General features: G+C 42.9%; 3 protein-coding genes across 4 annotated transcripts in view; 2 read left to right on the top strand and 1 right to left on the bottom strand.

The window, feature by feature from the left end:
* The window catches only part of piezo2b (piezo-type mechanosensitive ion channel component 2b), a 131,775-nt gene extending 106,819 nt beyond the window's left edge, over positions 1-24,956 (bottom strand). For both annotated transcript variants that reach the window (XM_083782150.1, XM_083782149.1), the window contains exons 1-3: positions 24,771-24,956; positions 10,374-10,469; positions 1,437-1,562 (exon numbers count right to left, since the gene is read on the bottom strand). In XM_083782150.1, coding sequence (XP_083638276.1) covers positions 1,437-1,562; positions 10,374-10,469; positions 24,771-24,834 — 286 coding nt within the window. In that variant the 5' untranslated portion in view covers positions 24,835-24,956. The remainder of the gene's footprint in view (positions 1-1,436; positions 1,563-10,373; positions 10,470-24,770) is intronic.
* An 11,618-nt stretch (positions 24,957-36,574) lies between these two features.
* On the top strand, positions 36,575-43,391 carry LOC310870278 (cathepsin Z). Its single transcript, XM_083781437.1, has 6 exons — positions 36,575-36,719; positions 37,215-37,378; positions 38,001-38,180; positions 39,054-39,204; positions 42,081-42,246; positions 42,673-43,391. The coding sequence occupies exons 1-6, from the start codon at positions 36,580-36,582 to the stop codon at positions 42,784-42,786; spliced, it is 915 nt and encodes a 304-aa protein (XP_083637563.1). The 5' UTR covers positions 36,575-36,579; the 3' UTR covers positions 42,787-43,391.
* Positions 43,392-49,464: 6,073 nt separating this feature from the next.
* On the top strand, positions 49,465-68,089 carry mppe1 (metallophosphoesterase 1). Its single transcript, XM_083782524.1, has 9 exons — positions 49,465-50,041; positions 50,213-50,321; positions 50,447-50,550; positions 52,013-52,093; positions 52,647-52,755; positions 53,898-53,978; positions 54,309-54,431; positions 55,483-55,623; positions 67,230-68,089. Exons 1-9 carry the CDS (start codon positions 49,800-49,802, stop codon positions 67,413-67,415), a joined length of 1,176 nt encoding a protein of 391 aa, XP_083638650.1. The 5' UTR covers positions 49,465-49,799; the 3' UTR covers positions 67,416-68,089.
* The last annotated feature ends 2,853 nt before the right edge of the window (positions 68,090-70,942 follow it).

The raw sequence follows: 70,942 nt of genomic DNA, 5'->3' as shown, positions 1-70,942 counted from the left end.
GAGACCTTTTGGGTAATAAATATTTACTTTATTACCAAATATCCTTACCAAATATTTAGCCTGCCCATTGAGAGCGGCGGGCCCCGTGTAGCCTGCTTGCCCCGAGGTGATACAGTGCGTTCTGCCATTACAGGAGAGCTGGCTGTTGTTGTGTCTACGCTGGGAAATTAGTTTTTGCAACCACGAGACTTCACGTGTCATTAAAACACAAGGTCAGCCGCTGTCCCGTCTAGACATCGGTTGTGTTTTACGGTTTTGATACTGAGTTTCATGAGCAGCCCACAGCCAACTGTTAACACCTTCCCAACATGCACGCAGTCGCTAGATCACACTGTTTTCTTAGCAGGCAGCACAATTCATTACTTTTACTTATTTTTTATTTTTTACATGGCTATACTTATGGTACAAGGAGGAAGGTCGTTAAATCGTGAAATATGATAAATCTATCATAAAACTGCACCTTTTGGCACAGTCTGAAGCTAATGCATTTATTTTGTTTTTTAACCACTTTAAATCTGATGTATGTTTTTTATTTATTGGCATGTCAATGTGTCATTTTCTAAACTCATCTAAAAATATAACGCAAAATTCCTGAATTCAGTCAGTGAAAGAAGAATGTCTTAACTGAGTAGTGGTTTTAATGGACACGACCCCCCCCCCCCCCTCCCCGCACGCGCGCGCACACACACACACACACACACACACACACACACACACACACACACACACACACACACACACACACACACACACACACTATTCTAGTTGGCTGGGCTCCAGGCTACAGTATATATAAGAGTATTAACAGGACCTTTGACATAAGTAAACATTGAGAAGAATGTGACAATAAGCCACAGTTGAGAATGCGCAGTTAAGAATCCAGTTGATCATATCATTATCATAAAGAAAATGTTTTGTCTGCTGACGTTTCTCAAAAGTTAGAACTTTAGACCAAAATATAATATCTATCTTTAAATGTCTCTGTACGTCTGTCTGTACGCGTGTATGGCTGTAATACACGTAACTCGAGAACCGACAGTTCAGTTCCCGGTGTCGAGTCGGGCGGACACACTTTCTACTTTTGGTGCTTTTTTTTTGTACTTTTGCTCAAGTAAACTATGAATTCTGGACGTTTTATGTGTAACAGAGTATTTCTACATTGCAGGCAGCCTTGATACTTTTACTTCAGTAAAGTACTTTCCACCACTGGGCACTGGCACTGACAGGCAGGCAGCAGCAAGGCAGCCAGCACAGGCAGTGTGAGTGTGTAGTGTACTCACAGATGAAGTAGGAGTGGATGGAGTGGGCAGCGTGTGTGTGTGTGTGTGTGTGTGTGTGTGTGTGTGTGTGTGTGTGTGTGTGTGTGTGTGTAACTGTGCGTGCGTGCGTGTGTGCGTGCGTGCGTGCGTGCGTGCGCAGCGTACTACTGTACTCACAGTTGAAGTGGGAGTGGATGGAGCGGGCAGCCAGCAGGCTGTGGATGGTGATCTGATAGACCACCTGCAGCAGCAGGAAGGTCAGACTGGTGAAGCACAGGGACATGAGCAGACGCCCCGTGTGGCCTGCAGGGGGAGCACAGCAACAAAAACACAAGTCAGCGTTGAACATCTCTACATTACTAAATATTTACACCGCTTCAATGACTGGCCGCGTGTGTCCCAATGTCCGTACTCCTTATGTCTGTCCGTTTGGGATATTAACAGCTGCAATACCGCTGGGTGACCTAAAGTGGCACTGTTGAGCAGCCCAAAGGGCCATTCACACTGATAAAAGTATAACTAATGATAAAACTGTACCGTACAGTACAGAGTATACAGTACAGTAACTCACAATAAAGTATAGTTGCACTGCTCAGTTTTTATAAATAAATAAAATAACACATATACCAAAGAACAGAGGCGAGCCGAGTGCTTCTGAGGTGGCGACTCCTCCAGGTGATGAGTTGATCAAATTAAAAACTAGTTTATAGGGAAGAAGAAGGGTCCCGTTGGGACGGGACGGGCTTCTTGGTCAAGGATGGATTAAAAGGCCTATAGCGTTTGGTGGCTTTTTATTGTTTTAATATGTGATAGCCCTGTCTAGTTAATAAAGGCTTTTTAATCTGTCCTTGCTGAAGAGTATGCTTGAAGGCTAAGGGCCGATTCATACTCCTATTTTAGAGCCGAATCAAAGTCTGTTCGGCGCTGTAGATCCTACAATGTGACGTCATTTGAGGTTCGGGTACCGTCCTAAAGTCGGCTCTTCGGTGCTACTGAACATTTCTGACGAGCCAAAATCATTTCGGCACTACAACGCCGAAACAGCTGTAAAATAGGAGTATGAATCGGCCATAAGCCCGCACCAATGAGATCCCTCTTCACAATACACACACACACACACATATATATATATATATATATTTATTAATAGTGTATATATATATATATATACACACATACTGTACTGTATATATATAAATATCATGTGTATACCAGTGTTGATATCAAAATACCAGCTGTACCAGTTTGACAGCAATTTTTTATTTAGCTTTAGTTTTCTTTTGAATGAAATCCCACTTATTTTTAGTAATATTTCAGACTTGGTTGCAAGCTGAAAATATCCGATCTACAAGCTCACAGCGCATCACACTATTTTCAGAGTGCAACACCCGAGCACAACCAAACATAAAATGACTTGTCTTTAAGTTCTACTGGATGTGTTCTCTTCTTTTATTTTTTGATGAAATTGTCAATATATTTATTAGTAGTTTTAGTCATCATAGTTTCGTTTTTATTTCGTTTTTTTATTTTGTTTTCGTCAGTGAAAACAATGTAGACAACGCAATAAAATCTTCATCAACACAATACCTGCTTCCACATACGCTACCTGTACATACTCTTAAGTTATTTCTATCTATTTTGTTCGATTTAACCTGATTTCTGATTCTCACTCCACTGTCCTGTCCTCTTTCTGTTCTCTTCTCACACTGACAAAATACATGTGATGTGACAATTTCTCTCTCTCTGAACTGAGATAGTGGTACTCAAACAGGAATGTGTTTGGCCATGAACCACCATCTGAAAGGATTTTGTGCCACATGGACCCCCATAATAGGAGAGGTTTCTTTCAAGATTTTTCAATAACTCCTCATGTACCCCTGGGGTTCCCTGGAAACCCCTCATGTACCCCTGGGGTTCCCCAGAAACCCCTCATGTACCCCTGGGGTTCCCCAGAAACCCCTCATGTACCCCTGGGGTTCCCCAGATACCACTTAGGCCCCTTCTCCACCAAAATAACTTTGGTTCTAGAACTGGTTCTGTTCTTTATTTTGTTATGATGGTTTATATCACATCTGCATGCATCTTCCAACCTGAATAGTGACACGTCCACTTTAGTTCCCACTTCAGGGCAATAAGAAGTATTTTTTTGGTTCCAGTTCCAAACCAACTTTTAGGGATCTGAACCAATTAATTTGGTTCAAAATTAGAAGGGGAAAAAAAATACAGAACCGGTTCAACCCCGGTGGAAATGGGGTCTTTGAGAAGCACTGCTCTAGATACCATGGTTAGCTCTGTTCTAAGATTGTCAATGTAACTTTCTACAAAATATAAAAATATGGCAACCATTTCTCACTTACATGGAGAACCTCCCATTTTTCTCTTTGTCTCCACTAAAACGCCCCTCCCAAAAACACATGGCCACTGGGTTTATAAATATGCACTCAAAGGACCACAATGGAAATAAGCCATCAAGTTTTTTGTGTTCATGCTTTTGACAGAGATGTACACAATGTGTACTATACATATGTGGTAATGTATATGCACGTTTTGTCAATAAAAACATCAGGCAATCAATTGATTCATCATCTGCATAATCTCTCTTAATTCATCTCAAATTAACTTAACTTTTTTATTGAATTCAGGTTGTTTTCCTTCAGGTTCAATCCCTCTGGTAAAATCATTTATTGTGATTTTGTCATAATGAAAAAACTAAAATCACACCCGTGTGAACTGAGTGTTGCAACCATAGACTGTACCCTCTCCCCTCTACCCCTACCCTTCTCTCTCTCTCTCATTAGCAGGCAACAGTGCAGCACTATCTCTCTCACTCTCTGTTTCTGGCACAACAGTGCCACTTTTGTCCCTACTGGTATCATAGTAACATAGTCACATAGGTTAAGATAGTAACATAGTCACATAGGTTAAGACGGACATTGCTGTTCCTTGGAGTGGTTGCACCACTCAAAAATATTTTAATCAAGGAAGAATTTCTTAATGTTTCCCCCCGATAATTAGAATGTCTATTTGTCAACCTTAACTCTGCATGCTGTTCCACCTAGAAAGAATTGGGGAAAAGTACCTTTGGGTATTTTCTGGGGATATGGCTACATTACACAGTAGTAGTTAGTTAGGTACTGGCAATAAAAAAAGGTCATTATTAAAAGTCAAACATACATTCCATGAGTTCATAATAAACATTGTACTGATGTTATTCCAACCGTGCAAAGGTTTGTTTTTCTGACTTCTGGCTTTGGGAAAGTGCTCACTCACTCAAGTGTCAATCAGACGGGTCCTGACCATAGGAAAAGCACATACACATCTCTGAACATGAATTCCTGAATTGAGTTGGTTTCCTTCCTTCTCTGCTGGGGAGTAAAGAACGCAACCGTCTTCCTCACGCCCCAGTCGCTCCTCATCCATAGACGGGTGTGAGAGAACCACGACAGCTGTGAAACACATGGCCTGTTTATAGCACACCTAAAGGTATTTGGGATAATTTCAGGAGTTGTTATGGTGATAATTCACTACAGTAGGGTTCTTCGACCTCCTCACAGTGCGGAAATGAACATTCTCATCCCCAGGGCACGGAAGGGCCCTTTGGAAGAGCCCTTTGCTTTGGAAGGGAAGTGACGCTGGCTTCCTTACGGCGCAACGTCCGTCCTTTCAACAAAACAAAATTTGCATTTGCTAATCGCTACCCAGCGGCCTCCGTGACACCGTGGTTTGGGGTCCGCCGGGCGTTCAATTGTTCTTCACAGAGCAACATCTCCAGCACTCCAGTTCTGTTCCATCTCCACACCACGCCGGTTCTGTTCTGGTGGAGCCTCGTAAATTTAATGCATCCTTGCGGGGAGCATTTAAAGAGTTTTACTGCGATGTGGCACCGTATCCTATTCCTGGCCAAGGTGAGACGCTACCGCTGAGCAGTGCGGGCTATCCGCGTTGTAACCTTATCACATGCCCAACACCAGCTCATGCCATGCTTATTAAATGTTGAAGTGAAAACAATTTGAGCTAATTTCCCCCAGCAATTCCCTCCACGGCTGCAAAGAAAGAGAAGAATGCTTGTAAAGATTCGGTATGAGGACTAGAGAGCTACTCGTGTCCAAATTGGTCCTCTGTACAATGTGACTGCACTGGCACCCTGTTTTCCTCTTACTGTCTGGCCACCATCTGTCTCGGTTATGACACTCGTCCTGAATTAGTAGCACGCCCGTTATTTCTTTATTCACTCACAAACTGCTGTGTCCCTGGAGTGCTTTTAAACCATGCCAAAAGAGTTCATTGTTCAAAATCATTTTATTTATTTAATTTTAGCAATGACTGCTTTTTCCAAACAAACCAACAATCCTCATCTATCCAACTCGTGCGGGCTTGCCAGCACAAGTGCAATTTAAAGTGCTGGACCCTAGCAACTTGGAATTTATTTAAATTACTCCATTTGAGATAAAATAATTTACTTCATAAAATAGAGAGGTTTATGAATTCATATAAAATCAATGACATCTATTCCTAACTGTACTGCTGTCTTTATGCCTCTGCTAGTTAATTCAAAATGGCAATAGCAATTCTGTATCGCTTATTGACTTCTTTATTGTTTATGAGAGTTTAGATTATTGACACGTTCACTGGAAATGTACATTATAGGGAAAGGAAACACTTTCACCCTGGCTTTCCTATTTTGGCATAACGTCATTATAGGAGAATTAAAACTTTAAAAGTAAAAAATAGCGGATCTACAAACTCACAATGTGGCGTCTTGTGAGCTTGTACTGTATATCTACTATTTTAGAATTTGTTTTCGAATAGAGCTTAAGTGGTTAAATACTGTCTTTATAATATCCGACAGTAACTCCCAAACAATAATGGCACAAGATGTTCCTGTCCAATTTCACTGATGCATTCTTTAGGCTTAATGAACTGACAAGGCTTTTAAAAGGAAATGACCCTTCATTCATTATTCATGCCCAACATCTGTCTTAAATTAACAATACCAATTTAACAGCCATGCTGGTTCCCTGGAGATTCAATAGCCAAAATGAAGCAGACCATCAACGCAGTTCAGTACATGAGTCAAGAGGATCTGGCCTAATCGGTTCTCCCAATTCTAAAATTGATATAAATAAAGACTATCCAGCGTGTCGGTGCATATTGTATGTTCAAATTAGCATGTTTAGGGGTTGTGTCTGTCAGTGTGGCTACAGGTGTAATTATCATGACTGAGCTCAATTTACTTTCAAATGACTCAGTTCAAAATATAAATCCAGATTACTTATTCAGATAACATGGAGTCATGCCTTTGTTCGCTCACTGTTAAGGAAAAGATGGTTACTTTTTTGTCAATTTCTTCAATTAATGAAGTCAATGATTTACATTTTTTATATCACGATTTATTACGAAACTTGGAACTGTCAACCACATTGTGTCAAATGCCAAATTAAGCCTCATACAATTTAATACACACACATAATAGATGGCTTCTCTCCTAATGCACCGAGTGAAATGAGTCCATTCTCTCCCAGGAATGTGACATACAGTAAATAAATACACAGCCAGATGGTACTGTATATATATACTGGCATGCTTCCCACAGCTGGAAACAGCAAAATTCTAACCATAACCAACGCCTGTGGCAGTTTAAACTTCACATTAATTATTTTGTTCGCCCTCATCACACTATGCAAACCAAAAGACCTGGAGAGGTTACCTAAACATAAGCAAGTCCAAAGCACATGGACGGTCACGTTATAATGTCACATCAGCCATCACAAACTAACCTTAAGAAATAGGGACGATCCGAGCAATCAAAAAAGTTAAAAAAGAGGAGAGGGTGGATATAAGATCAGGGTACTTTATTAAAGTTTAAAACGCCAAATTACGGAGAATTAACCTTGAGCTATATGCAGTGTGAAACACTTCAACATTACCGCTGTAATTTGGCTACATAATTTTAATTAATCCAATATTTGACAAAAAAAATTCTAACTACTTGTCTAACTGGTTTTGTGCTTGTTTGAGAGAGGGAATATTTTATGATAATGACACACACACACACACACACACACACACACACACACACACACACACACACACACACACACACACACACACACACACACACACACACACACACACACACACACACACACACACACACACACACACACACACACACACACACACACACACACACACAGTTATACAGTCTACTGAAAAATGTCCAAGAATCTGTCCCACAGTATTGTAGTCAACAGCCAGTTACAGTATCAATGACAGTTCTGCTTTACTCAAGGATTTCTCTCTTTAACTATTGATGAGTACATAAGTGGTCCACTTTCTCTCTCTCCTGTCCTGTCCTCGGGCTGTCTCTCTCCCATCCTTCAATTCCCGACTGTTATTTCAGCTGGAGAGACGAGCACAGCAGAGAGACATCCAGCCCGATCCTCCTCCCCGCCGATATGGCTTTATGTATTATTAAACACTGCATGTGGTCTCCTGCTTGAAGCCCACATTATGAGCGGTCTGGGAGGTGTCCTGTTTAGTGTTCTGCGGTGTAGGTGAAGTGAAGCTGCATACCGACGCAGCAAAACTATCGTCAAGCCCTATTCGAAACCACAACCCCACATTTATCACCCGTAAAAGAGAGAGGACCTTTTCAAAAACCTTCCCAGATGAGCGGTGATTTATATTTTATGTAGACATTGGTTGAGGCTAAAGTTATGTTGAAGGATTATAGATTAAAAAAATATACAAGATAAACACTTAAAACACTATACTTAGTTGACTGGATTCCCAAGGGCTCTATACTAGAACCCCTCCTTTTTTCAGTCTACATTCAATCTATTTGCCGAAAATAGCAGATCTACAAGCTCACAACGCTCGTAAAGCTGCTATTCTTTGCCAGATGTTGCCCCAAAATAGGGATGCTAGGGTTTAAGTTGAAGAAGCCCTTATAGTCAGTCATAACTCAGCATGGCTTTTCTAAAGCTTGTTATGTGACCATGTAAAATGCTCTTTCAATGACTATCTTACAGATTGGTTCCTGGTTGATATTGTAGTAAAACAAGGCTGAATTTGAACTCCCATTCTATTCTCTACAGTATAAAGTATGTACATAATAAATTATCTACACTACAGTATCTCTGGTGATCAAGGCCTTGGGCAAGAGTGTCTGTAGATAACGAAAAGAAATCCAGCAACTGACTATGGGAAGCTGTTATAGAGTATAAATATTTGGGCTGATCTCCTTGGAAGATGGAGTTCTTAGGCTCCCACAAAACCTGTTAAGCCTCTAGCAAATGCATGCAAATATAGAGCTCTGGGTGCAATCACAGCCACATCTATGGGTGGCTTTCCTTTTAAATGTAATACTAAACTGTTTGAACGACGACTGGTTTTGCCCATCCTGACATGTTGTAATACACCCCAAATGCTGCCCATACAGGGTTGGAAAAGTGCCAGTACCAGTGGTTCTGTATTTCTGTTGTACACATGTGTTTCTGTGGGCTTCCCAGCTGACATAATTTACTAAATGATATGTAGACTGCACTGTGAGAACCTTTTTCTCCATGCACCTTGCCCACACAGTATATTCAAGTAATGATTAAAAGAATGTTGACTTTGCGTTGTCATAAGGAGATGAACAGAAATGGTTTCAGTTAATAAATAAATAAATAAACGGTAATAAAAACGTGAAGAGTGCTTTTGAAACAGAGTACATACATACATTGTATCCTATCAAGGCACCGCCTTTGCTATAAATTCAGGTGTGAATTCTAGCTATAGAAACTGGTTGGTACACTATCACCCCACCTGTGATGGTTGGTACACTATGACGATTCTGTACCCTATGTACAGCAGTGTTCATTTATGCGACTTAACTATGACAAAAAATGTTCGTCGACTACCTTTTTTCACTGACGAAAACTAAATAAAAACAAGTTATGATGACTAAAGTAAAAACTAAATATATTGATATATTTTGTCAACAAATAAAAACTAGAGCTAAAATGTTAGGAACGAAGGGACTTCATACCTTAATTTTTATCTAGCCATTAAACTAGCTTGGGCCTTGTATTCCCAAGTGGGTATATTACACCGGTGGAGGTTAGCAGCTACATTACTTTGTTATGACGGTGCAGGGGAGAAAATAACAACGTGACAAGTGTGTGTAGGGCATCTGTAAATGTGAGTGTGGTGTGTGATGTATTGTTGTGTAGAAAAGTTCTTGAGTCTTTCAGTTAAATACTGACACCAACGTACAGGCTTCTAGCATAAGCAAAGTTATTCATTTAATAACTATGGGGAGAACTGGGTTTAAAGCAAACATAGTTACATTTTGTTTTCATTTTTACATTCATGTGTTATGAGTCATAACTTATGATGGTGCAGGGGAGAAATTGATGAACCCATTATGATGAATGCTCCCCATCCAGAAAAGTAGTTACTCATTCATAAAACCATTCACTCATGTGACCAGCATTGTTTTCAGATATTATCAGTATAAAACAGCAGATCTACAAGCTGCGAAAAAGCCTTTTTATCGACATGATCAAATGTAGATTTAGGGCTCCATTTTCGTCCCCGCCGTTACCCGCGACGCTGCCCGCAAGTCAGCCGCTGCCCGAAGATTACGAGTATAGGAGCTTGCTCTGTCCCTAAATGGTATTTTGGTCTAGTGTCACCCGCTATCGATTATGCCGATACTGGTATTTGCACCTAGAGGTGTGGTCATGGGTGTGTTGGCACGCTTTCCCCATAATTGCTATTTTGATCACACACATTTGGGAAGACGCATAGTGGAGTTTAGAAGCACCTGTAAGCCATATGCTAAATTAGTTGGGTATAGAGTGGCGCGCGGCGCGCGCCTGCAAGGAGATGTCCGCAGAGTCAGGCTGCATCATCTCTCCTTATTCTCCTATGCATATCTTTGTAATTTTCCTATTATCAACAGAAGTGAGTGCCTGTCAATTCATTGTGTCCATTGTGTTTATATAATTGTAAAGTCAAAGTCTACTAAAACTCGTCTTGATATTTTCATTATGTAAGCAGAAGCATGAACTCTACCGGGGTACACTACAAATATGTAATGTTGTCCCCTGAGGCCTTACTTACCCTTCATTGTTGTGCTTGTAGGCTCTGCGAACAGTGGGATGAGCAGCAGATAGATGAGGTAGACCAAGGACAGGCCATTGAACCTGAACACGCACGCTGCAGAAACAAACAAACACGCACACGCACACACACACACACACACACACACACACACACACACACACACACACACACACACACACACACACACACACACACACACACACACACACACACACACACACACACACATTAAACAGTCATCATTGATCAAACAAATAACTGTTTTTCTTAATAACGAGCAGCCAGTTGGCCTGTCGTCATTGTGCAGGCCAGTGTCCATACAAGGGAAATGCTGGCATACCGTGATGATTGTGTGCAATTATTACAAAAATAGAATTGAAAGAATAAAATGATCAAAATGAACATATAACCACCTAAGCACTGTGAACGTTGTTGTATGGCGATTCACAGAAATAGCCAATATAAAACCTCACAATGCATCGAATCGCAAAGTGCTCTGAGCTTGTAGATCAGCTGTTTTTGCTATTTTCTTAATTTAACCTTTCTTCTATAATGACATGCCCCAAATAGGAACATCAGGTTTAAATATTATTCTATTTACATGAATTGAACTGAGGCGAGGTCAGTACTAGTATAATGAAGTGGATGAATGCTGCTATAAGATAAGGTTAACCTTGCATGATGTAGCCTAGGTCATTAGCATTCCTGCAGCCCAGAGTCTGCTCTCACTAATCACAAGTCACAACATTCTGACATCCTTCTAACCTTAATGTTCGGCCAGCCAACGTATGTTTTTCTGGGCTGGCTGGATTAATTAACTACCGGTAACGGTATGCCAAAATTTGACAGAATCATTATTGCCTGTGGTGAAATAACATGCACCTCGGCTGGCCTTGGATTGAAGCCCACCAGCCCCTTTCTCCGTCCCTTATACGGTGTCTCAGCTTTCCTCACACTGTACTGAATAAAGACAATACAAGCTAGAGTGGCTTGCCCGCTCTCCTCTTAAAAAACTAATCGGATCTCATGATCCAAATGTTTTGATGGACGTTATGTGTCAGATCTGCACCTGTGTAACTTCAAATCCTAAAAGGCCAAACAGAAATGTCCCCCCCCCCCATGCATGTGTTCCAGTATTCAATGGTGTGGCTCCATTGTGGATGTGGCTGCCCTATGACATTTGATGACATATGATGACACCAAATTTGGACAAGGTTTCAGCCTAGTCTGAATCCCATTGACTTCCATTATAAAAGAAAAACATTTCTAAAGGTATAAAACGTGGGACATTTATGACACGTATGTGGCCGCAGTGTGTACAAAGTATTGTGCAGTGTTCAGCGGCTTGCAAGATTAGCTCTGGACAGGAACACAGACCAACAATAAATGATTAGAATAATGCAGAGCCATGTGCCATCATTACACCATAGTTTTTTGCCAAATGTCAAAAACTGAGGTACTGTAATAAGAAATTATTAATTACCAGAGATTCATCTCTGGCAATGAGGTTACCACAAGGTTTGTTAGGTTAGTTTAGTCTTCACATAGAAAAGGCTAAAGATGTGTGACATTCACTCGATTAAAAAAATACATCTCTTCATTACAAAATGAAAATCATGACGTTGTGGCCTAGTCAAACCTGCATCTGACCTAATGAAAATCATGACGTTGTGGCCTAGTCAAACCTGCATCTGACCTAACGTGATTTGAACAAAGAATGTAAGCATATCAACTGCACACAGTCAAATCCTCAGTGTTAATTTAACTGGCTGTGTAAGAATGGACCCTTACATTTATGTTCTTACAGTGAAATTATCACTCCATATTTTGCTGTGGTCTGCTCTAGCTCTCCCAGTGGGATAATCCATCATAAATCACATATCATATAAAAAAAAAGATTAACAAGCATTTCATGGAACAATTGCTTTAGTATAACTTGTTCAGTTATATACTGTAAGCCCAAATCTTGGAAAAGAGTGATGTCACACATCTCTCCCATCTAATATTAGTTGTGAAAACAGGGAATATGACTTTTGGTTGCCACAGCTTTATATTAAAACAAAGCACGGTTTGGGAATGTGAAATGTCATATTCAGGTCACAGTGGTGCATTTACGTGCACTGGCATACAGGTGATTTACCAAGGCCTTCTTTGTACGACTAGAAAAAAGACTTTCCACACCATGATACAGAACACTCAAGCCTGTTGGTACATTACTAAAAAAGGTTTGTAGCTTTACCTTTGCAACAAAGCAGTTGTTTGTTTGTTTTGTCAGGGAAATTCACAGTCCACAAGGCCCATATTCTAAACCCGCCATTTGAAGCCCATTTCCGGGTTATATTTGTATTTGTTTAAATATATTTGTTCAAATATAAAGTTTAAGAAAATGACTTCAGACCCAAAATGTGTCAGCAGGCAACCGTGTCCAGACTTTAGCATCGCTCCAGATTATAGATCCTAAAGTGTGTCCACTATGCTAATACCTGATCCATACCTCTCTCAGGGCCTTTTCACATGACTTTGGTGCCAAATATCAAGTGCACACATCAGGACTAACAAAAACAAATGTAATTGATTATTGATTTGCTAACACTTATACACTATCTCAGTCTGATTGACTACCAGCCAAGATGAGTGTTATTACCAGTTAAATGCTGCCTTCAAACCATCTGGTGCCTCCTGCATATTACACATCATGTACAGTACATCAATCAATACAGTGTCAGGAATTCAGCTGAGTAACAGTGAAGGCAACAGCAGTGATAACATTAAGATAACCTTAGACCAGCGGTTCCCAAAAACCAATAAGAGATATTAGACATTTTCCCGGGACTCAGACTAGTGAAAATATCAGATCTACAAGCTTACAATGCATCGCCTCGTACCGCGTTGTGAGCTTGTAGATCGGCTATTTTCATTTATTTTCTCATTTATGGAATTTCTTAGATTTTTCTTTGATTTCTTCATGAAATGAAAGTTTTTGCATTTTTTGGGGAATATTATTTTAAAATGTTTTGAAATAATTATTACAACTAAAATGTAGGAAACAAAAAAATGAAGGGAGCCACCCAGTGTTTGGGAAACAGTGCCTTAGATTAGAAGACCACCTAAGTAGGTTAATATAATGCCATGGTGACAATGTACCTGTATTAATGTGTGTAATGTAAAGCACATTGAATTGTCTTGTACTATACAAAAGAACTTGCCTTCCTGGAATTATCATTTAACTTTCAAACTGTTGTCCTGATTTTGAGAACATCATTAATAGGCTAAATACAATTAAAATATTTTACAAACTCGAGAAAATAGCAGTTCTACAAGACCACAAGCACAACGCATCATATCACGCCTCTTTACAAGCGGGAAGATCTACCATTTTCAATATATATATATTTAAAACAGCTAGGGCTTAAGTGGTTAAGAGATAAGTACCACCGAGTGAGTTAACAGGATATATACAATCTCAGGAGACAGATATAAGGCACTAGTTAATAAAAAGAAAGATTTGCACCACAACCCAACATCCAAAATGGAGGCTAATTTACCGTCCACTCATCCCATATAACCTGATGTTCATAAACTACCTCCGGTATGCAGTCAGCATGTGATCGCCTCTTACGGTAACTGCAACGCTTCCTTTCAGTATTTTTTAGCTCGGGAGGCAGAGGGCAGGGAGGTGAGCAGTGTTGCCATGTCCGTTTATTATAAGCAACTTTGGGATTGTTTTACTATTAAGTTTCTTTTACATTATTGGCAGTTGCAGGTTTTTGGGCTTGTTTCTGAAGTGGTAGTTGCTTATTTAGGCTTGCTTCCTAATGTTTAAACCAGTGGTCTTCAAACATTTTCATGTCAAGGACCCCCAAATGAATGTGTTTTTGTCTACGGAAGTCAAGGACCCCCGTACAGGATTTGTGATGCTAAAAATGTTTAAAAAAATATTCAATTGTTTTTGAGCGGTGCCTAACCGCTCCATTAAGTAGCAATGTGTGTATGTCTGTGTCTGTCCCGTGTCTGTCCCCTTGTCCGAGCACGGAAAGCTGCAACACTGTAACTCTGTCATTTCTCGAACCGTTTCAGACGCGGGAAGGCTCGCCAGAACCAGGCCGCTCCCCTGGGCGAGTTCCTGGGGGTCTGGATGTTGCAGGGATCCTCCGGGGACCCCCACATGGTACAGTTGCACCGCTCACTTCAGGTGTGATTTTTAATATCTGCCATTTCCAATTTTTGCTCACAACCAATTGCGATCTTTTCAAATAGCTGATGCATATTGATTTCTTTCACAGACCTGGTTGCTTATATCCCTCGCAGAATCTGGCAACACTGGCAGGGAGGGCGAGCAGCACAGTAACTTCATACAGACGCGGACACACACAGGTCTGACACCACAGATCTCTCAGCGAGGTTAGATCAACAAGCATGGAGTTTACAACCTGGTTCGCTGCTACGCTGCCCGTTTCAGGACCGTGAGACCGGCCACATCCGTCTGAGATATACCTAACCGTAGCCTTCAACTACAGAAAAGAATTACACATTATTTATCTTTACTGAGTTCAATAGACCTATTCATTGACATTATGACTTGGCTACCTCATGTTCCTTAGCTGCATGGAACCCGAGCCCTACGCCAACTTTTCAACAGTTCTCTCCCTAACCACACGTAGACCACTGAAAAGCACAACGGCTATTAGGCAGAAGGAACTTGTGAACAACTTGTGAGACAGGAGATCACATATACGGATAGACTACTTCATGGCTTGGACAAGGTTAAAAACATGAAAACACATTTCAGCTAAGTACTATGTACTGTATAGATACAGTATGGTTGACTAATATGCAGGGCTTAAAGCCCCAAAAAATCCCAAGACTGAAAAAGATTTTTTGCAAATCTGCAGTGATCTCATTAAATGACCCCTATGCAATCCTCAGGACTGAAATCAGTCCCCAGGACTGAGAACTTTAAGCCCTGCTAATATGTCTACATAATTTGAAGTATTTGAGGATTAGGCTACTTGAAATCATGTCACATATCACCGTCAAGATGAAATCAAAACAAAAACAAAGATTCAAACTTTACAGCCAGTGTGAAGTTCACAGTAAAATCTGTGTTCATTTATCCATTAATTATAACTCTCAAGAGTTAGATTAACTGTAGACTTCTACCATGCACAGCCATTATTTATCTGCTTTGTGTTTCAAGGCCCAAGCCAGAGCTCTTTGGGTATCCGTCTGCATTGTCTAACATCTACACTAGACTGCAGCACAGTCTGACCATTTGGCCTCCCTGGATGACTCACCATTAGAGGATCTTTACACAAGGAATGAAAATAAACTGCCTTTGTTTTGGAGACATCACATTACAGCAGAATTACCCGGTGCCCTCGTGAATCACGGTCTTTGTCCTTTTTTCTTTTGCAAAAACACTATTATTACAAACACACAAAAGCCCCAGTGCAAAGGCAGAGAGCCAACCGCCCTTAGATCTGGTATTGAAAATAAGTCGAGCCGATTTAGAGAGTGGGTCCAGAAAAGATAAATGTCATGAGAGCAGATAAAACGAGCCGGTGCCTGGCCCAACCCGGCACGGAGAGATAGCGGGGGGAATTTAAACTCTGTGTGATCACTGCTTGAAAGACATTTATTAATTCATGAAAGATTCTTTCACTGTACTGCAGAGATGATGTCTAGACTTTTTTGTCAAGTAAACACTTACTCAGAAGATTCAGGAATGCACACGCACAGACACACACGCACTGCACGTGCGCGCACACACACACACACACACACACACACACACACACACACACACACACACACACACACACACACACACACACACACACACACACACACACACACACACACACACACACACACACACACACACACACACACACACACACACACACACACACACACACACACACACACACACACACACACACACACTAACATTGATGAACAAGTAGACTTGTCCTTTCATATTTGAATAATGAATGAATCTGACAATTTGGTCTTAAATAATTGACCAAGACTTTGATAAGTCATTGTCATGCTATTTCCCCAAGCTGAAGGAATTACCAGTATACCCTGAAAAATAATTAAGACATCTCTTGCATACTAATAATACTTTATTTCTGCCAGTCAATAGGCCAGCAGCCAGTAGCTGTTGTGAAATCAACGTTAGAATATTCTCAACCTCGCAACCCTGGAGAGTCTGGTCTCTGCATGATTGTACATGGCAAACACAATTACAGATTTGTTAATTAAATGAACTAATCAATTAGTCGTTAAATTCCCCATCACTGTCACCGTCAACTAAGGATGTCTGTAGTTGTGGAGGACAGCCCTGATGGACATGGTTGATGTGTACAGTAAACCAGTGTTGTGGAGATGGTATACTAATGCAAACAGCTGCATGGACAATAGAACTGACATACTGTATAACTGGACAGATTCTTGAAAAGATCAGGATGTTTGCTCTGTTTGCTTGGTGATGACACCTGAATGTCACCACAGGATCAAATACAGTCACCCTGACAAGCACTATTGTGGAATTGTAGGAGTTGAGGCATTACCTTTAGTGTAACTCAGGTGAATGTTGTGAAGAAAGAAATAAATCACAATGTTTTCCCCTTTCTTACATAATATTTGACAATTTGGCCAATTTGGCCAATTTTGGCCAATAAATGTCATTAAATGTGCACATGCCTTGTATATGCTTACATACAAACTAAGTTAACCAACAAACATACTTTGTTGGTTTGTATACGGTTGGGTGAGAAAACAATGTTAAACATTAAGCTATCATCTGGGGAACCCCACTAAATAATATCCCCAGTTTGGGAACCACTGTTCTATCATTAACCCTAGCTGTGCTGTGATACCCTATAAGCTACAAACAGCACTACACACAACTCCACACACTAGGGGTGAGGTGCTTCAGAGCTGATGATGTGCCCTCAGGCCAAGCATCTGCGCGTCAATTGCCACCTCTTGTGTGCCTCAACGGTAGGCTTTAATCTGCTGGATAAAGTGCTGTCCTGCCCCGTTCACGCACGCACGCACACACGCATACACGCACGTACTGCACACACACACACACACACACACACAAATTAACATTGATGAACAGTAGACTTGTCCTTTCATATTTGAATAATGAATGTCCTGCCCCGTTCACGCACGCACACACACACACACACACACACACACACACACACACACACACACACACACAGTTCTTTATCAACGACACACAAAAAACAGCTTGAAAGTCATTATTTCATATCTACGTTCACACTTGCAGCTCCAATGGAAGCCTGCGACATGAAAATACTAGGCATGTAACAATATATCGTATATTGATATATCCATATTAATTAGAGTATCGTCGTGAATCCCAACGATATTAATCGATTTAATATCTAGGCTAGTACTGTAAATGATGGCGTGTGTGTGATATGAAATGTGAGCTTTAATCATATTCCATCATATTCAAGTGTTTTGGAGAGAAATGAGACAGACTCCATGCAGTCACTTGTGCCCAGGTGCCCAGGTGATGTTCGTTGATGCTCATTAATACATAAAGAAAGCTTTTAACTCGAGCTAGGTTCTACACAAGAAAGCATGTTTACAGTTGTTGCACAGAAATTAAGTACTTTTGCAATGTAGTTAACTAAAACATTTGAAAAAAGCTCAGGGGGAGGGAGAAAAATAATTAAAAAAATAGATTTTTCGGTCATTTTTTAAATATCGTGAAAAATCGTATCGTGAACCTCATATCGTGACACCTACAATTCCAATGCTTGCCAGGGTGTCAGTTCAAGATGTTTTCCTCACTTTTTTAGGTTTTTCAAAAATGTGTTTAAAAAAAAATCTAAATATCGCACGACCAAGTATACTGTATCAGGCTTTAGGTGGTGAATGGGGGACATGTGACTTTGGAAAGAAAACTCTTCATTGTTCGAACAGAGACACTGAGTAAACAGGGGTCCTCCAGCTGTATGATAACCCATTGCTAATAGCCGTGTGTGTGATATGGTTGTACACATGTTATACTGTCTCTCCAGAAAGATCTGTTGGCTGAACTTGGCTACCCACAATTTTCAAAAGCTTCTGCCTTTCGAAGAATGTGGAAGAGTTGGGAGAGTTGAGAGACTAATGTATGTGTGAATGTGCATGTGCGCGCGCGCGCGTGCGTGTGAGAGTGTGTGTGTGTGTGTGTGTGTGTGTGTGTGAGAGTGTGTGTGTGTGAGTGTGTAGGTAAACATGTCTGTGTGTGCATAATGTGCAGTGCACGTGTTGTGAGTGTAGTATCTCGTTGCTGTCGGATATAAACCTCTAATCTCCATATTTTCAGTTTATAATTAACGCCATACTTGATCATACTACAGCGTCACACAAAAGCATCAAAAGTAACAGATCTACAAGCTCAGAAAGATGCCCATAGCGAAGTGTTTTGAGCTTGTGGATCTGCTACTTTTGTTATTTTCGAATATGAATCCTGAAAAATAACCATTTTGGACATACAGTACAGTATGAGGTTTCCCCCTGACAGATGATATGGAGAGTGTGACTGTATGTGTGTATGTGTGTGTGTGTGTGTGTGTGTGTGTGTGGGCTGGAGGAACTGTGTACACATGATCTCAACAGGCCAGTTTTTCAATAGAGGTGATGTCAGATGGTCAAACAGGAGACACAGAGGATGTACTGTAACGTCACCAAACAACTCTTTCACTAAAAACACTATAAGAGAGATAGAAACACAAGACAACATTGTAGCACTAAGTTTAAGTTTTACAATAGCCTATATTAAAAATTTGAATACATACTTATATACTTACTTATACTTACTTAAAAAAAACTTTTTCAATTAATTTATTAATTAGCTTTTTATGTCTTTCATTCTCTTTCTTTTTTCATATTATTGTTCGTGTTTTGTGCTGGAAAAGAGGGTCCTAGCCTTCAGTGTGTTTTCCGAGAACGAAATAAAGGTTGAAATGAAATGCAGCAGTATAGAGGGTATGTACATGCATAAAGTAAGTGGCAAAGTGAGTGGCAAATCGAGTGGCAAAGTGAGTTTAACGTTGTTTAATGCAATGAGATAGGACCTTTCTGTTCGGATGGATGTATGGGCTGTCAAGGCCAGAAAGTAGTTTTTGCCACTCAGTAGATGTTCCCGCATAACGTCCGGGTATGATGATGATGTCATGCGCATGCCCTCTATTGGACAACAGATAAGAAAAATAAATGGAAAAATTGATATTCTAAGCAAATAAATTGATCTAATTGCCAGGTTTATACCTTTGACCAATGAAAATATGTATTTATCCTTTTTCCCATGCACTAAACAAGAATAATGGCTTGAATAAGCTTTTTTTGTACTTACTGAGTTTTAGTCATGGAAACAGTATTAGCTAGAGTTGGGATCCTATAGGATTTTAACAATTACGGTTTCTTGACAATTCCCTCTTAAAGTAACGGTCCGATACCTTAATGGTTCCCTTTAATGATTCCTATAGGAGGTTCCAAATGGACCCTTACAGACGTGAAGTCCTCATACCAGCTCTGACAGTGTGATAAACCAGCCTATTTCACCCAACACGGCAAAATACCCCAAAATCTGTACATATTACACTTACTGTTTTGACCGCGACGGAGGCGTGGCTTTTACCCCATTATCTCAGTTGGGGCAAATAATGAATTGCATTTTTATAACGCTTCCCACAACATTATTTACTACAATTCTGTGTCTGGTTGCAACTTGAACAGGGCTGAGTCGGCTCAAGCGAACTTCGCAACATTCGACATGGCAACTCGCTCACTTTAGCTCGCTCGGTGGTGTCGACCTCTGTCGACCTCTGTCGACCTCTGTCGATCTCTGTCGCGGTCCAAAACTATATTGTGGTTAATGGGGAGGATTTCAGTGTAATATGTACGTCTTTGGGGATTTTCTAATAGTGTATGTACGGAATTGCCAATTTGTGTTATTTCAGTGTTGGGGTGAGACCGGGTTGGATAAACAGTACAGTAAATGGTCTGACAGAGATGAAAAGGGATCTGCTGATCTACTGTACTATTTAGTGAGATCATACTGTAATATTGATGGAAATTCATCATAATTAGTGACACTCTGCTTGGAAGAGGATGTGATCAATGACCGCCATAATGAGGCAAGATGTATATTAAAGAATTACAATTGTGGCCTGTGATGAAACAGTAGTTAAACAGCCCCCAGTCTGTCTCAAACTGCACAATACCCTCTCTCTCTCTCTCTCTCCTGTGTCCCCTGGGCTTTCCATCTGTCTCAATAAAGTAAATATATTAAGGGATGTGGCCCACCCACACCCACTGCTGTGGCATACCAACCAGAGCCCATTCCACTGATATAAAAATCCACAACCTCAACATGTAACTGAAGCCATATGCACATAACTGTAGGCTACAGCACGGCACACAGTTAAAACATCCACCATCTAAAACTTCAGTCAGCGCTGTACATGTTGCATGTTACAACCAGAAATCATTTGACCACCATGGACCATCCATGGATGCTGGTGACAGGAATATCAGTATAGAGATAGTGGAGTTTATGAGGGAGAGGCTTCAACGCTTCCTGTGACCTTAACAACTGCAGTCTGTTCCTGAACATTTCATACAGTATTATATACACATGTACGCACACATGCATATACGGTACGCACACACATGCACACAGATAGCCTGGAAACCAGAAGAATCCAGTGACAGTTAAAAAATTAAGATTAGTGTGGCCCCGCTTGGTTGGGATTGGATTTCGTTGCCCCCGAACTTGTCAGGCACCAATCACCAGAAGCTTTTATCCGCCCCTCAGAAATGCAGGTTCCACAAAGAGATTCCAGACTAATATCTACTGTATATGCCAGGCTAGCAGGCAGGCAGGCATGGAATTGGAAGCAGTGAAACAAAAGATGAACAGACAAATTTGAAACAGGAAAACTATCAAACTGAAGCTGATACGACTTTGTGAGGTTTCTCTCTCCTTCCTGATTGGATTAAAATTGGTATCCCTGACCTGAAAATGCATTTTCTGATTAATAAAGAGCTGGAGAGATGGGGAGACTCCTGTTACAGAAACAAAGACTGTTGTAGCAATGATCACTATGGGAATATAGAGCTTAAACTTTTTTCTTTTTCTTTTTTACAAACAAATATATCACTTAGAGCACCTTTCATTTAACTCAGAGTGCACAAATGTAACCCAATGGACCCATAATGTTTTAATTTGGTTACATATGTACACTCTCAGTGATACAAATGGATAAATAAACACTGATGATCTGACTTTGCATCGTGTTCCTTCTCCCACTGACTGCCTCTTCATCCTGTCGGCTTACACTCTTCCAATGAATGACTTGTGCTCATTTGCACTTTGAAAAAACATAAAATATTAAAGGTATGTTTACGATAACAGGAAGGCCATTCCCTCCTCCGCCGCCCGCCTCCACTCCTCCCCTCACAACCCGCATTATTAATTCATACCGTTTAAAACGACTTTTCCACGAATTAATGGAGACGACGCGTGGCCTCACAACAATTGCCTTTTGGAAATATAAAGGAGTCTTGACTTTCAAGCGATGCATTACGGGGCATATCTTTAGAAAGCACCCTGGGCTGATGCTGTTAGCTTTTCAAAGTACTCTGCTTTAGTCGTCTCCATAAGTCAGCCTCACGCTGGTCGTATACAGACACCACAACACCACGGTGAAAGCTCATTAGTGGTTGTACGCTAATCCGTTTCAATTGTGGTTCACCGCCGAATGACAGCTTTACACCAGAGGTAAACCTCTCTGAGATGATCGAGATTGCGATCGAGGTGTGACACAACTCTTAAGGCCTATTCATTGTCCAGTTTTCTGTGAAATGGTGACCACCGAAAACTACAACATGACGTCATGCCGTGGTGGTCACTGCTCACACAACACACCTCTGTTTTTACTAACCACCGTTTTGGTGTTCACTGGACTATGAATAGGCCTTTAGGGTCAGTGTGGTTGTTGTCTCCACCAGGCCGAAGGCATGGGGGGAGAGTATGTTTTGTTCTCAATCCGTTTCATGTCCAGTTTTCGGTGATGAGCGGTGACCACCGAAAGGGTCACCTCATAAGGTGAACAAAAACTGAGACTCGCTCTGAGTAGAGCGAGAAGGCTCGCTCTACTCAGGGGGAGTCTTGTGCAGTGGTCTCTGTAGCTGGGTGCAGATTCTTGAAGATACAATGAAAAAAGGAATATCCGATCCACCCTCTCTTGAGTAGTTCTTAGGAACTTTATTTGGTGGTCACCTCATCACCTAAAACGGGAGTATGAATAGGCCTTAACCCATTTCGACCTGATTCTACAAATGTCTTCTAAATCATGATAGTTTTCAGAAAAACGTTTCCCTAACCCTACAGTGGCCGCCGACCTCCATCTGAAAATATGTTGTTCCAGGGATCTACCCCAAGAAGCAAAGATTTGAGTTAAAAACATTCTCTCTGAAGGAATAAATATGAAATGCGCCACATTTTCACGATTTTTCAAAAATAGCTTAAGTATAACATAATGCTTAAAACACCAAAAGGGGTTCCCGCCCAGAATGGTACCTCCAGCATGTTGTTTTTTTTTACTCCGCCCTACCTGGCACTATTTATACCATGCCCAAACCATCCAGAAGCCTCTATGCTTTTTGCATCCCAGCACCACCACTTTCACCTCCACACTACAGCTGCTTCCCCTATTCCTCTCTCTCTCTCTCTTGTCAGGTTCCCCGTGATTGCAAACAAACAACCTCCTCCCCAATTTAAAACTCCAGGGTCAGCGACCCTCCCTGGAACGTACGTCCCCTCCCCTCATCCTCCAATCATACAAGCTTAGTTTGGTTTTTTTGACCAGTGAATCACATTTTATATTTTTCTTTGGCATTTCATAATGGAATCGCATCGCGCCGAATTTAAATCATACATCATAGACATAGGCTAAATAGACTCTTATGGAGTCTATGACTCATGTGGCTTCACATGACCTCATGTGGCCAGCCTGTGGCCACATGAATTCCGAGATTCACACCGGAGACAAGCTGTTCCAATGTGGATCCACAGGATTAGATTTTAATTTCTTATTTAGGTAGTGAGACCGCTTGACTTTAACTGTCAAAGTGGCTAATCCTGGCTGCACAGTCAAATTAATTTAACTCTGAGATGGTTAAACCGGACCAGTTAGTGTCAATTAAATTAACACTTCTGATTTTGATGTGTGCAACACTCAAGTCGATAACTATCAAATATTCAAGCCAGATATAACCAAGGAGTACAAATATTTGAAGAAAATAACAAAGTTGCAGCGTGCTATGAACAAATTAAAACAGAATGAAATTGTAGACTTAAGTCCACTCAACAGTTCAGCAGCTGAAGCCAGAAGGTCCACTACTGGTATTAAATAACACTCGGCTAAATGTAAAAGACATATTGCCACAAAACATGTTAACCGCTTGAATCCCAATGCCCACTAGTCTGGGGGGAACATTCACCAAAATGGTTATCCTGAACTGAAAAGGCATTTTCTGTTTACTGAAGAGCTGAAGAGACAGCCAGGGAGACCCATGTTACTGAACAAACACTTAGAGCTATTTATAACACTTATTATAATAATATATGAATAATATAATATAAAACAACAATTCACTTTCCAACTTTATGTCGCAATCCTTCCTTCCCTATTCCTATCAGGATTGTAACACACACTCACAGTAATAGGCCTACCTATAGTTTACTTTTGTCAGACACTTGTGCAGAATAGAACAGACTTTAAAATGTGTTGAATAAACTGTAACAGATATATGTTGTAAACTTCACAATAGGCTTTAACACATTATACTTATCAGTTAAGCTAATACAATAACCTATCAGTTTGTTTTGTTTTTGAAGACTTATTGAAACCTGAAAGAACAAACAAAGATGCCTTTTTTATCATAAAATGTTTTACTGGCCAGTCTACCAATTTGCATACATTAATGTGGTCTGAGATGGCATGCCATGCAAAGTGCAATTACGAGATTCTATTTGACTCTTGACATTTAAGCTTTAATGGTACTTTGTCTAATTGTCTTGCAATGCATTTTCCTCTAATAAAAATGAATAAAATAATACTACGTTTAAGTGGTAGTTCATTATAGGCTATTTATTTAATCACAGCAATGGGCTATATAGCCTGCTGAACTACTGCAATTTGCTTTCTTAGGCCATATTATTATATTTCGAAAATTAGTCCCATCAACGAGGTAGACTACGTTTCAGCCTTACATTTTCAAAGCACAATCAACCTCTTTTGGGGGTGCATAGATAGAGGTGGGTGTCAAGTTGTGGTGGATCCCAAAACTCACCTGAGGCAAGACATATTGGAAGAAGTAATCTGAAGATCAGACCACACACCACCTCAGAAGCCATCGCTTTAGGGCGGCTGCACCGAACCCAGGTGGAGGGATGAGAGGACTATCCTGTCCTGGTCCACAGTCAAGGATAAGGGGACTGAGGGGACTGTCCTGTACTGGTCCACGGTCAAGGATAAGGGGACTGAGGGGACTGTCCTGTACTGGTCCACGGTCAAGGATGAGGGGACTGTCCTGTACTGGTCCACGGTCAAGGATGAGGGGACTATAGTGTCCAGTCCTGCTGTCCCCCTGTCCTGCGCACCTCTTGTCAGATGATCCCAGTAGTTGGCAGCAAACAGGTGTCTTCCACACGGCCACCACATCAGTCCAGATGTCCTCCTCCCGACGGCTTCATTGTCATTGTTGTATTTGTGGCAACAACAACTATTCCACCACGCTGGCAAACTGTGCGCGTAACACGTTTTCCCACGCCATTATATTTTGCGTTACCGGTTTGCACTGTGACAAACATTATGTCTTAAGAAGTTATTATTAATTCCGTATAAAAGATAAATATACATTCTTCACGGCATGTTGACGGAGTAGGCTACAATTAAGTGCACGGCGTTAATTGGATTGCAAGCATCAGGTGTGGGAGTATAGCGGTAGGTTACTGTCTGTTAGGAACAGAACGGGGATTAAAAACAATTAAGGAAAACGCTGCTGGCAACTTCTCAAGTCCATTTGGTTCGTAAACAAAAGACTCCCCCCAAACTGAACGGTGGTCTGACACACTATTACCTTGTAATGTAACAGAACAGCAGGCTCTCTCTCTCTCTCTCTCTCTCTGTGTGTGTGTCTGTCGGTGTCTCTCTCCCTCTGGAGTCCGGCTGCTCTTTTGACGCATCGATAAAATGTGACTTTCTGACTTCTGGCCAACACACAACTGTAGAGGACCGCCCTGGTTGATTGACATCTGGAAACAGCCAATCGTGAGCCTCCAATTCGTCTGAGTGGTCCAGCCCCTTTGGTAATTGGAATGGTCATTGGAATTGGAATCAAAATGAAATGATACGCAACAACAACAATAATAATAATAATAATAATAATAATAATAATAATAGTCAATAACAGAGACAAATTTAAATTAAATATAGGCCTACAACATTGATAATCATGGGGGGAGAAAGCTTGATAGATCACACCATGATCCAAAGACACTTGTAAATTACATAAATGGTACAATTTATGACATAAATTATACATTTACAGGTGTCTTTGGATTATGGTTATGGTATTTATTTTTTGTTTATTTATTCATTCATTCATTCAATTATTCGTTGCCCAGTTACTAATAATAAACATTCACCATTTAAGTAGGCATAAATGAACAACTTTTGTCTTTTGTGTAGTCACCTTTTCACTTTTCACTAGTAGGCCTACAACACGTCTCCATTCAGGTCAGATCTACAGCTTCTAATGGGAGTTAGGAGTTAAGAGGTACAGCGACACCTATGGGTGTCAAAGAGACACAACACTCCAGGGAATAGGATCGTAATTGTGTGTAATACTGACTGTGTACCTCAATATCATAATTATTGTATTGCCTACGTTTACACTGAAGCAACAGTGCTCTAGAAACAATTAGGCTACTTCATATTTCAGATTTGTATTACAGAGATAGCCCCTTGAGATACAGCATATAATTTTCAAGGGGGACCCATAAAACATGAACAAGATACATATAGAAACATACTGTACATACAGAAACAGATGGTATGCATATATACACAGATAGCATACTCACCCTCTTCCACCCACCCCACCAATCAATCACATCATCAACAACAACAAGGAAAGAAGGGCAAAGTGTATATATGGGCATGTCAGAAGCATAATTAAGGTGGCTCAATAAATGAATATAACTTATAAGCAACATAAAATTGAGGTACAATTTAGAGTATAATAAATACAATGTACACATCAATATACAGTACAAATTGTAGACTATGCTTAGACTATAGTACACACAGCTCAGTGGCCTTGTGGTTAGAGTTTCCGGCCTGAGACTAAAGACCACATATAACACTGGTGCCCACTGCCTCCCTGCTCGGTAATCAGCATCCAGGGCTGGATTGGGGGTAAATCACTGTGATATGGGCCTACTAGCATCATGTGCAGGGGGAGTGTATAGGCTACTTGTACAGCAAGCTGCCTCACACTATAAGGAAACAGGAGATAGGCTCCTGACCCACAGTATGGGCGACAATTCTCGGGAACTGTTGACTGCAAGGCTACTTACAAACAAGATAACTAGTAACACTGGTATAGAAACAACATGGTCCATAACAGAATGGCACAACCCCTGCCAGGATTGCAGGTTTATTCTCTGTAGTTCAGAGCAATGGTTCTCAAACTTTTTTTAATTTCAAGGGCCCCCAGTTTGATAAGCATTCCGCCTTGGACCCCCATTTGATCTCTGGGAGTATAATCTATAAAATCCTAATTCTGAGTGTACAAATGGAGCCAAATCCATTTGGTTCCATTAGTACAGTCTCGGAATTACAGTCCCTTAACTCCTCAAGGACCCCTGGGGGTCCCAGAACCATTTTGAGAACCACTGGTATTAGTATGACAATATATTTAGAAATGTGTAGTGGCTGATACAATAGAAGTGAGGATGATTTAGGAGGAGAGGACTTAAAGGTTCAAGGTTGTACTTTGTTGTTACATATTGTGTACAGGTACATAAGAGTAAAACTAAAGTAGGTTTCAGTTTAAAATCCTGAAAATAGTCATACAGAATTAATGTTTGCACATATTGCACGTATTGTACCAGCTGCAAAATGCAAATACATGCTGCAAAATATACTACTGATCAAAAAATAAATGGAATGTTCACGAATCACAAATACAACATACAGTACGATTCAACAGGTCAGGCATAACACAGTAAGATATAGCCTAGCACGACGTCCTCCTCACGGAAATATTTAACATCACGAAGCTCTACTTGGGTTAATGTATTATACACTGCTTCCGTCAGTTCCAAACAATCAGCTGGCATTTACGATTAATCATATTTATGACTACAGACTGCTGACGTCATGTTTACTTGTTGTCCCCATAATATTGAGAGCAAAGGAAGAAAACCACGTTCTGTAATGCAGCATTAACACGGACTAAATACATAAGAAACAATCGATGATGAATTATTTGCACGCTTTGATTTTTTTAATGACTTTATTGACGAGGAAATGATAAACCCCTCAGAGGTCTCCTGTGAAGCCCATTAGGCTATGTAGGAAGGAGACTCTGCATGGTGTTGTGCAGTCTTGTTGTCTGTGCCAAATGCTCCTCTGCATGTGCTCCTATAGACAGTGGTGGAAAGTAAGTACATGTACTCAAGTACTGTACTTACCGTAAGTACAATCTTGACTGAGTTAAAAAAAAATAGTTTACTTACTATTTCCAGTTTTCAATATTTTTTACTTCTGCTGCATTACATCTCAGAGGCCAATATTTTTAGTCCACTACAATTATTTGAAAACTTTAGTTACTAAAGCTCTGTAAAACATACATTAACAACTTAAGTTCAGACCTATTTACTTTGGCTATTTGAAAATATCTGATCTACAAGCTCACAGCAGTCGCCTTGCGACACATTGTGACCTTGTAGATCTGCTATTTTCAAATTATTTTATATTTTTAAACTTGCAAAATGGGACATTGTGCATAGTGAGCACTTTTATTTGTAGTACTTAAGTCTGTTTTGATGGCAATACGTTTGTACTTTTTACATTTTGATGACTGGTAGTTTTACTTGTAACAGAGTATTGCTACTTTTACTCAAGTACAAAATGTAGTGGACTACTGCCACCGCCGCACCTAGACATGGAAATGTACTGTAGTAGCTCTTACACCCAATGAATCATCGCTTGGCCTAATCACTGAAATGGACACGGTTTATAAAAGTAAATAAAACAAACATTTAGGATGCTGCACAGGGGGAAAATAGGAATAGGAATTTACTGCCAACGGTTGGCTCAGAGCAAAATCTTTCCCTGGAAACATTATGGCTATGATGTTGTGGATCTATGACAGCTGTGGCTGGCCATAGAAGTCGCCATGGTGCCGGACTGGCAGCCAGCTAATCAATAGGCTAATCATTCGAACAGTCTTTGATTTTTATTTCTGTCTAATCCTTTGGATAAATGGGTATCTTAAGCAACCACTTGTCTTTGATCCATTATTCATCAATTCCTTGAGAGTGGGGGGCATTATCGATAAGTTCTTGGCCCAAATGGACCAAACCAAAGTAGGCCTACGCCGTATGTGCTTAATGGTTGGACAAGTTCCCTCCTGGATCTTTTCACCCTAATATATGCATGCTAATCATCACGTTAATGATGAGTGACAGGAAACGATGCTTTTAAGCCTCTTTTTTCATCAAATAGTTCAGCATGGTTTGTTTTTAGCAACCTATTGGCTTGGAAAGGCGCCCTCAAAATGAGAGTGCCACGGTTGGCCTTCGTCTGAATGCCTGAAGTTTTCATTTCTTTGGAACATCCACCTCTGACAAAAACAGAAGGCACTGCTCTGAAGGAAGTCAAGGACTTCAAGTACCTGGGTTCATGGGTCAACTCAACAGAGCATCTTAAAGTGAGGAAGGCACTTGCATGGAGGGCCCTGAATGGCATGGCCAGTGTATGGAACTCCAAACTCCCCCGTCAAACCAAACTCAGCTTCTTCTATTCAACGGTAGAGTCTGTTCTCCAATACGGCAGTAATGCTGGACCCTGAAGCCAACCAGGCAGAAGTCTCTAGATGGGTGCTACACCCAAATGCGGCGTGCAAGTACTTAACATCTAGACTGACTCCAGCCCTGAATCACTAGCCACGCATTCAAATAAATGTTGAAATGAAACTAAAAGAGTACATATGCTACCAACAATAATCTGTATGATGATGGAATGCCAAGGGTGAGCACAAATGACCAACGAACTGGCCAGATGTATGGAGAACCGTGATGACTGGAAGCAACGATGGAGGGCTCGTCTGAGGACAACCTAGAGAGAGATGCAGCAGTGTATCGCTCAGTACCGTTCAATATCAATATCATCAGAATATATTGCACAGAATATTTATATGATTGCACAGACCCATAGTAATGCACAGTATATTATTGCACATATTGCACAGCCTATTTATTAGAGTTCAGTTTTCTGATGACACGTGGGTAAAAACGACTCTGTCCTTATACTGTGTCCATCTCAGCCTTCAGATTGTTTAAGTAATGATTTACAAAATGTTGAAGGCTCTGCCCATTCTCTCATAAAAGAAAGACTTAAAAACTCACAAAGGATAAACTGTAATAGACATTTGTTTGCGTACACAGCCCACTGCTGTCTGGATTTCTGACAAACACTGGCAATTAAGTTAGAAGGACCTGGCAGGTCCAATCGCATTGTCCGTCTTTCTAAACATCATAATATACCCTGGACTCGTTACATAGTCATGTCTGCAAGAAATATCTCATAGAAATAAATTAGCATAGTTATGAGGATCAACACGGTACTGTTTATGTTCACTGTAATCCAACGCCATAAATCCTGCCACTTAAAATACACATGCAAAAGAGGGAAAATATTTCTAGAGACTGAATTTCATGTGAATTCGGTGGAGATCTCGCTGCCAGACTTGACCAGTGTGGAATGAAAGGAAACCGTGAGTGTAAATAAGATTACCGCTCAGATTGCTCCAACATTGATCTTAAGTGAAATCCACACCATGCGTGTTCAGTGTTTACAATGGATGCATTTTCCATGCACTTTTTAGGTGTCCCTGCTTAAAACCACTTAAACTCTATACTAAAGTCTGACCAGTTTCCCCCAAGGGGTCTATACTAAAAGCCTCCTGCATTTTCCCACCTACACCAAATCTCTTTTCCGAAAATAGCTGACATAACACGATGCATTTTGAACGTGTATATATGGTATTTTCAGTGGATGTTCGCCCATTTTCAGCGAATGTTGACCAATTACATGTCGCAGAATAGGGAGGCTATAGGTTCATGTGGTTAAGTGGTCTTTTCAGTTACTTTTCCCTCTGTCAGGAATGTCAAACATCAAGTGAGATGTCACTTTCAAAGCCCTCAGTGCCGAAATATAATAATACTAATCTGCGTATAGTTCCTGCTGACTCTGAAAGCCATTACAGCTGATGTGGAAAGAGACAAAGTAAGACAAGCAAACAAATACAGTATGCTGTCATTAACAGTCTGAATAAGATGTCCTCTTTAAATTGTAAATCAGATTAACCACTTTCAACCTGGTATCCAAATTTTGTGCATGTCACTATAGGCAAACATTTTCCAAAACGCCTCAAAGATTTACAGACAATTTAAATAGTTGTTAATACACAAAAACACAATTGATTTGTACGGTATAACTTAAGGCTGAAAAGTCCCAATCCCTGGCTGATGGCCTGCCGCTCAGGTAAGCATGCATGTCAAGCAGTGGTGCCCAAACTCTTTAGGCCCGTGACCCAAAAGACAAATAAGACATTCACCAGGGACCCAAAAAATAGCAGATCTACAAGCTCGGCTATTTTCACTACTTAAACATTTTTTTTCTAATTTATGGAATTTCTTAGATTTTAGAATTATTTAATAAAAACTTTTTTGGGAATGTTTTTTGAAAATGTTTTGAAATAATCATTAAAAACTAAAACTAAAACAAATTAAGGGACCCATAAAAATAAGTCCACGACCCACAAATGGGTCCCGACCCAGTGTTTGGGTCCCGACCCAGTGGATTACAGAGTGTTGTTTGTGCTATGCCGTCTCTGAACAGGGAGTTCTTGAGTAACTTTTAAAACGACAGTGATGTCCATCTATGTCAAAGGTCATATCCACCCACCCAGGCCCATTCATCATCAACCCTACATCAGACAACGCAACAGCCTTCTTAAACCACTTAAGCCATATTCTACTATACTTTGTCGAACGACGGTGTTGCACGGCAAAATAGCTGCTGATCTACACACTGAGCAGCAACCTGAGCTGATCGTCTAGGACTCTAGGCGACTTGTTGAAAGTGGGTTAGCTACTGCACTAGGTGTAAAGTAAACAATGAGGTACAATGAGATCTATTTACTAATCTGTACCCAAGTACAATTTTGAGGTATGTTTTTTTTTAAATGGCTTTTGCCATTTTTTATGGAGGGACAGACAGTAGGCTGACAGGAAATGGGGAGAGAGATTGGCGGGGGGGGTGACATGCAGTAAAGGCCGTCGGGAGTCGAAACAACGGCACACTGCCAGACTGGATTACCAGCCAAGGTGCCTGGACCACTGAGCCACGTCCCAGGCAGGTATGTTTAACTTAATTCTGCAAAATTAGTATTTTCTACTTTTGGTACAGCCGGAGTATTTCTACATTTCAGTATTTACTTTTTCCACCACTGACTATGAGATACCGTAGTAAGTAAGTAAGTAGCCTTGCCGAGCCATGAGGCCCATCCTGCACCAATGATTCATGGTGCAGGATGCCCTAATTGTGCCAAGCTTGACTCCATGTATCATCTGGTCATTTGATCTCTATCAACATGACAGGCTAGATTATGAACCCGGGAGTGACACACTCAGACAACCTCAAATTCATTCAAGTGTGGATAAGATCATCCACTAAATGTCTACAGGGGTGGTTCTCAACCTTTTCAGGCCGCGACTCCCCAAAGTAATCATATTTCCACTGGGGACCCCCCAGCCTGACAGTGACGAGTACTTTGAATGTGGGACTTGAGGGATTACATTTAGACTCGGTTCCACAGATAAATATTCTGGAAAATAGCTGATCTACAAGCTCACAACAAAAGATGCAAATGTTTTGCTCCAAAACACACTACTTGCCAGATGTTTTGATTAGTGCGAAGTTGAACACTGGTGTACCATACCCGGGTGCGGACTGCGGATCAACATACATAGGAACGATGGTCTGGAGTACACTTATGTAGTCGGGTAATTTGATTGAATACTTTATTAGTCAAAGATTTAATAAGCATGGAAGTACAGTAAAACACTGTGATGAAAGGATAAAAAAAGTCCTAGACACTTGTTTCCACTGTGGTCCTATACTTCAATTCATCAACAGAGCATGGATTATTAACACATTTACATAAAATGTCATTGTCATCAACAAATGACAAATAGTTTACACAGGAAGAAAAGGAAAAACTGTACTGTATGTCCTCTCATTACAAGGGGATGTGTTGTTTTCTGACGTATACTTTTTCAGGGCCGTTTTGAAAGAAGCCAGCTAGTGACTCACGTGACGTCATTTAATGGATGACGTCAGGGCATTCCACAGTATGGTGGTAGGGTAGTAGAATGAAGTTTTGCCCATCTTTGTGCTAAATTAGGGGACATCAGGTGTGAAACCCAACCATTCCGAAACACAGAAGCCCTCCTTTGGCTTGTAGAGCTATTTCTGACGTATGGCAACCGGTGAGTGGTTGTGGTTGAGATGGTATTCCTGTGAAATGATTGTTAGGCGCTTAATCAAATTTAATTGGAAGTTTTAAAGCAATAGTGCTTCTGCATGCAAAAACACTCAGTTGATGGGACTTGATACTCATCTTGTAATATAACCTTGGTCAATAAGATATAATATATCTTTCATAGTACATATTATGTACTATGAAATCAGGTCATTAGGCTTTGCATTAGTCTTCTGTGTGGAAAGTGACTTTTAATGCGAGCAAACTTTGCACTGAGTGCAAAGTCACCCTGCCTGTAGCCCAAAAGCCTATAGTCTGGGCCATAGATGTCTGTTTTCATGTGGGTTGGACGGATCAAGACCTACTAATGCATTTTCAGGTTGCTAAGGTTATAAGATGACAACCGTTGCCAGCAGACGTGATCAGCTGTTCTTGTATTGTAACAAAATATGAATTAATAAATACATAAATAGTATAAAAGTAGAAATAATCTTGGCATCGCATGGTTATTGTGCTGACAATGCACAGCGTATTGCCGTGTTCAGGTTTCGGTGTCCAGCAGTTGCCCAGGTTTAGGGTCTACCATTGAGGAACCAGTAATCACATTTTGAACCGTTTTTCATCCCACCGTCTGTCAGAGATGAGTCCAATAATGTACAGATAACGTGAACCTGATATAACTGTACATTAGTGGTTATGTGACAGTAAACACTGGATTGTTGTGTTCATGCTCAGTTTACAGGAACAACAAAACAAGTCTATGACTATGGAAATAACAAGGTAGTGGTCCAGAGTTGTTACTGTACATACAATACATAGGCCTAAATGTCAGTGTGAATAAAATACTCCTATAGTGGCAGATTACACCCCCTGCAATTCGAAACAATCTGAATCCCCCCCCCACCGCCTACCCCTTTTCCCCCTCACTGTTTCTTTTCCCTTTTTACCTCCCTTATGATGAATTCCTGTTCTGTTCTCAAGTCTTTGTATTGAGTTTGTGCTTGAAATGTACTGTAATTCTGCAAACTGTTAATAAATATTTCAATCAATCAATCAATCCCTCCCTGCTGGGGAAACTTTGTCATGGCACAATTATGTTTTCACATCACACAATCGAGAGTTTCAGGCCTCTCTACCTGCCAATACCGTGGCCATCATGGTGACACGCTGAAACCAAGCAGTCGAGCACCTTCCTAGGAAATGTAGGCAGACACACAAATCGCTCACACTCACACACACACACACACACACACACACACACACACACACACACACACACACACACACACACACACACACACACACACACACACACACGTTGTAATATCAGGTCGTAATAATATGAGTTGAGGCAAAGTCTGAGAGAATCAGTTAGCCAAGCAAGACAGAAAGTAAAGTGATTGCGGAAAATGCAAGAAAAATATGTATTTCTCAGTAATGTGCCACACTGGAGTCAACAGGTGCAATAGTGACTGAGTCAGTGACATGGAAACTGTTCATGTACGGAGAGTAAACCTGGAAACTGAAAAGGAAAATTCCGAACAGCCTGAAGTGAAGATGACAGCTACTGTACCAACAACAACTGTAGGTCTAATTCTTAGAAGCCCGGGGGGGTTGGCTTTGCTACATTGCCTGGGACAGTGGAAAACACATGTGCCTAAAAAGGAAAGCAAAACAGCAGCAAATTGTTTGTGGAAAGTGGGACACTAGTCCACAATGTCCTTGGACATCACGCATCGGCATCTATCAAAATGGGTCTAATCAAGAGGGTTGAGGAGGTCACCCAAGATGTTTTTAGAACATGTTAAAATTGCACTGAAAGACATGGAAATGCATTCCACTTCTCTGCTGCTCATGAATTGGAGTGCATGGAAGAACTACATATAAACTATGAATAAATGAGAAGAGGTACAGAAAGTGTGTGATTACATTCACTGACTTACATCAACTGGTTGATGAGCTTGCTTTGGCTATTTTGCAGCTACTTTTCAATTTGGACAGGTATGGGGGAACTGCTGTCATTTGTGTTCCCAGTCAGCGCACATGTGCATTGCAAACACAACTGGAATCAACGCTGCACCATCCTTTATCATAGCTATTCCACCCATTGTCAGCCAGTTCTTTTTCATACAGGCACACAACCCCAAATAATTGTCATAAAATCACTACACAGACAGAATGATGGAGGGAGGGAGGCATGCCTCCTGCTGGAAATTCAACTGAGGGCAACTTACTATGAATATGGTATTGGTGCTAGTGCTGTGAAGGTGATTATTTATTTCATCTTAATTTGTTACATTAATGACCTGAACCCTAACATCCCTATTCTAGGCATCTTGTTACAGGACAAAAAATACAAAAACAAAACAAAACGGCAAAAATAGAAAAACATTAAGCAAATCGGAGTAACATTCAGCGAAATTAGGTTAACATTTGGCCACAAAAAAGGCTCACATTCTCACAATGTGTGGCGTTGTACAATATTTTTGCTATTTGACGTACATCAAGTTAAAATGGGGGACAGCGATTTTTGTTACAAAATGAATATCAACCAAAATGTTGAATTGTGGGTTTGAGCTCAAAGGGGGGGGGGGGGGGGGTAACGACCTGTCGTGTTGGCTGGGAGGAGAAGTATGACTGAGGCCCGTCCTCTCTGGGGGACATTTTAAAACCAAAATGTTTAATTGTGGGTTCACGTCCCCTCTCTGGTTTTAAGATATATTATAAATATTATGAATTTTGTATTCATCCTTAGGACCCCAAATCACACCTTGGAAAGCACGATTGCCTGTCATAATTTGTATGACAGCAGTATTAGGATGCATTAGGATGTTGATATTCATTCATCAGCCAATACAATCAGGTGAGAGAATGCACACAGTATAGAGGATAAACAAGTGAAATTGGAATTTATCAATGAAAAAGATATGCAGACAAAATTAGAACACTGTAAATTTCAAGCTGATATTGATATGGCACTTTTGACATGATGGTGTGACCTTTCATAACAGTTAGAAATAGAATCCACTTGAGAAATGTTCTGACATGAAAGAAGGTAAAATGCAGATGAGAGAAGTGGCGTTATATCCATGTGAGGTGGGGAACTCTGACACATCATGCACACTAGTAACTTCACACAAGTCACATTTCTGAGTGCAGAAAAGTAGTGCTGTACTGGCCTCTGCAGGTTGAAACCAGGAATCATTCAACCAGAAAACCAGGAATAATTAAATCGTGATTGAGATGACTTCTGGTGACATGTTCTATGCCAAACAATAGGGGGCACTGTAGGCATGTAAGAGAGGAGGAGAGATAAACAAACATGGCGTTGCTAGTAATAACTGTGTTATTGTTGTTATTTTATGGATCGTTTATTTGGGAATATGCGGAGAGCAATGGAATACAGAATATATCCGGTTCATGCTACAAACCGATCAGGGACAACAGACCAGATTATGTCAGGTAAATTGCAGTTTGGATTAGTTGACTTTGTTCAGCTTAGATCATTGAACCCACATAGCTGAGTCCTGAGAAGGAGGATTCTAAAAACGACTTATAAATCCTTGTTTATACTTCACTGTGCAACGGTCCTATGCTGGAAAATAGCACAGCACATCTCATTCAAGACACTGATTTGGCAAAATGTTTAGGAGTAATCTAAACATGTTTGTTTGGGTTTGTGTGTTTGTGTGGTGTGTGTGTGTGGTGTGGTGTGTGTGTGAGACACAACTTGGCCTGTTGTAGCGCCACCATGAGGCTGATTTGAAAACTGTCAAGTGGCATTTCTTCCTCAGCCTATAGTGGAAATAGGCATGCACGGCTTGGGAAGCCGTGAATATGCACGGCTTGGGATACACAACTTCAGTTATGATATTTAGCGTGGTGATCCTCTGGCCCATAGCTGTAATCTTAGAGCTATGGGCCAGAGCTAGAACCCACATATCATTCCTTTTGCAGGACATATGTCAGGCCACATGAATACGTAAATGTCTCGGATCTTCCCTCCTCCTGGGACTGGAGAAACATCGATGGGAAGAACTATGTGAGCGCCACAAGAAACCAACACATTCCTCAGTACTGTGGCTCATGCTGGGCCATGGGAGCCACCAGTGCACTGGCAGGTCATATAAGTTCATTAGATAAATAGTGGCACAATATGTTGTTGCATGAATAAATGTCTCTTTACAGTCTCTAATTAAAGAGGGTATTGTTTGATTAAAACAAAGTGGGGTTTTTTTCAGGAAATTTAAAATATACATTTTTCAGGAAATTTTGAAAACCTTATATTTTGAAAACAAAGCAATACTGCCTCTCAAAGATGGTGTTGTGACTTTATTTATTGTCAATTACTTGCATGAGAGGGGGAGAGGTGGTGGAGTTAGCTGTTTTAGCAGACAGTTTGAGGGTGCAATGGACAACAACGATATGTCTTTATTATCCACAAGATAAATTTGTTTTGCTCGGGTCATGCATACATTAAAGAAAATCCTCCTGGTTGCCGGTTGGATATAATTGGCATCCTGGCCTTAAACGGCATTTTCCATATACTAAAGAGCTGAAGAGAAGACTGTTACTATACAAACACTTATAGCATTGATTACTATATCAGAAATGAATATATAGATTTAACAAGTATTTCAACAAAGAAATATCACTTACCCTACCTTTTTAATGGTAATAACATTAACATTGAACTACATGTCATTCTTTTGGTGTATAACAACGCTGATATTTTGGCCCTAGATCGGATCAATATCAAGCGTGGAGGAGCCTGGCCCTCGGCCTACCTGTCTGTCCAGAATGTGATCGACTGTGGCAGGGCGGGCTCCTGCTACGGAGGAGACCACCTCAGGGTGTACGCCTACGCTCACCAAAACGGCATCCCTGATGAAACCTGCAATAACTACCAGGCCAAGAATCAAAGTGAGCTACTCGTAACTATTTTAATTGTGTGGGTTGGTTCGTGACATGTCACATGCTTTGATTTTGTGACAAAATATGCATTCTGTATTAAGCCTATAGACTTTAAGAGCTAAGGGCTGTCCACTCCACACCAAGCACTATAAATATACAAGGTTCAAGGTTAGCTTTATTGTCCCTTGTGGGAAATTGGTTTGCAGCCAGATCATAGTAAAATACACAAGACTGGTCATTACACACTGGCGAATTAGCGACGCGATATATTCGTGCGAATAATTCGCATTTAAAAAAACCCAATTGAAGTCCATGCAAGCTTCCACATCAGTGGCGAATGTGCGAATGTGCGAAAATGCGACCGTTTTCGCTTTTATTTGTTCGCTCTGGTGTCGTATTTTGCAGAGATTCGCAGGCGAACTGCAACATGCAATATTTCGCATTTTCAGATCGCTTATTCGCATCGCGTCGCTAATTCGCCAGTGTGTAATGATACAGGGCACTAGAGACAGAGAATTCATGACATACAGTAGTAGCAAAGTCAGCAAAAGTGCATTAGTGGGCAGTAAGTGCAAAGGGGCAAAGTGCTATTTGCTGTTCAGCAGTTGAATAGCAGCTGGGACAAATGATAATTTGAACCGATTAGGCCTAGTCTTTGTGGAACGTTTAGTAAAAAACAAATCTTAATCATTTCAAGTGGATGCAACATGTAACATATAGTTATAGTTATTATAATTGTAGTTACAGTTATGGTTAAAAATGCCATATGTTGGCCCGGGCCGGCCTAGCGGTCTGGGCACCTAGGCTGGCAATCCAGCCTGACAACGTGTCGCAGGTTCCCATTATAAAGAATCTTCTCTGTGTGTCTACTCTACACTACAGAGTGTGAGCTCTTCAACCAGTGTGGTACGTGCACCTTCTTTGATGCGTGCGCTGTGGTGAAGAACTACACGCTGTGGAAGGTGGGAGACTATGGAGAGGTCTCTGGCAGGGACCACATGAAGGCTGAGATCTACACGAACGGACCCATCAGGTACTATAGGACAGCTCATCTGTCTGGAATCTTATTTACGTGTATGTATGTTTTGCATGTTACATGTATTTACATGGCCGTGGGATCCATTCCACATGGCCGTGGGATCCATTCCACATGGCCGTGGGATCCATTCCACATGGCCGTGGGAACAGCGTGGTTCCAATGTGGATCTTGGACTTTATGTAGCCAGCCTGTGACGTAGTGATGTGTCGGTCACGAGCGACTCGTTCATAAGAGCCGATTCATTGCTGTGTCCATGAATCGGATCGCTCACGTCTTGCAATGAGTCGGTTCACGGTCACGCCCCCCCCCCCCACAAAATCCAACATTTAGCTACCACACAACAACAGTAGCCTACTTAGACTACTGGGCTACTTAGACTACTTAGACTACTGAAAAAAATAACAGAAGATCGTTGGCTGCCCTCTCCCCACACTGGAAGAACTACACAGAGACCGCTGTCATAAAAAAACTCTGAACATTATAAAAGACACTTCCCACCCCGCTCACTCACTGTTTGAACTGTTGCCATCAGGCAGACGGTACAGAGTGATCAAGTCTAAGACCAACCGATTCAGTAACAGTTTCTATCCCACAGCGGTAGTTGCACTCAATGCTGCTAAAAAATGATCTGTTGCTGCGACACTTTTTAGTTTCTTTATTGCGAACGCAATGAGCCACTTACTATGACAGCAAGGGCTGAATGTCTGTGTGTGTGTCTGTGTGTCTGTCTGTCCCGCTGTTACACCACCCGCCCGCCACCAGAGGGCGCAGCTGTAGCACACACACACACACACACACACAGGGCGCAGCTGTAGCACACACACACACACACACACACACACAACCACACACAAGCTGCGTTCGCTTCCCGCGTTTGCGCGTCTTACTTGTCTATTATCTATTACCTTCTATTACTATTTATTATCTTAAGTACAATAAGGGTTTGTTGTGCAATAACAGCTGAAAATGACATGCTTGTGCATTAGGGCTGCTGGGGTTGTGCAATAACAAGAAGTCATGTGTTTTTGTTTTATCTTGTACAGTATGTTGTTTTGTGATATGATGCACTGATTGGTTGGCACTTTTAATTTCGTTGTACACGTTGCAATGACAAATAAAGATCTATCTATCTATCTAATAAAACCATGTATTTTTATACAAATGGAAGTGTACACTACACTTGCTTTCCCCTTTTACCTCCTTTATGATGATGAGTTCCTGTTTTTGGGCTGGCTATATATAAGTCTATATTTGTATGTCTCTAAATGTTATGATGAATTGAACAAGTTGGACGCTCTTGTAAACAAGTATAATGCTTTATTGGTCGTCCACTCACAGTTGTACATTTCCGGAAGTGCCAGTGAACCGTGAACCGTGAACCGATTTAGTGAATCGGATCATTGCCGTGGGCGTGAACCGAATCGCTCACACACTGAAATGATCCGTTTGGCACATCAGCGGTCAGTCGTCTATGACGGGTGCTTCGAAAGTCTATACCACTTGCTGCAAGGACGTGCTGTGATTGGTCAGTGCACTTGTGCAAGGACGCGCTGTGATCGGCCAGTCGGCCAGTCGGGGAAAACACTCTCGGCCAGAACACAATTCACTATTTTCTGCCCATCGAGTCGCAACTCCAACGGCCCAGAGTCGGCTCAATCGAACTTCGCAACGTTCGACAAGGCAACTCGCTCGGTGGTGTCTCTCATGGCTCAAGTTCACTTGAGACGGCGGGCCTCCGTCGTGGTGTAGTCCAGTTATATATTTACGCAGTTGTTGTAGGCGAGAGGCACTTCCATGTTGGCCGCCAACGTGTGGTTATAAGCACAACCGGTATGGTCATCTGACAAATTAAAACAGCAGCCGAGAGGCGGTCAAATGGCCCACAGTATCACTCTATGACATATTTCCATATCTCCATATTTGGGCAAGGTTTCAGCCTGATCACAGGCCCACACTGACTTCCATAATAATATTAAAGTTAAATATTTGCAGACACAAAGAACCCAGCGCTCTTATCATTTAGTTGGCTAGACTCCTACAGAGCCACACCGTAGAAAGGTGGCAATCACAAGTCATATTGAAAAAGTGCCCTTCTGGGCACAGGTGTGATGTTTGGCCAAGGCAAGGCAATTCTATTTATATAGCACCTTTCATACACAAGGCAATTCAAAGTGCTTTAAAACAAATACAGAGTGCAACAGTGCACTTTAAAATGAATACAGATTATAATAGATTAAAATAAAATATAGGAGCATATACATACTCCCACCTTTAATAGAAACACAGTTAATTTAAAGTCCAGGCAAGACCTAGCTGTTATTAGTAGACATCACTGGGATATGCAATGTTAAATAAATACGTTTTTAAATTGGACTTAAAAACGGCTATGGTTGGGGATTTCCTAATGTAACCTGGAATGTTATTCCAGGTTTGTGGTGCATAATGGTGAAGATTTCACCATTATGAGAGCAAGAACTGACAATGCTACTGTGCTACAGAACGAAAACAAATCCAATGCAATGCGACATGATGCTGATTATGTGCAGCGGGAGTGCCGTGCTTTGGATGCTTTTGTAAAGGGAGATATAGTCCATTTGTAGACGGCTTTTCTGCATGAAGTGATGCTTCATATCCAACCATATAAGTAAAATAGCCTATTTTGTGTGTCTATGGGTTTTAGAATGGAGAAAATAACTCAACTTTTGCTAGTCACCACTCACCATACAAGGTTGTACACTAGTGTACCATCCTAATTTGGCTGGTAATTTGTAAAATTCTAGTGATCATTCAAGTGTTGTGGTGGTGATTCATGATGATGATTCACGCATCTTCACAACTTGCAAGCCTCTCTCTCTCTCTTTCTCACACAGCTGTGGTGTGATGGCCACGGCTGGTTTAGAAGCCTACACTGGGGGGATCTTTGCAGAGTTCCACCCTCTCTCCCTCATGAACCACATCATATCAGTGGCTGGCTGGGGTGTGGCGGAGGACGGCACAGAGTACTGGATCATCAGGAACTCCTGGGGAGAGTTCTGGGTCGGTCTGCTTCTCTATATATAGACTCTAGTCTCTAACCATACCCTGCCAACCCTGTCTGAAGACTGGGGTTAAATCACACATGACTGTAGCTGAAGAGCTTGATATACTTGTGTGTCACACACCGAAAATAGCTGATCTATCTACAAGCTCATAACATGTCACACTGCGATGCTTGCTTTGTAGATTAGCCATTTTTGGTATGGGACACCGTCGCGCAACTATGTATAAATTCGGCTTAACAGTTACTACTGCCAGTGCTGTAAAAGCTGTAACAAAATGTAATCTGCTGTTCAAGTGGCTTTGGATAGAATTAGAAAAGAATGTTACAGAAAAGCAAAAGTGGTGTTTTTGACAATTTGCTATTACTGTACAATTTACTGTTTTGACGGACTGATTTTAAAAGATGATTATTTATGCTTTCAGGGAGAACATGGCTGGGCTAGAATCGTCACCAGTGCCTATAAGGGAGGAAAGGGCAATTGGTACAACCTGGCCATTGAGAAGAGCTGTGCATACGGAGATCCTATTGTGACATAGGATGGACATTCAAAGAATCTGGTTATGCTCGTTATGGATCTATTCATCACATTATTAATCAGCTGGCCATAAGATGCTAGAAATCATTTCCCCCTCTTTTTCATTTAACATTTGTAATGAAACATTACCTGAGACTGCCACATTCAAAGGACCAGAGTGTCTGTCTGATATAGGACAGCTCATCAAATCATCAGTGTAAGGGCCGATTCATACTCCTATTTTAGAGCCGAATAAAAGTCGGTTCGGCACTGTAGAGCCTACAATTTGAGGTGCTACTGAGTGCTACTGAAAATTTCTGACGAGCCGAAATCATTTCGGCACTACAGCACCGAAACAGTGGTAAAATAGGAGTATGAATCGGCCCTAAGTGCTGTATGTGTCTCTCTGTCAGTCTAATGACCAGAGTATCTGTCGTAGATATAAGCAATCTAGAGACCCATTGACCAAATTCACACAGTGGCCATTTGTCTCTGATGTCATAGACTGGGACGGGAGAGGGCTCACTCACCCTGCCTGGAGTGGGACTTGTCACTATCTGAAGGACACCGCCATCTGAATTATATGGTCACAGTTGAATGCATACGTTTTGCACAAGGTTGGGGTGGGGTTGGGTGTGGGGAGGTTGGGGTGGGGTTGGGTGTGGGGAGATACAAATCTAGATTCTGAATCTGAATTGCTGGTTGGAAAGTATTCAAGAAGTTACATTACATTATTCCAAATGCATTCGTGACAGGCCTTATTTCATCTTTTGATTCTACAAAGATACATAAATAAACCTACAATATCTATGGAGGTCGTCTCGCCACGAAATGTAAACCTTGGTGTCGGGTAGGATACCTGCTGTAAGTTTTGACAATGTTAAAGTTATTTGCACCAGATTGGACACTGTAGATGTGCTTCCATCTTTATTGTATTCAGACAATGTTACAATGGCGTCTGTTAGGAGAGACAACGGACATAAACTTAAAGTTTGTAGTTGTAATTTAGGATTTTTAGTGACTCGCAGGCCTTTTGCCGTTTACCTTTACATGTTGACTGTGGTTAAAGAACACTGGTTGTTTCTTGTAGCATTTTGAAAATAATTGCCAATTCATCCTTTGTATATGCATTGATGATATACCCTGTGAATTATTTTGCTAGTAATTACTTCACTGCCATCACTTGCAGCCAAAATGAACTGAGACTTTGTCCCACCTGCTTATTTTTGTGTGATGTCATGCCAAGAGGTTTGTATGAAGACAATGCAGTGTTTGTTAGACAAAATGAAAAGTAAAATGCACTGTTCTGTTTAATGATAAAACATTGACAAACTGTGATCCTGCTGATCTGTAGTGTTAAACTACATTAATCCAAAAACAACTGTTTTTGAATAGAAAGCAATGAGGAGGACCACAATGGAAATAAGCCTAACCTTTGTGTTTTATACTTTTGCCAGATATGTACAAATATATGTTAATTTGCATTTGCAATAAAAACATCAATCAGAAATACATTTGCTATTCAAAACATTTGTTTTCTAAGCAAAATGTCAGGGCTACTTGGATGAAGAAATCAGGTAAAGGGGTACTGACAAAAAGGTTTGAGAAGTTAAGAACATCTGCACTGCAATACCACTACCAATGACATAGTAGTATAGATCAGTGGTTCCCAAACGTTTCAGATCGAGAACCAACGAAAAGAGACATTTGATGTCTCCCTGGCTGTGACCCAAAATGGCAGATATATAAGCTTACAATGTGGTGCGGTGCAAGACGTGAGCTTGTAGATCGTCTATTTTCACTAGTTTGGAAACCAAAAACCAGAGCAAATTGGAATGCTATATTAAACAGAGAATACTTTACTTACTTATGCCTATCGCAGGTTTTCATGGAGCATAGGCCGTTGAGTCCTCTATCCTGGGCCTTCATGTCAGGCTACATTGCTTGATGTCAAGGTCCCTGGCGCCAGGTGTTCTTTGACCTTCCTCTCTTTCTTGTGCCTTGAGGGTTCCATCTAAGGGCTTGTTGCATGTTGCTGGTATTGCCCTTCAACAGAGAATACCATGATCACTGTGACACATCCGAAACTAAGTAAATCATCTACCGGCGGTACTCTGTAGTCTGTATACATGGCTCCCAAGAGGAGACAGATATGCACCCGCTGCACACAAAATGAGCTGCAATTTCTAACTGCCTGCTTAAGAAAAGTCCAGAAATGGGTGTACAGACATGTGCAAACACAGCAGAAACATGTGACTAGTGGAAAACCACCATAAAGACTGTCAATCATGTGTATTTCTGACTGTACTATCTGTCTACCTGCACCTCACCATGCTGTACATACAAAATGTCTTACTCTCTCTACTTTTTCTTAACAGCAAAAGCACACTTTTTATGTTTGTATTGTTAAGTTAATTTGACCTACAATGTTACACAGCTATGGCCTGTCTGTAGGCCTATAGCTTTTTTCCCCACAATTGGCAATATATATATGTTTTTTGAGTGGTGCTAGCCACTCCCGCCCCCTTTCATGTTGACGCTAGGACCAGAAGTGAATTCCTCATTCATTTTTCCCATAGACATTTCAAAAAGTATTTATTTAAAGACGATTACTCCACGGAAAAAGCCAACTCGAGTTGTGACAAATCATGACAACAAACTTTTTGGGCCGAACAAATAATTACAAAGAAGAAAAACAACAAAAGAAATTCTTCTAATTATTTGTTCGGCCCGAAAAATGTTGTTTGTCACAACTCGAGTTGGAAATATTCAAGTAAAGTACAACTAAAATTATATTTAAAGGACAACTTTTTTTCAACCAAGGTTCATGTTTTAGTTTGTTATTAGATAAAGTAAAAAAAATAGTGTTATTCTTTTCATTTGCTGCTTTCTTTTGTTTTAGCAATTTGAGCTATTTTTGACAGGGGGCATTCGAACATGGGGCTAAATATGTATTTTTTACAAAATGTTATAGCAATTTATTTTTTATTATAGTCCTACTAGATCCCAGGAATAAATTACATCTGGCCACAAAAGATCACTGTGATCACAGGATCTATTTAATGTGAAGGCCAGGGGACAGCCTACAACACTGATGTAAAACAAGTGACTAATTTTGAGTAATTTATCTCCAATGTTTTTATGTCTTCTTCGTCTGTTGTTGTCTACATGTGTATTTTATTTTGTGTGTGAAGAAGCACTTTGTAACAGTTTTGAAAGGTGCTACTGCTATATGAAATATGTGAACTCTCTCTCTCTCTCTCTCTCTCAGGCAACAGTGCAGCACTATCCCTCTCTCTGTTCTGGCACAACAGCGCCCGGCCCCCTACGGGTACTCATTATACGTGCTCATTAACCAACACATACAGTAGGTGAACACACGGACACATAGGTGGACACGGACATTGCTGTTCCTTCAAAAAGTGTGTTATTATTATCCCCACATTTACACCCACTTTGTGATTTTTTTTATTTTTTTATTGTGATGTTCAGGAAGTGTTGACATGCTGGCCCTTTAATTTGACATGAGTCTAGTTTAGGATAATTGGTGATTTAGAACCCAGGTAGCTCAGCTGTGGAGGAGGGGACTGGTTAAAACAGTCCTCCCCATGGTTGAGCATCAGAGACACAAGGACAAACCATATTGAATATAAGGATGGAAAGGACGGCCAAAGGAAAGGCGATGGAACGTATAAACGTAAAGGAGAAGTGAGTGACCTTGTGATAGTTGTAAAAATGCAGATCTACAAAGCATTAGGTGTAATATAATTCTAATCATAATGCACATTTCAGTTGGAACAAACCATGGACACACTGACTCAACAATTAGCACCCAGCTGGAAAGGGGAGAAGGTGAAAATCGTTGTATTGTTTATTATGGTCTGATGGTTTTGTGTTACATTCTTTGAGGTTTATTGTTTTCATATTGCATTTGATATCTGCACTGTATGGATTTGATTGGTTATGTAAATATGGTTTAAGTGAACAGCTTGTGCTTATATGTTGGATGTGTTTGATTATTGTCTGATTTATGATGCATATTATCATTATGTTTATCTTATTTCTACGTTGATTAATTAATAAAGCAACTTAAAATCAAGGTCTTCAACCTTATTGGCCAGCTGGGTCCGCTACACACTTGGCAGATAAATAATTTCTGCTGCACTTGCATACAGTAGAAAACTCCCAGTTTAATAATGCAGCAACAAGAATGCATTCAAAAGTAACAGCAATAGACCCTACCTTGAGTGTGGGATATGCTGTAGGGCCTACAGCATATCCCACACCACATGGATATTCACATTCCAACAGCAGTTTGTGTTATGGAAATTTGACCACCTGTAAATGTTGAATATGCTAAATCAAAATGTGGAGATTTTAAAGATACATTACTATGAGAGAATGGTGACGCTCAAATCATTTATTTGCAACTAATATTTGACTTTGCAGTAATCCAAATTTGTATTCAGGACCACTTTTCAACCTATCTTCATATAATAGGTAAGGAAAGGAAAGGTACTATGTTTACCCAGGGTAACTGCCAACTGGACTAAGCTCAAGAACTTGTTTACAGCCAGGCCTAGCCCTCCAAGCAGAACCCAATGGTACTGAAGTTTCTGACTTTTTGACGACACAGACCATTGGGTCCTGTTCCAGCAGTATCCTGCCACCTGGTACGCGGACATACATAAAACATAAACAACGTGGATAACGCCTGTCTGCGCTCTTTGACGAAATTTTTTCGTGTGAGGGCTTCTGAATATCTATAGTGGCATGTACCCATACATGCCACTGCGAATATCTCCTGTGGCGTGGAAGCCGTTTGACCGATTTGGTCGCTTTGATTCTTCTCTTCCTTCCTTGTTTATTGACACCTCATTGTACCGCCTATCTGGCTAGCTAGTGGTGCTATAGCTATGACAGAGTAGATCAGAGGCAGGGACGTAGCCGCACAAGCCAACCGCACACCGGGAGGCGGTACAATAAACTGTAAACAAACAAGAAGAAATAAAGCGACCAAATCGGTCAAACAAAGATTAAAAATACTTAACGGCTTCCGCGCCACAGGAGATATTCGCAGCGGTTTGTATAGGTACTTATAGTTCACAAATTCAGAATAACTTAAACTAAAAAAGGCCGTCAAACGCCGCAGATACGATCTTAGAGAGAATATTTATGTACGCGTTCCAGAATTCCTATACGAAAATATAGTTATGAGCAGGGACCCTACATAAAACTCATCCAAATTTCAGAAAAGCTTTATGGAGGGTCCCGAAAGGGGCTAAGCCAGGCCCTGCTCATAGAACATTTCATGGTAGGGGTTCAATGCCTTATTATTAGGTCCTCACTAATAATCATGATGAAATGGCACGATTTTTTTCTACTCAGTCTGTGTTTCATAGGAAGGCTGTGGGAAGTTTAGAAACAGTCTTCCAGTGACATCATCATTAGGCAGATATTTTTTTATTTATTTTTGCAAAAGAAAATTAGATTTTCATTATCGTGACGATAGCTTCCATTTTCGCATTGCAACTTTTCAGAACTAGAAAGCCTGCAGTTTCTATTAGGTTGTATTCCCCATCAATGGAAGACAGTTTCTGAACTCCCCACAGCCCTCCTATGAGACACAGTAGAAAATAAATTGCCTTTTTTCATGATTATTAGTGAGGACCTATTATATGAAGATAGGTTGAAAAGTGGTGAAGTGGTCCTTTAAATTAGATTTGTTTTTGTAATCCAGGGGATTATGTTACTATTATATAAACACATGACAATTGGATTTGGATTCAGTAACAGACTATATTATATAAGTAATATATGACCCAACCCTGTGGGCTGCTAGGGGTCAAACATGGTTTAAGCTGCTTTTGGTGAAGCCATCCATTCACTGTGGCAGCCTCAGTCAGTCAGTCATTGTTTTGCAAACCAACTGGTTCAGCAGGTAACTCATGCCTATAGAACAGCAGGCATTGTTCTATCTAAAGTCTACTCTAAACAATCATACACTGCATTTCCAAATTCCAATGAAACCATGCACACTGGCAGTCTTATTCCTTCCAGGGAGGCAATTACTTAATTAGCTTGCTCTCTTCTCTTAACCATAATGTAATTTGTTGCAATGTGCATGGCTGCTGTCTTCTTCAACACGTAACGTCACCCACCTTCTTTAAATAATGGCTATATGTCGTTTTAAACGTAAAAAAGGGAAACTAATAAAGTGAACCAAATGTGCATATTATGATTTGACACAAAAGGATGACTACAAAATACCTAACAAACAGTAGGCCTACGCAAAAAAGACAGCAATATCCTTAACATTTTTCAAGTTGGGATAATAGTATAGACTATAGAAGTTTCACATTCATGTGTTAATAATAATACACTTACCCAACAACAACCCGTTGACGAGGGGTTTGTATTAATATTGTTGTTTCTCTGCCTCGGACATGTCAACTTGACCTTGTTGGCTCCCTTGTGGAGTCCTAGCCTGGCTAATAAACCAGACCGAATCAGCCGTTGGCAAAAAAAATGCCTGCCGGCGACAGTGTTGTGTGACAGTGATATTAATCTGTTTTATTAGCCAGGCTAGTGGAGTCCCACAACTCGACCCTCCGACCCACCCAAACCCCAGGCTCCGGCTGAACTGAAGAGAGTCTGATTGCGAAATCACATCTGGCTCACTGGCTCAGGCAGCAGGCTGCCTGCCGAGCAGGCTGATCAGTGAGAGAGCAGTGTTGGACAGACAACACACCCGCCAAAGAATGTGACTTTTTTTTAACCGATTAAAAAACAGAGATGGTTCTTCGCACGGTGGACTAACGGTGCTGCTGTAAATATAGACATTTAGTCATGATCGATCATCAGCATCACATCGGAATCCTAAAAAAAAAAACCACACATTGGATTGAATAATAGAAGCATGTCTAATGAAACGCCCGCCGGTCACCATCACCACCAGAGCAGGGTTCGTTCTAGTTCAGGGCACCACCACCTCCATCATCCCAAAATAATCCGGAGAGGAGCGACTACAGAGACATGCCGAGGTGCAGCGCTAAATGGGTGGCTGTGGTCGTGCTGATATCGGGCGTTTGTGGCGTGTTCGTCTTCTGCGAGTACCTCATCTATTTCCCGACCATACTGAAGTGCGCCTGGCCCAGCCTCGGCCACCATGTGCGGGACGCCGCCGAGGGCTCCAGCAGCAGTGTCCGTGCGATGGTGCTGTCGGACACCCATCTCCTCGGAGCCGTCGGAGGACATTGGTTTGACAAGCTGCGAAGGTATTTTAATGACCGTTCATTCAATTTCGTGTCGTGGGATCTACTGATCACGTAGCCTTATTTAATGCCATATCATCCGTCGTTTATTTGTTCAATGCAGCACATAAGCAGATGGAATTTGATTTGTAAACAATAACACTGCAATGTGGCATGTGCCCCCCGCACACACAGGGAATGGCAGATGGAGAGGGCTTTCCAGACCGCACTGTGGCTGCTAAGGCCCGAAATCGTATTTATTTTGGGGGATATCTTTGACGAAGGGAAGTGGAGCTCACAAAAGGTATTAGGGTATTTTATCTCTGTGCTGCAGAGTCAATCCCACATGATGCTGCTGCTTATAAATATGGCTGTGTGGGCAGCCTGTGGTACAATGCTGCCTGTGTTTGTTATGCACCCACTCTGCAGGACTGGGAGGATGATGTGCGACGCTTCCATAGGATGTTCAGACATTCCCCTGACACAGAACTGGTTGTTCTGGTTGGGAATCATGACATCGGCTTCCACTACGAGTATGTTAATCCCTGATTTCCCGATCCCTTTAATTTCAAGGAACACCCCAGTCTGAAATGGATGATATTATGATGATGCACCTACTCTACTAGGTCTCCAATCTAACCTGACTCCACCAGATTACAGGCAGTATTGAGTATTTAGTTCTGCCACCAGCTGGCAGAGTCAGGTTAGCTCCAATCTACTCTTATCTAAAATCCCGAGCATTCATTTTACTCAAGAGTACAAATGGAGACAAAATTGGTTCCTATTTCATAACTATCAATCATTTAGCTGGGGGCTCACTGGAATCCCCACATGGACCCCTGGGAGTCCCCAAACAACGCAACGTTCAGTTGGGGTTTCAGTAAAAACCTTTGGGTGAAATATCCTTTCTCCTATTAAATCGTGTTCTCCAGGCTATTTAACTTTAAGTGACATTGACAGTACCGATGTTGATCTAAATTCTGCCTGCGCTCTAGGTTGTTTAACTGCAAACTCTAATTCCTAGACACACAAAGTTAATGAATGCCTGGAAGATGTCATTAAACGCCACGTATTCCAAAGGTCTTTTAACAACACTATTTGATTATAATCTGGTTACATTGAGATTACACTTAACCAATTTAGACCCAGACAGCCTATGTTGTCATACCTTTCAATCCGGGAAAGCATCCATGTCAAATTTATCGCAAGACAAATTTCAGTGCGAGCTGACAAAGTACTATCATAGCATATCATTTTAGATATCGTTACTGTCGGCAGAAACATCCATATTCTAACTTCTTGTGGGTTTTTTGGAAATTAATGCCCGACTTGATCATACTACACTACAGCATTACACAATAGCATCACAAGTATCATATCCTTTGAGCTTATATCTGCTACTTTTGATGCTTTTGAATTTGAATCCTGAAAGTCAGTTTTGGACATTTGAGGGGTGCACTGCAGTACTAAGTTCCGACCAGTCATTGGTCCGACAACGACAACCTACCTCAAACCCTAACCTAACCATAACCGCAAGCATGGAGGAAGGAGCGCATGTTCGCCAACCTTAATGCATGTTCGCCAACCTTAATCCGGTCGCCAACCTTAAAGCATGTTCGCCAACCTTCCGGTCATTTTCCGCATGTCGGACCAATGACTGGTCGGAAAAGACACCCATTTGGTTTCTTTTCTACCTGGCAGACTATCTATCTATCTCTCTTTCTCTCTCTGGCAGCATTCATTTATATATAAATTTTTGTAATACAAAACGTACATTTTTCAGAACACTTTAGGTTCGGATTTAGGTGTTTTTAGAATCTTTAAATGGGTTAAATTTAACAAATTTGTTTGATACTATTGGCACGTTTAGACAATGTTCATTTGTTACTGTCCAAACGCACCTGCATAATTCTGAACTAACTGAAAATAGACGGCACAGCAGGTTTGGAAAGAAAAAGGTATATTATTCACACTGTGCTGCTCCCCCTGCTGTAGGATGGACTGGTTCAAGATACAGCGCTTTGAGAAGGTGTTCAATGCTACAACCACCAGGATCGTCACCAAGAAGGGAGTAAAGTGAGTAAAAAATCTAAGTACATCTTATATACACTAGCGTGCCCGGCGCTGCTTACCCACTTTAAGACCTGACCACCGAAATTATGTATTTGGCTGCGGAGCCCAATCTCAAAATATTGTGTTCCAGGGACCCAGAGAAGCAAAGATTTTTGTTTAAAAAGTTTCGCGATTTAGCACGTCACTTTGGGCATGAGCTATGAACTTGTAGATCTGCTATTTTTAAATAGCCAAAGTAAATAATTGTTAAACTGGTTAAAATCGAAAATGGCACATCATAGATTTTTGTGTTGGCTATTAAAGAATAGCAGATATTTTGAACATTTTTGAAAAATCTTGAAAGTGTGAACTACTTATTTAGAAGGCATTTGTCAAATGAAATGTTTGCCTCAGAAAAGGGTCTCTAAAGTCTCTGAAGTGGGGGGTTCATGCGGTTATGCCTTGCACACGTCCGTGTTACTTGCCAGAAATAACAGACTTGTTGCATTTTTCACTTTCACTTTCACAAGGCTTTGCTAGTATGAATGACATTTTGTGATATTGTGCTTTCTGTTAGTTTTCTTCTGGTGAACAGCGTGGCACTCCATGGTGACGGATGTCCTATATGTCAGTCTGTGGAGAAAGAACTGCTCAAACTCTCCAGGGATCTCAGCTGTTCTCTGCAAGTAAGAATGCCTTCTATTATTCAGGAGAACAGTTGCACACAGCATGTCAGCATTTCTGACAAACTCCACGATGCCTGACTTATCGACTTGTTTATCGACTTAAACAAGATGTATTCAGAGAGTACACTCGATATGCACTACAGTTTGGCATACACACATCAAAGATGATGATTTTTTTTTAATTAATTATTTTACATGTCATGAACCCCAACAGAAAGAAACATACAGTACCCTACCCCCCCCCCCCCCCCCCCCAATCTCCCACATGTCCTTGGGGAAGCAAAAATAACACTTTCTAAGGAAGTGAAAATAAGAAAAAGCAGGGGGTAACAAAGACAAATGTCTATCGCAGTTAGATTCTATTAAAATGAACAGTTATAAGAGAGAAAGGAGAAAGGTGTCCAAAATTCAGTGAAATCTTTTGAATGTATTTTTTTAAAGAAGAACGAACATTGTATTTTTTTTGTAAGAAGATGTTAATGCTAGGGTGGGGTAAGGACCCCTCAATGAAGCAATATATGAGGCTATGAGGGAAACAAAAGTAGGACAACCTGACAACTGGTAAACAGGAGACGCACCAAAAATGGTACAGGGACATGGAAACTGTTACTGGAATAAAACAACTGTAGTTTCTCAACACAACTTTATTGCCGGCACGTCGCCAGACCCCAACTGAACAACTGACTCACAGTATAACAACATCCGGTTTGTATACACCGGTCTTCCCTTAAGGTCACAGTGCATCATATAACACATACACACAGTAAGCAGGGAACAAAATTAACTTAACAGAAACAACAAAGGACGTCTAGCAAGGAGCAAGTTTTGTGAAAGAAAGTGTGTGGTCTGCCAGAGAGAAAAAAACACCTGATACAAGAGTCATTGTATCAGGAAAGTTTAACTCACGTGGCCCTTCTTTTGAGCCCCAGTTCCTTTCCCCATGTATCTTTTAGCTAGGAAATAGAAGACAATTGTGAGGAGATGAGAAAGTTATAAATTGATGAGATGTCATTCAGTAATTCTGACAAAGACATTCAGGTCTCCAATGACCTTCAGGTAGTTTATTATTAGATGGGGCACAGGCTTTCGGCAGTGCCTTCCTCGGTCACCTCTGTCACACTATTGATTTTGTCTTTTTGCAGAAAGTACAGTCGAGCAGCAGCACAGAGGAGAGCTGTGATGGTTCACAGAGCTATCCGCCTACACCACCCATCATGTTACAGGTATTCTTTTGACAGAAGTCACACATTGTAATGGAGATAAGAGTGCCTACCAATTCTGAGTTCAAAAACCTTTTCTAAATCTTGTTTGCCGTGGTGTGGCCTCTTGCCTTTCTTAAGAGAGTAAGCCCTTACTGCCATACAGAGCAACTTACGTGGTCTGGAGCTCTTTGTAACATTAAAAACAACAGGTTGTACACATAAAAAAGGAAGTCAAAGCCAATAGCAGGCACCCTTACATCTGTGGACCATCTTGTTGGAGCACAATGTACAGAGGAATCACAACATACTGTCTACTGACCATTCCCCTGGCTGTCTGACTCTGTTCCACAGCACTATCCTTTGTACAGGGTGAGTGATGCCACCTGTACGGGACAAGATGCTGCATCGCCCGAAGAGCGCCATCTGCTGTTCAGAGAGAAGTATGACGTGCTGTCTAAAGAGGCCTCTCATAAGGTATTAATGTAGTAATGCCAACACCCCACAATTATGTCATGAAAAGGGAATTTCCTTTGTTAAAATGAAACGACGGCTCCGATATTGAGAGCCAGCCATGGTCAAAGCCATAACGAACGTATGATGTAAAATATTAAATGAACCATGAATTGTTCTCCTATTAAGATCTGATTTTAACCACTTAAACCCTATTGGATATTTCACTGACCGGCGTCCCCCAGGAGTTTGCCCCACGTTACACTAGCCTCGTGTAGCAATACTAATATCACTGCAATGACAGATATTTGACGGATATTAGTCTCGTCCCTCTCAGTCAGTGTTAGATTTGTTTTAGCAATGTCCATATTTGAATACAGGGCCCTAGTTGGTTATAGCCTGGTTCCAGAGGAATCTGTTTGGCCGTCGCCTGTCACCATTTCGGCCGTTAAGTCCTCCCACAATTGAGAGGGGCCAGACTTAATCTGCCTGGGGCAATATGCATTGCAAAGGCAGATGAAGGCTGGCTATGCGAGGCTAACGTTGCACCACAATGCATTTGCATTGTATGCCATTGAGTGGAAATGTTTATATCCTCTGTTAACTACAAGCAGGGGCTCCCAAAGGTTTACAAACCAAGCACCCCCAACAAGCCATAGCCTCAGCAGTGGAAAGAGGAAGGTGCTGCAGCAGTCTGTTATTCTAAAACCATTTTAATAAACATGGTTAATATGACATATGGTATTAGTGTTATTTCTTCATTCAGAGCATGCAACACATTACACAGCATAAGATAGGTGATGGAGCAATCGGTGTAAATGTATGACAGCTATAATTTCAATAAACATGGTTATGACATGGTGATGTAGACACTACGTGTAGTGTATGTTCTGCCGTAATTGAAAAGGCTTCGACGGCAAGCAGGTTTATGTATCGAGCACTGATCCATTTCCGGTTGCCGGAGCGGACTGCCATAGCCGTCATTGCTAATGGCAGATCTACAACTGTAGATAGACTATAATTGCCATTAGGGTTCATGTGGTTAAACCGTTTATGTCTCTGTGTCGTCTCTCAGCTGCTGGACTGGTTTGAGCCCCGTCTCATTCTGAGTGGACACACGCACAGCGGCTGTGAGGTGCTCCACGACAACAAGTACCTTGAGATCAGCGTGCCGTCCTTCAACTGGAGAAACCGCAACAACCCCAGCTTCATACTGGTGAATACATTAGTTGTCAGCAAGTTCTGTCCTGATATCAGACACTTTTCTTTTCATGAACAGGCTTTATGCCAGCGGCCCCCAAACGTTTTTGGCCGTGCACCCCCTGTTACCTCCTGACCTAGCTGACGCACCCCCCCAGCGCTAAGTCTCGTTGTATTTGGCGAAAATGATAATTATGGCAAATGACCACAGAATGTCACTGCACTGAGAGACATGCAGTTGCTGTATACTCTCACAGCTGCTCTATACATCTCCTTACAACAGTGGTTTACCAGATTTTGCCATTTGTGTTAAATAACACCATAAAACTGTCATTACCCTTTTCATGTCACACACTCCCTAGAGGGCGTTCGTGCATGACAAGGGGTGCACACACCAGTTTGGGAACCCCTGCTCTATGCAGACAGAATAATGATTCCTCCTTCAGGTGCCCTTCCCTACTTTCACAGGTGTTACCGATACTAATTAAGGCTCTGTTAGTGTACAGTGGTACTCAAACCTTTTAATTTCAAGGACCCCCATAACTCTGAGATTGTTACACCCGAACGGGGCCATTTGCAACCCACCCAAGGACACTTTGAGACCCACTGGTGTAGCAGAGTGTTCCAACATGCACAATAGCAGTTGTCTTAAGTTCCTCTCTCGAAGAGAGTCATATGGGGGTGCCGCCACCTGGTGGCGCAAAAGCACAGAAACTCTGCATGTACTCACGAACAATTCCATTGGATCGTGAACGTGAAGCTCACGGTGACCTCCCTAACCCCACCCACTCGGTATAAAACCGGGGGTTGGTCTCATGAGCGTCATTCCTCTACCTTTCTGCCGCAGATGCCAGATCGCTCTGACAAAGAATTCACCACCGGCTGTTGAAACTGTTTTCCCTAGAACGGACGAGTTTTTCTCATACTTGTACCTGGAAATTCGCAGCCCCTGCGAGGTGTTTTTCACTCACGAACGTTGCAGAAAAGTTCTCTCCAGCAGTAAGTCCTTTACACGGACAATAAAACACAAGTGTGCAGTCACGCGGCTTGTCGTTTAGTCCTTCTCTTCTACTAGCTTTGCGCCTTAGCACTCAGCTAGCTTACTGCTTCGCTTGGTCTACAGTTAGCTGCCACGTTCAGGGTTGCTGCTAGCTTAGCCTCCCTAGTGCTACTAGCTTTCAGCTTCCCTCATTAGCGAGTCCGCTGCTTAAAGCGTAGCCGTCAGGCACGTTTTTTCCCCTTCGTCTACGCTAGCTACGTCCCGCCGTTAGCCCTCAGCCTACCGGCGAGGTAGGCTGAGGGCTAACGGCTAATCATTGGAGGAGATTTCAATGCACAGCTTGGACCAGAAAAGGCACCCTTCACCTTCCATAAAGCAAGCAACAAAAACGGCAGACACCTGTCAGACTTTCTGGATCAATGCAATCTCATAGCCGCTAACACCAAGTTTCAGAACCGCCCAGGCAGGTTGTGGACGCATCGATACCCAACTGGACATCTTGCACAACTCGACTATGTTCTGTTCAGAAAGAAGTGGCAAAACAGTCTGAAGAACTGCAGAGCTTACACATCATTCGATAGTGTGGGATCTGACCACAAGATTGTCTCCTGTAGGTGCCAAATCAGCTACAGGCAGACTAAAGTCCCATCACAGGACCCGATGAAAAAGGTGGACTGGAAGAGGGTTGCCGCAGACGCCACTCTCTGTCACACTTACACAGTGGCAGTCCACAACAGGTACTCCTCGCTCTTAGAAGAGATGGAGGACAAAACAGACTTAAGTGCCAGATATGAACTTTTAGCTGCAGCAACTAAAGACACAGCTTTGAAATCTCTCCCGAAGAAGCAAAAGAGTACCCAGTCCACCTCTGACAGCCCTAACGTTACCAAGGCAAGAACAGCACTGAAGAAAGCCTCAGAGACCCATCGGACACGTCCTACCAGAGGTTCACAAGCAGGACTGAAGGCAGCCAAATCTGCTCTTGATGTTGCCTATACCAGAACACTTGAGGATCACATCAAGATTAAAACAGCTGAACTGGAAAGGGCACATGAGGAGAAGAGGCACTCTGCTGCCTGGGAACTTCTCAGGGAACTGACCAATAAGAAGTCCTCCCCTGTCATTAAGATCAGAGGTAAAACCACAGAAGACCGCCTGAACACCTGGTATGATCACTTCAGTAAACTCCTTGGTAACCCTGATCAGCAGCCAGTCGACCTAAGTGCTCCATTCTACAACCTAAAGGTTTCTAACAAACTGCCTATCAGAACTGACCCCTTTTCCATGGATGAACTGCAGACCATCATCAAAGGAATCGGCAAGTCAAAGACCCCTGGACCTGACGGTATTCCTGCCATCATATGGAAACATGAACTATTTCATGAAGAGCTCCTCATGTTCTGCAACGAAACACGCAAGGGCAACAAACCCACTGCCTTCTCCATATCTAGCCTCATACCGTTACCCAAGAAAGGCGACCTCCAGCAGCCTGGGAACTACAGAGGTATATGCTTGTCAGCCATTGCTTCCAAAATCTACAACTCTCTTCTACTTAACCGCATTACACCTCATGTTGACCCAGTTCTCCGTAGGAACCAAAATGGTTTCCGTAAGCAAAGATCAACTCTACCACAGATCCTTGCTTTAAGGAGAATCATAGAAGAACTCCGGGTATCAAAGAAGAAAGCTTCCATCATTTTTGTAGATTTTTGCAAAGCATTCGATAGCGTGAACAGGAAAGCTATGATGCATATACTGCTCAACTATGGAATACCAGAAGTAACGGTGAAAGCAATAGCAGTGATGTATGAGAACCCTGTCTGCTTTGTGCAGAGCATTGATGGACCAACAAAGGAATTCGAGACAACCACAGGCATCCTTCAGGGTGACACACTCGCTCCTTTTCTCTTTGTCATTGTCGTTGACTACGTCCTAAGGCAAGCGATGGATACCATCTCCTCCAGAGGTCTCACAATAGGCAGAAGATCTGGTCGTCAAAGTCAGAAGTGGCTGACCGACCTTGACTATGCGGATGACATCGCACTGTTTGCTGAACACATAAACTCTGCTCAAGAGCTTTTAACATCACTAGAAGTGTCAGCAGCCAAAGTTGGCCTATTGCTCAATGCCAAAAAGACAGAATGCCTGCTTCTGAATGAAGACTCTGTTCACCCAACCATCCGCTCCATGGACGGCAGTGACATCAAAGAAACTGAGGATTTCAAATATCTTGGATCATACGTAGTCAGTAGCAGAAAGGACTTCCTGACAAGGAAAGGACAGGCCTGGAGTGCTTGTAATAAGCTACATCTTATATGGCAGTCAGACATCTCAAGAGCTACCAAGATCAACCTGTTCAAAGCCTGTGTGGAAAGTATCCTTCTCTATGGTGCCGAAACATGGACAATGAATAAGGAGTTTCGGGATCGTCTTGACGGAACATACACAAGACTCCTCATGCGTGTCCAGAACCTCTCATGGAAGGACCATCCCACAAAAGCTCAGATTTATGGAGGCACCCCCCCCATCTCAGTTGTGGTGGCAGAAAGAAGACTCCGCTTTGCTGGACACTGCCACAGAGCAAAAGACCAGGTCATTTCGGATATTCTTCTGTGGAGACTACCCTGCCCATCAAGAGGAACACGACCTCTCACTTTTCCAGATGTCCTGAGTAGGGACACAGGACTGACTGTGAATGAACTTGGTGTGGCAATGAGCAACAGAGACCAGTGGAAGCAGCTTGTGTCGCAGATCTCGAGGGCACTCGAAGGATGATGATGACCGGCGAGGTGCTGACCAGCTACTAGCTAGACCCACGGCCCATAGCTACACGCTTCGTCTACGCTACCTGCGTAGCTATACGCTAGCTACGTCCAGCCGTTAGCCCTAGGCCTACCGGCGAGGCGCTAACCAGCTATTAGCTAGACCCACGGCCCGCAGCCACACGCTACGTCCCGCTTTTTAGCCTTCAGCCTTCCGGCGTCGCGCTAACTAGCCACATCCTCGCTAACCTCCAAGCTATCTTCAGCCGTTAGGCGTTGATTTAGCGTCGCCATCGTATCTTACGTAACTTACGTAAGTTACGTAGTTTACGGCCCGCTCTTAGCCTTCAGCCTTCCGGCGTCGCGCTAACTAGCCACAGCCTCGCTAACTTTCAAGCTATCTTCAGCCGTTAGGCGTTGATTTAGCGTCTCCAGCGTGCCTTACAACGCTGACTTGACGTCCAGCCGAACGGCGCCGTCAACTAGCATTCTCCGAGCGTAAGTTACGTAAGTTACGTAGTTTACCGCCCGCAGCTACATGCTACCTCCCGCTCTTAGCCTTCAGCCTTCCGGCGTCGCGCTAACTAGCTACAGCCTCGCTACCCTCCGAGCTATCTTCAGCCGTTAGGCGTTGATTTGGCTTCACCATCGTATCTCACAACGCTAGCTTGACGTCCAGCCGAACGGCGCCGTTAGCTAGCATTCTCCGAGCGTACGTTGGTTACGTAAGTAGGTTACGAGAGTTACGTAAGTTACGTTCCATAACCCTGGTTTTTTGAGTTAATTTTTTAATTTTTATTAAATCAACTCCATCGCACACCATGGCCACCGGCGGTGACGACAGTGACTTCGACCCCCCCCCCCCATGGAACCAAAGAGTTGCTTCAGACATGGCTGTCTCTACCTCCTCTCCCAGACAGACACACATGCACTGTGCATGTTTTGTCTTTGTCTTCCACACATCAGAGATGCCTTGAGAACACACCACAGTTTCACAACGTGGTTTTCTCTGTTTGGACAGCTGATCTTCAGTGGAGCACCACGAGTCCTACTCTTTCTACTCCACCACCACTTTACTTTTACCCTGTTTTGTGAGTTACAGACAGTTTTCCTCACAACATTTTTGTTATATTATATATTATTATTATATAATGATATTATATTATAACTTAAAAGAGAAGTGCTTCTACAAGCTCTTGGACTGCTGGTTCCTCCTTCAAGCTGCACCAACACCCAAGACGACCTGCAGGGGTGACAACAGCCCTCCCGGGTTCCCCGAGGAGGAACGCCACCTGGGGTCTAGAGCATGGGTCTAAAGCATGCTCGCCAGGCTTTCGAGACCCCTGGTCTCTCCCCCTGCTGCTTCTGTTGCAGACAGGGAGACAGACTGACGCATCTCACGCGTCAAGAGTCACCAAGACAGGTCCCTGGTCGACACCTCCGAGCCCTGCTGTCCCGACCAGCCCCAAACCTCGAGGTCTAGGCCCAACGCCTCGTCCTCTCTCTCCAGACCCCTCAACCTTGACGCGTCTCAGAGACACCATGGCGAGCCCTTCCTCGGCTCCTCCCCTGCCAGGAAGGCGACTCGGACCGCCAACAACAAGCTCCACACGCTCTTCACCACACTGGTGAACAGGCCTGTGGAGCCAGACCCAAGACATCAGCCAGGCCTCGCCGGCTGGCTCTGGGTGCTGCTCTCCCTCCAGCGGGATCTCGTCGGCCCACCAACGAGGCTCCCCCGATCCGGGTGGTTGCGACGACGGGATGTCGGATGCAGTCCTAGGCCTCCACCGACAACTACCGCTACTACTACTTCACGCAGCGGCCAGACGCACAAGTCTCACTCGACGTGGTTCCCCAGCGACCCTCGACTACCGACTGCTTCCCTCAACATTACAGGTATGTACATTGTGAAGCTAGGTTTGTTTAGCTGTTAGCTAACCTTTTCGAGGTCGGGAGTAGCAACCTCGTTGGATGGCCGATGCCACCCTAGCATGCTTAGCATTCTAGATAGGCTGCTTTCAAGGTGGACGATGGACAACGAGCTCCTCCAAGAGCTCCCTCCGTGGACGTGAGGGACAAATGTCCCCCACGCCCCACTGACCAACGCCGCCGCCCTCCAGCAGCCGCGGCCGGCACTAGGGAGGGCCACGCCAGCCTGGCCGCCAAGAAGATGTATGCCCTTGCTGCTGCACAGGGCAAACATCTCAACGCCGCTTCACTGCTCCAAGGATCTCTCACAGCCATCTTCGCGGGTATGGGGGCTGTCCCCTCCCGCGATGAGGTGACGGAGATGAAACGACGGCAAGGCTCAGCAGAAGTAGTGACACTTCCTGCCTCCCGGGGGAGACGCACCCTGACGTCTTCCCCCACCCCCCCCGCCTCAGGGCTTGCACTGGGCGTAGTAGTCTCGAACTGCACTCCCGAGCCGCCCCACAAGAGGTTGAGGCTCATGGCACGGGTTCCCGCCACGTACGGGCCCGTGACCAAGCCACACAAGTCTGCACTAAATGCACATGTTTCTGTATGTTTCTCCATAATAAGGGCACTGCCCAAAACAATAAGAAAACAACAAGAACACCAATGTCGGGGGACCATGAACCCTCTGTCAGGGGCAACCCACGGGCTGGCCACTGCAGAGGGGCGGGGCATGAAACTGGTGGCGTACTCAAACGCCACTGGGGAGACGGGTCATGCCGAAAATTTTCTCTGGTCTGAGGGTGGACCACCCTTTAACCAGGCGCATTGCATAGTGGGAACGCCACGGCGCGTCACCATGGGTTCTGCGCACCTTAGCGAAGGGTTACAGACTCCAGTTCGCTATGAGACCCACCGCGTTCGGAGAGGTCATCTTCACCGAAGCACGGGGTCAAGCTGGCCATATACTCCAACAGGAGACGATAACTCTAGTGGAGAAGAAGGCCGTCAGAGGTGCCCCTCAGCCAGAACCGCAACGGTTTCTACTCGGGGGACCATGAACCCTCTGTCAGGGGTAACCCACGGGCTGCCCACTGCAGAGGGGCGGGGCATGAAGCCGGTGGCGTGCTCAAACGCCACTGGGGAGACGGGTCATGCCGAAAATGTCTCTGGTCTGGGGGTGGACCACCCTTTAACCAGGTACATTGCACAGTGGGAACGCCACGGCGCGTCACCATAGGTTCTGCACACCTTAGCGAAGGGTTACAGACTCCAGTTCGCTATGAGACCCCCCATGTTCGGCGAGGTCATCTTCACCGAAGCACGGGGTCAAGCTGGCCATATACTCCCAACAGGAGATAATGTCTCTAAAGGAGGCCGTCAGAGAGGTGCCCCTCAGCCAGAGCCGCAGCGGTTTCTACTCCCGCTACTTTCTGGTCAAGAAAAAGGGGGGGGGGGGCTCCGTCCTATCCTGGACCTTCGAGCACTCAACAGACATCTCAAAACTTTCAAGTTCAAGATGCTGACGGCCAAGTCTCTGGCACGTTCCATACGCCCAGGCGATTGGTTCACGTCCATAGATCTAAAAGACTCCTTTTTCACATCCCTATCTACCCACCACACAGGAAGTTCCTGAGGTTCGGGTTTCAGGGGAGAGTGTACGAGTATACAGTTCTCCCCTTTGGGATGTCCCTTAGTCTCAGGGTCTTTGTTCGATGCACGGAAACTGCTCTCGCCCCATTACGGCAACAGGGTCTCCGGGTTGCAAGCTACATCGACGACTGGCTTCTGAGCGCGGCCTTGGAGCAGGAAGCGGTACAGAACACAGCCAGGGTATTGTCCCACGTGACCTCTCTAGGTTTCAACGTGAACCATACCAACAGCATGTTGACGCCAACGCAGTCCACGGACTTCATAGGCATCACGTTGGACTCAGTCGCATACACTGCGAAACTGAGCGCCGACCGGGTGGACGACCTACTGAAGTGTGCCGCACAGTTCAGGACGGGCCACACACTTCAACTCGGGGTGTGCCTGCGCATGGCAGGCCTCATGGCCTCAGCCATATCTCTGGCACGCTGGGCAGGCTGTACATGAGACCTTTCCGGTTGAAGTCTCTACACCTGCCTCCCAAGTTCACACGGCGCCGGGTGAGAGTCTCCCTGGGCTGTGTATTGGCCTTGAAATGGTGGTCTGACAGACGCAACCTGACGGAAGGGGTACCGCTGGGGTTGCCCCTGTCCAGAAGGGTGGTCACCACGGACGCCAGTCTTTCTGGCTGGGAGCCACTCACGAGGGCAGGACGGCCAGAGGGGTGTGGAACGGTTCCCTAGAGGGATCCGCTCACATCAACTGTCTAGAACTTCTGGCGGTGTTTTTCCTCGCCTTGAAGGAGTTCGAGCCGTTTCCTCGGGGGACATCACGTGTTGGTCCGTACGGACAACACCACGACGATGGCCTACATCATCAGACAAGGGGGGATCAAATCCCTGCGTCTGTGCTCACTAGCTCACAGACTGCTGGTCTGGTGTGACGGCCGGTTCATCTCCCTCACGGCCTGTCACGTCCCAGGACGCCAGAACTCAGCTGCGGACCTCCTATCGAGAGGCCCACTCCGCTACAGCGAATGGTCCCCCCATCCATGGGTGGTGGGCCAAATGTGGCGCAGATTTGGAGTTCCGGTGGCGGACCTATTTGCCACGGGGGAGAACACGAAGTTCCCCCTGTTCTTCTCCCTCACAGGCAGGCCGCCTCTGGGTCTGGATGCCTTGGCGCATCAGTGGCCTCAGGGCCTACTCTACGCCTTCCCACCGCTGGAACTGATCCCACAAGTTCTAGCCAGGGTGAGAGTTTTGGGCTCGGGGCTGCTACTGGTGGCTCCGGCCTGGGGGTCCTGGAGACAGGACATCGCTTCCCTCCTCTATCGCGACCCTTGGCGACTCCCTCTGAGGGTCGACCTGCTAACGCAGGCCAACGGCGAGATATTCCACCCGCGCCCCCAGCACTTGGACCTTTGGGTTTGGCCTGTGAGGGGGCACCGCTCGCGGTAGCGGATCTGCCACAGAATGTCATAGAGACTATTCTGAGTGCTAGAACAGTCTCCACCAGACGCCAGTGCAACACGGCTTGGCAGCTGTTTGAACGTTGGTGCTCGACCAGGCCTGGTGGGGTCCTTCCTTTCCAGGCCTCGGTGGGGCCCATCCGGACCTACCTGCAGGAATTCCTGGACAGAGGTCTAGGCTTGTCCTCGGTTGAGGTCAACTCGGCGGCGATATCCGCCTCCCACTTAGGTGTGAACAACGGACCGGTGAGTGAGAACCGCTGATCCGTCAGTTCATGAAGGGTGTCCTACACCTTAGACCGGTTGCCAGATCCCTGGTCCTAGCCGGGGATCTGACGGTGGTATTGTATGCGCTTAAGAAGGAGCCATTCGAACCACTGGAGGCAGTGGATTTGAAGTTTCTCTCGCTGAAGACCACGCTGCTGGTCGCACTGACGACTGCGAAGCGTGCTAGTGACATCCACGCACTCTCAGTCAATGAGAGCTGCATGAGGTTTAGTGGTAACAACGCTAAGGTCACGGTTAGGCCGAACTTGTCTTTCAAGCCAAAGGCCTTTCCTGCTGGTCGTGACCCGGTGGAGCTCTTGGCGTTCCACCCACCGCCTTTTGCCTCAGAGGAGGACAGGCGGCTACACTGTCTCTGTCCAGTCAGGGCGATCAGACTGTACAGGGACAGGACAGCTCCCTTCAGACAGGGAGATCAACTCTTTGTCTCTTGGGCCTCCCACGCCAGGTGGCAGGGGAAGCCTATAACAAAGGTGAGGCTTTCACAGTGGGTTGTGGAAGCTATACAACTGGCTTACACCAGTAGTGTGGTGGAGCTCCCTGAAGGGTTAAAAGCTCACTCCACGAGGGGCATGGCGGCATCCTGGGCCTTGGCACGGGGCGTCCCCATCCAGGATGTGTGCGCAGCGGCAAGTTGGTCGTCTCCCTTGACCTTTGCCACGTATTATAATCTTGACGTGGCACCCAGGGACTTAGCCCAGGCGGTCGTGGGTGCGGCAGCGCAGTGATTGACAGTACATAGTGCCCCCATGTTCGCATAAGCGTTCCCTAGAGTGGCTCTATGAGATGGTTAGCCATCAAGCCCGTTTCACGGGCACATGAGGCAGCTTGCTGTCGGCTCCTTAGTAGGGATTGATAGCAGTCGGACAGGTTGGTCTGTCCCGCTATCGGCTTTGCTCTACCTGGTCAGGGACCTAGGTAGCCTTTAATTGTCCTCCTTACGGGAGTATACACGTGCCACGCCTGAGGGTGACGTGCGTGTGTCTCTTGATAGGTGGACCGTGGATCGGTCCTATCAGCCGGTGTGATCATACGGGAGTGTTATGATCCCCATATGACTCTCTTCGAGAGAGGAACTTAAGACAACTTCGGGTTACTTCAGTAACCTCAGTTGTATAAGTGACTCGAAGAAGAGAGTCATCAAGACGCCCTTCTGCTTTGTCAGCGGCAGAAAGGTAGATTGATAGGAATGACGCTCATGGGACCAACCCCCGGTTTTATACCGAGTGGGTGGGGTTAGGGAGGTCACCGTGAGCTTCACGTTCACGATCCAATGGAATTGTTCGTGAGTACATGCAGAGTTTCTGTGCTTTTGCGCCACCAGGTGGCGGCACCCCCATATGACTCTCTTCTTCGAGTCACTTATACAACTGAGGTTACTGAAGTAACCCGAAGTTATCAGTCATCAGTAACACCTGTGAAGGAAGTAGGGAAGGGGCCCGGAAGTAGGAATAGTTATTCTGTGTGCATAGAGCCCATTGGACATTTTGAGGTTTGGATTGAGGCAACTACATGATGGGGCTCCTCACTGACAGGTGAGACAGTAGGGGCCCAGGCCGTAGCGTAACGGTCTGGGCACTGGACTGGTAATCCAGTCGCAGTGTGCCGCGGGTTCGACTCCCGGACCCGACACGGCCTTTACTGCATGTCATCCCCCCATCTCTCTCCCGTTTCCTGTCAGCCTACTGTCTGTCCCTTCAAAAATCAATAAAAGGCGTAAGCCGCAAAAAATATCTTAAAAAAAAAAAGAAAAAAAAGAAAAAAAAAAAAGTGAGACAGTAGGGTACAACAAGTGGGGAGGTTACATTTTTTTTATTTTCTCAATTGACAAAAATACAAAACTAGTTGAGAAAAAAGAAAAGAAAAATAAGTCTTGTGTACACACTTGCATTACATAGAAGACCAAAATATTATCTTGTGTTCTGATTTGCAAATGATTATTATTATATTGATGTCTTGATTGAGCACAATAAAAGTTTCTACAATGCTGCAGCTGGGTGCCTCTCAGTTTCTATTGCGAGAATACTGCCCGTGAAAATACTGCCTTTCAATCATTGCAGTGAATGAAGGCAGCCCAGCCCAGCTTTAATCTTAAATCACTTTATTTTAGATGTTTTAGATCTAAAATAAAGACTTGTCACTGTACAATACTTTGTTGTTGTCATGTTGCACCTAAAATTGCTGATATCTGTGCTGCTCTCATTGAAAACAATATATTTAGAACTCCAGCTTGGCACTCTTGAGTGCTGCATGGGTCACGTGACCTGACCACGCTGTTTTCAGCCCCTCATTGGCGCCACTCTCTCCCTACACATCTCTGCATTAATGATTAGAACGCTGAACTGTGAGAAGAAATGGTGTAGAAATAATTGGCTCCTCTAAATTTAGAAGAACATAGTGTCAAAGTGATGGATTCTCCATTTACCGCTGACTCATGATATTCCATCCCTCTTCTCCCAGGCATTATTTTCAAGTCGGTCTGAAATTAGACCATTAGAAATGGACAATGTGCCGTAAGACGGTAGTACTGTATATACAGGTAGATGGGGCTTAAGTGTTTTCACTTGCTAACGTTATTCGATTCCTCTCCTGTCCAGGCTTCCGTCTCCGCTAGCAGCTACAGTTTGTCCAAGTGTTTCATGCCAGAGGAGAGTACGGTCATCGCTGTGTACTGCTCTGCCGGTGCCGGCGTCCTGTTCCTAGTCCTGGCCCACTGTCTGTGGATGAAAGGCCTGCTGCAGTGTGCCAGCCTCTGTCTCCTGGGAAAGCACAAGTATCTGTAATGAAGACACGTATACCCCGAGATCAGCATGCCATCCTTCCAACTGGAGAAAGTCAGTCAGTGACCCCAGCTTCATTCTGGATACACAGGGACTCGGAGCTTGATTTTCAGCTCCTGATGTGACGCTGGCTTTTCTTGAGGTGGCTCTTTTGGCACGGGCTTGTGTTGTGCGATCTAGCTTGCGGGTCAACTAGACTGGGAACGCGTGGACAATGGGAGTTTCCCCAAAGCCTCCGAGTGCTGTCGCTGTCCATTTACTGTCAAAGGAGTCCAGCCTCCACGCATCCTTTTATGTTGCTTTGGTTTGGTGTGATCCAGTCTCTGTCTCTGTCTACTTGGAGACGGGCTACGTAACACCAATCAACCAGGGTTGTAAGAACAAACTCTCAAATCAATATCCTCCAGTCATGCCTGGTCATGAGACTGATCATAGTAAGCTCACAACACATCACAATGTGACAATGTGAGCTTGTGGTTATGGAGTTTTTATGTACACACAGTAATGGCACTTTACATAATGCACATACAAAGGTCTGACAAACACGTATATTTTAAAAACGTATATTTTCAACACAATCTACAAAAATGGCATTGTAAAACGGTGTTTGACACTAGGCAAAAGAAGTTTACCTTTTCAACAAGGCAATTAAATGTGCTTTACAATGTAAAGCACATTGAATTGCCTTGTTGAAAACAAACTTTATGTAAAGTTTAAGAAACCTGTTATAACAGGACATTTTAAATCAAATTAAAGGACAACTTTAGTTTTTTTCAACCAAGGTTCAGGTTTTAGGCAATTAAATGTGCTTTACAATGTAAAGCACATTGAATTGCCTTGTTGAAAACAAACTTTATTTAAAGTTTAAGAAACCTGTTATAACAGGACATTTTAAATCAAATTAAAGGACAACTTTAGTTTTTTTCAACCAAGGTTCTGGTTTTAGGTTGTTTTTAGACAAAGTAAAAGATGAGTGTAATTTTCTTTCATCTGCTTTCTTTCGTTTTAGGGATTTTAGCTGTTTTTGACAAAGGGGCGGGGGCATTCGAGCATGGGGCTAAATGTATTTATTTACAGTGATTTCTTTTTTTATTATTTACTATAGCTTTACTATACCCCAAGAAATTACATATGGCCACAAAAGATCACAGGATCTACTGAATGTGTCAAACTGACATATTAAGCCTATGACAGTGTGGCTTCCACCCCCTAGGCTGCCTTCACATTCAGTAGATCCTGTGATCTTTTGTGGCCAGATGTAATTTCTTGGGGTCTAGTAGGACTATAATAAATAATAAAATAAATAAATCGCTATAACATTTTGTAAAGAAATACATATTTAGCCCCATGCTCGAATGCCCCCTCCCCCTTGTCAAAAACAGCTAAAATCCCTAAAACGAAAGAAAGCAGCAAATGAAAAAAAATTAACTCATCTTTTACTTTCTCTAATAACAACCTAAAACATGAACCGTGTTTGAAAAAAAATAAAGCTGTCCTTTAAGTAAAACTAAGGTCTCATTCACACCAGAATGCTTTACTGCAATCCTGCTGCGTATTGTCAGAGTGTGTTTTGTTTGGCAGGTGTGAAGGCTCATTCGAAGTCTGATTCGGATCAAACAATCGCATTCTAGTTTGCCAAAAACGGGGGTTTCGCTTTGCTTCAAAGCGCACCTGACTTCGATTCACTGCAGGTGTGAATGCAATCGCATCAAATAAAGGAAATTAAATGTCAGGAGTAAACACAGTTGTAGACAGAGAGGGCATATTTTACGCAGCGCAAAGATGTCACGTTACCGTGGATAGACGTGGTCGAATGAGGATAAACGTTGGATAATTAATTTTGCGTTGTGCCTCCACAATGTGCCCAAAAGAACAGTGCGCGCTGTTCTTTTGGGCACGCATGCACACACACACAATCCCCGGCAACACACTGCATCCATGTAATCCTCACGTCCTATTAAGTCTGAACTATTACTCGAACTATATTTTTGAACACCATATATTTCACTGTATGGTTTATGAATTGAACACACTAACGTTCTCTGATGTGGTTCCCTACTGCGGTTTGACACAGCCAGTGTGAAGGAAAACGCAGCAAATTAAATGTGCAAGAATGATGCAACTTCTCTGCCCATTCGCATCGAGTCTACTGAAGCAGAGGTGTGAATGCAACCTAAGACTACCTTGATTGTACACTTTGTAGCACTAATGAAGCACACCTTGGTACATATTTTAATGTTTCATTTTAAAGGACTGAAAGTTGATCACTGCAGGTACTAACGGTGACATAAAAAGCAGATGTAAGTCAAACGGTATTGTTCATAATTTTCAACGTTTGATTTAGCCTGTTTAAGAAACTCAGGTAGTATCTACTACATAAATAGTATTGTCAGAATAGTATACTATATTGATTTTTAAATGCATTCCTCCAAGTGTCTAAACTTCGGGTTTATCCTACAGCAGCCTGATGTAGGGAAACTATCGAGAATTTATTTAAGAGAAACCTTGAAAACTACTGTATTTGTAAATACTAATGTATTTGTGTCTCCTCTGTTCTCCTTTGCTTAGCCACATGAACCATCGATTGGAGCCACGGGGGTCATTTATGTTCCTACTGTACATTATATAGGGTTTAAGTGGCTAAGCTGCCATGGCCAGAAAGAGAAATATGTTGGTGTGTCTCTTCACACTGATATTATTTATTGATTTGATGTAAGCACGTTTTACATTCAAAACTAAAATTTAGTTTAGAGGTTATGCGGATGCATAATGTGACTGGCAAGTTTTAACGTTGTTTAATGCAATCTGATTGCATTAAACGAATTGACTTTTATGTTTGGATGTATGGGCTTGCCAGCCAGTAGGCATTCCCGTATAACGTCGTCTGTGCATACCCTCTATTCTTGATGTCTGATAATGCACCAAGATTGCTGCTGCTGGGTGCTCGGATGGTTTTAGGATGCATATCGAAATGTACATTCATTTATTGATGACTCTGTGCCAATTGTTTCCTGTGGCCAAATGTTTTACATTTCTGATGAACTTTTAAGTATTAAAATAAAGCGTTGTGTGACAGCAGGAAAGTTACATTGTTATTGTTGTTGTCTGGTCTAGAGGGGCAGACGGTGGATCCTATTGGTTCACCCATCTGAGATCTTGGTTGCAAATAACTGATCTACAAGCTCACAACGCGTCGCACTGCAACGTGTAGACCTATTTTCAGAGCGCAACAAAGCATAAAATGACTTCTAGTTCTACTGGATCTCTTCTCCACTAGTCCCTCCCTAACATTTTAGTCTAGTCTTAGTTTCAATCATCATAGCAATTGCATCATCAAAGAGCCTGCAGGACACTGAGGAAGGAGCTGGACCGTTTTAACTGTCCCTACAAAGAGCCTGCAGGACACTGAGGAAGTAGCGGGACCGTTTTAATTGGGTCATTCATTGGGAATGGAAAAGGAGGGCCAACCAGCGCCACACATGTTAATTATATGGGTGCAACAGTTCATCAATATAATTGATTTAATCAGT

Source organism: Protomyctophum parallelum (assembly GCF_964188405.1).
Source record: "Protomyctophum parallelum genome assembly, chromosome: 14".
Taxonomy (NCBI): Eukaryota; Metazoa; Chordata; class Actinopteri; order Myctophiformes; family Myctophidae; genus Protomyctophum; species Protomyctophum parallelum.
Note: the sequence above shows the minus strand (reverse complement) of the source record. Positions and strands in the feature narration are given on the sequence as shown.

Excerpts from the sequence above, each read along its gene's own strand:
- LOC310870278 (XM_083781437.1), top strand. The coding sequence starts at position 36,580 with ATGGCGTTGCTAGTAATAACTGTGTTATTGTTGTTATTTTATGGATCG. Across the intron at positions 38,181-39,053 it reads CTACCAGGCCAAGAATCAAA|AGTGTGAGCTCTTCAACCAG; the intron begins GTGAGCTACTCG and ends TCTACACTACAG. Across the intron at positions 39,205-42,080 it reads TACACGAACGGACCCATCAG|CTGTGGTGTGATGGCCACGG; the intron begins GTACTATAGGAC and ends TTTCTCACACAG.
- mppe1 (XM_083782524.1), top strand. The coding sequence starts at position 49,800 with ATGCCGAGGTGCAGCGCTAAATGGGTGGCTGTGGTCGTGCTGATATCG. Across the intron at positions 50,322-50,446 it reads GGAAGTGGAGCTCACAAAAG|GACTGGGAGGATGATGTGCG; the intron begins GTATTAGGGTAT and ends CCCACTCTGCAG. Across the intron at positions 55,624-67,229 it reads ACAACCCCAGCTTCATACTG|GCTTCCGTCTCCGCTAGCAG; the intron begins GTGAATACATTA and ends TCTCCTGTCCAG.